Source organism: Varanus komodoensis, unplaced genomic scaffold (genome assembly GCF_004798865.1).
Source record: "Varanus komodoensis strain SLA01 unplaced genomic scaffold, ASM479886v1 scaffold40, whole genome shotgun sequence".
In the NCBI taxonomy this organism is placed as follows: domain Eukaryota; kingdom Metazoa; phylum Chordata; class Lepidosauria; order Squamata; family Varanidae; genus Varanus; species Varanus komodoensis.
This window is the reverse complement of record NW_025335942.1, coordinates 8125705-8185417: the sequence shown is the minus strand read 5'-3', so window position 1 is coordinate 8185417 and position 59713 is coordinate 8125705. Positions and strand designations below refer to the sequence as shown.

Here is a 59713-nt window from a genome sequence, read left to right as displayed (position 1 = left end):
AATCAAACATTCCAGAAAACTGTGGTTAAATACTCGTTTATATGACGCTGCTTCTAAAAGCGCTTCAGCACCATGACTGGAGGCAAGTCCTAGCTACTCGCGAGCAGCTCGGAAATGCAACTGCATTTCCCAGAGTAAACAACCTTGATGGTGCTTGCCCAGATATAAAACAGGTGTGAGTTCCCAGAGGAATCTGGACTCTGCACATGTTCTGAACACCCCAGATGAGAAGTGCATGACCTGGCCGAAATCTCTTAAGATTTCGAAACCCGAAATCTCGTAAGACAGTTGATATTGCAATTTTCCAGCTTTTCTGGATGACGCCGGAAGGCACCCGCCGTGTCTTTCACCGATTTCTCCTCCGCTAGTGTACAAACGGCAAGGAGACTCCCGAAAGAGAGCTGACTTCTTCCCCCCGGTTCCCCGTGGGCCTGCCTGTTTACATCAGAACTTGCCTCTTTCCCCCCACTGTTGATTTTTGCATGTCCTTTGCATTTCAGATACTGTAGATTGGATGCATGGAGAAGCTGTGACTGAGAAGATGCAAAACAATCACCAGTGTGTTTCATTTAACTTTTAGCAATAAAGTACTTTGAACTCTTTGTTCCTCACTCACAACAAGGTCCAACAGAGACGCTGCTAATTGTCTCATAGTTGACTGTAAAAATTTGCTGTGGATTATCTGAATGTCAGAACTGTTTAACACTTGAACTTTTTTAATATTATGAATAAAAGTAAGAAATGACCACCGTGGTTCCAACATCACTTTCACGTTCAGTGATGAGAGAGAGGCATGGATAGAAGGGGGACCCTTTCAGACTCGGTCCTCCGAAGCATGTCTCCATCGGACCAGAAGGATTTGCGCACTAGTGGGATTCCTCTGGCCCAGTTGCTCTCCTTCAGTTAATTGCTAATTGAGGTGAACTGGATGCAAGACTTCTTTTCCTGTATTGTTTCAGCCCGTCAACAATAAATCTGCCATTCCAGCGTATCTTGTCCCAAATGAGTATGACTTTGCACTTCCACTGATGCAGATTTACTTGGGAGTAAACAGCACTTTACAAATTGTCCCTAGTTTGGAATAAACATGCATGGAGAGGAATGGGACAGGAAGCTCTCTTGCTCCTCATCGTCTGCTTAGGAGCCCGCCTTGCTGAATAATGTCGGATGCTCTGCCACCTATCCCTGAATATGGATCATAAATGACGGGATTGGAGAGTTCTGGGTCCAGAACAGAATCCGGGCAGAGCACCCGGCTCTCTGCTGCCATGGAAACTGTGGATGAGAATGTAGACACGGAACAAAAACAGAGTCGGGCTATTACTGCCAACACGGGCTGGCAGCTGCTCCCCAGGGTTTGAGGACGGTGTTTTTCTGAAGGCCCTGGAGACCATGCCCAGTGCTTTCTGTGGACAAATGGGCTGACACAGAATGCCACCTGCAGGTCCTCTCTCTGCTAAGTTTGCTCAGAAAGTTGTTGAAGTAGGCCACCCCTTTACAGAAGCTAACAGAACTCTTCCTCTTCAGCAAGAACTTTTTCTTCCCTCTATTTTACTTATTCTTCTTTGTATTATGCTTTGCCTCAACGTACCTGGGCTATGACCATAATTCCCTGGATCCCCACCCGCATGTTTTTCTCTTTTTAAAGCTCTTGTTACAATGGCTGACTTTCTTTAGAAAGGATCCTAATTTTAGTGGTGAATTGCATGTAATTTCCCCCCAAGTTCTTTAAGAACACTTCACAAGATGCTCTGTTCTCCTTCCCCCAGGACGCTCCAATGCACAGGCATGCGTCCAGCCCAGTCTCCATCCAGAATTAGTTAGACAGAATCTGCCACTCCAGGGAAGGAGCGAAGCTTACGGATTTCCCCTGGATGTACAGGCTAAGTTCAGACAGCACCATCTGGGTGAGTGCCGGTTATTGCCTGGGTTGTCTGAACCCAGCTGTGCAGCTTGTGGACCCTTGGGCGATCCTGTGGTTTGCCGTGTGAACTGCGGATCCAGCGATGGCCCCGCTGCGCATTTCGCACACGGCATCTGCAGCTCCCTGTCCTTCCCTCTCTGCCACGGCTTGCCTGCAAAGCAAATCTGGTCTGTTTCGCCTTGAACCCGGACTGCTGGGGGTCCAGACAATCTGGTGTAGAACCAGGTCAAGCTCAAACAGATAAACTATGCCAGAGCCTCACAATTTAATTGAAATGTATTAAATGCTTTATTTCGGCAAACGGCAGCTTTTCAGAACGCCACCATCACTTTTTCTCCGTTTATTTTCTGTTCTGAATTTCTCAGTAGAACAGTGGTTGCATAAGCACAAGTCAGAAGCATTACCGTGGTCATATTTTTAGCAGCTTGCGAAAACGTAGCATAAATAATTGACTGAACCCGTATTATAAAAGCAGCTTTGCTCCACAGACAGTGCTGCTATTTTAATAATTAGGTTCCTTTGCCGCTCTCCTGTGCGCTCCGCTCGCAACTTCGACATTACGGCAAAGAAGGCAAAATTGCCGAAGTCCCTAACCGGGCAGGAAGCTCGCTGAGTGACCTCGGGTTGGTTCTTTGCAGCACAGGGTTGTAGTTGTGAGGATAAAATGGAGCCCAGAAACCCCCTTGGCTCTTCACAAGAGGCAAAGTGGCAGGATACAAATCCAGTGCAGCAAGAGCAATCGGAGCGCCACGTCCCGTGGGGACGGCGTTTCACCCACGGCTGGGCTGGCACAAGGGGGGCCTCCCCAAGGCTGGGGCCCAACGACCCTCCGATCGCCGTGGGGTCTGCTGGACGGGCGAGGAAGAAGGTCCTGGTTCTCCTCAGTAGCTTCCATTCTGGTCTCTCCTTAGCGGCAACGGTCAGGGCTTGTCCCCCAACTCTTGCTATTCTTCCTCTGATACCGCACAAACAAAATGTGTATTACTGTGCAACCACAGTGAGCTGCACTGCACTTTTCCACTGAGCAAAGGGCCTTTGCCTTAGGGATGCCGTGGCGCCAACGCTGGAGGTCCAGCGCCGTCTTCTGCTGGACCCTGGGCCCTGGAAGATAACTGTCGGGGGCCATTGTTCATTTGCTTATATGCAGGTTCGGCAGAATTGAGCATTAAACCTCGGATTTAGCCAAGAGGCCCTGCACCGAGACCGGTTAGAACCCACAGGGAAGCTTGGTGCTCACAAAGGATCCACGCGCAACCTGAACGAAGGTGAGACACTGGCGTCTTCAGGCTTGGCTTGCTGATGGATGGTTAGGACGGAGTGAGGAGAGCAGGCACGCTTCTCTTTGGTGTGAGCAGGGGGAGGTATGTGACCCTTTTGCTTTTCCAGGTGAGGGGAGGAGAAGGGGGCGATATTGGAAAGAAGATTGCAAGGAGGAGAAAAAATGTGTAAGCTGCCTCGTGTTTTTTGGAAGGAAGAAGGATGGACTACAAATAAGATGCGTCTTGTTTGGGATGCCCAGTCTTGCCCAGGTATGAAGGTGACAATGGCGGTGACCCACCTGTTCCGGAGGAGCTGTCTTTGACTTCTTCCTTAATACTTTGTTTTGGTGTGACCACTGGTGTGATGAATCGGCTCCTGCGGTTGCCCTTGGGGGGCCATATTGTCCAGGCTGTCTGGATGCTGCATCATTCCAGGGTGTTCCGGGGGGGGGGGGCACATGGTGTGCATAGAGTGGGGTGAAATACCATGCTTTGTGGCAGTAGCCCGTTCATGTGCCTCATAACGCTTGGGAATAACCCCGTGTCTGCAGCCCAGTGGAAAAAGTTAAATGGCAGTTGTGGGGAGCGGCTGTAGCAGTCGGGGTGCAGCTCACAGAGGGGCAGGGCGTGTGTGCCAAGATGGCAACGACCTGCGAGTGGACAGTGAGTGCAGGCCTTAACTACGAAGTTGTCCTGTTGGCCCTTGTTACCTAGGGGTTGTTGTTGTTGTTGTGTAGCTGCCACGTCATGTCCAACCTTTCCTGACCCCATGGACAACCTTCCTCCAGGCTCTCCTGTCCCCCACTGTCTGTCCCAGTCCACCCACGCGCACACCCACCGCCCCAGGGACCCCATCCAGCCAGCTCAGCCTCTGCCACCCCCTTCTCCTTGGCCGTCGATCGTTCCAGCATCAGGGCTTCTCCAGGGTAGTTTTAGCCATCATTAAAGCCTGTCATTTTTGCCTTTTTAAATTAATGGTTAATACAGTTCCAGATTGACCGGAAGCTTTCTAAGCCCAGCTTCATCATCATGAAGGAAAAGAGGGACTTCTTCCCTAGTTAAGGGAATATAGCTCTTGTTTGTATAGTGAGCAAAGTCATTGATAAAGAAATTGTGGGGATAAATTGCATCGATAAAGGAATTGTGAAGGTGCACCCTTTTCTCAGCCCTCAGTGGACAAGAACCAGTCCTGTGAGGGAGCCTCCGAAAGACGGTCTCACACAGAGGGCTGTGTACTCTTTGGGTGCTCACACGACAAACAGGAGGGGCAGCTCAGTGTCGGGAGCAGAGAACCTGAGCCACAAAAGTGCACAACTGATCGACTGTGCCAGACGCAGCTTTTAAGACCCTGCTGGAATGAGTCGTCCTTTCCTGGGCTGAAGCTCTTTCTGAGCTAGACGACTTGACACAAAGCAATTGCCCAGAGCGCACCCATCTCCACAGGGCCCCCTCAAGCATCCCCCAATCCTGTGTTCCCCAGAGCCGTCCTGGGGCGTGAGGCTTCTGCCCCCTTTCCCAGCCCCGCTACCCGCGCTTCATCCACCCCCAAAATGTTCGCTTGGATCCCTCAGTCAGACCAGTGGGGCAGGAGGGGGGCGCCAGGCCTTCCCTCGCGAGGTAAACCTGCTCCTCTTCTAAAGACCTCAGCTCGGCAGCCTGTCCCAAGGAAGCTGCAAACGGCACGGGCATCGGCCAGGCGTCTTGGCGAAGCGCTGAGCCAGCCAGCGTTGGCCTCCTGCTTCTGCCCCAGGCCGTTCTGCTCATCCCAGATGCCTGGGAAGAAAAGTTCCGTTCTGCGTGTTTGGGGTGTCCCTCCAGCTGCTCTGAGAGCAACATGGCTAAGCAGCTCCGGGAAGCGAGGGCTTGTGGGTGCTCCAGTCTCCTCAGTGCCGTGGAGTCTCGGGAAGGGAGCTTGCAGCCCTTCCTCCTCCGGAGTGGAACAGAGGATGATGGGGAGGTGAATCCAAGCTGGCAGCCGGGCAGCCCCAAGGGCATGCAAGGAGCCCGCCAATGCCGGATTTGTAGCGCCTGGAAGCCTGAGAGTATGAGCAGGAAGAGCCCGCAAGGTCCTCAGGACCTCCAGGTGTTTCCCTGTATTCCGAAAGGGGAAAGGCAAAACTCTCGCCTTATGGCAGGGAGAGATGCCCTCAGCCAGCTGCTGTGATGTGGCCCCAGCTGTTTTTATCAGTTGGAAAAAGATCTGGGGGAACTTGCAAAGGTTGTAACCAAAGGTCGGAGCCAAGAAAGCTAAAGCGGGAGGGAAGATGCCTCAAACGCACGTAACGTTTGACGTAACAGACGTGACGGGCGTGAAGACTGCACGGCCTCTCCGGCAGTCGACAGCCAACAGAGGGGACGCCCTGTAGCAAGTAGGAAGCCTGGTGAAGTTGGCCGACCTTTTGAAGACATCATCTCCAAGCGGTAATGAGAAGGCAGGTGAAAAAGTCACTGGATGGAGCCTGTGTCTTCGTGAAGTGACAAGGAAGCCGCGTGGAACAGGGCAGCTGCCCAAGCCCGAGCTCCCTGGCTCACGTGGAACTGGAAGCTGCCCCACACGTGGAGGAGAGGGGCCGGGCCATCCTGCACGTTTCTTCCCAGCGGTGGATTCCACCGTGTCAGTCAGGGGTGATCCTGAGGAAGTGGGCACAGGGCTGCACCCCACAGCTCTGGCCACGGGGGAGCCCTTGGGGTTCACAGAAAAAACCTTTTCGTACCCAGGAAAAGTCCACCTAAAGAATACCCACCTACAGCCCGCCTTCTCTCTCCTCACCCCATGTGGTGGCTGAACCGAAGAGCGCAAGCGTGTTCACATTTAAGCATTATCAAGCACCAATCTGTAACCCTCCCAAAATTATTCTATTATGTCTTATTGTTAAACCGCCCCGAGACCACAGTAAGGGATGGTCTAAAAAAGCTTTGAATAAATAAAATATATACAAGTGTGCCTTGCAGAATGCCCATCCGTTTGTGCTCCTCTCTTCCTGGCTGGCATTCATGGGTTGGATGCCATGTTACAAGTTTTTCTATTATTACATGACATTTCCACACCATCCAGAGATGAAGTCTCCCATCCAGATTTCAACCCGGCCTGACCCTGCTTAGCTTCCAAGATGAGGCGAGATCAGGCACTTCAGTGTTCCTCAGTCTTCCCCCATTATTTGTTGAGTTGGTTGGTTGGTTGGTTTCAGGAAAGGCAAATGCTTTGTAGTAGAGCCAATAATGTCGAAGACAAGCTTCTCTCCTCTGCCGGTTTATCCTACAAAGGAGAATCAGAGAAGAGCCAAAAGTCTCCACCGCAAGCCTTTGCTATTTTGCCAAGGCTGGACCAGTCGGGCAGGTGCGTGTGAGTGCCGCTTGCGATGCAAAGAGCAGAGATGTCTCGGAGGTAAGGCCTCTCCCCACACGCTGCACCCTTCCTGACCCTTGGGCAGAGCTTTTCCTCGAGGCTCGGGAGCTGCTATTCAAGGTAATTAATGCTGCTTCCCCAAAGCTCTCTGCTCGACTTCCATCCTCATTTTGAAGGCTTTTAGTGAAAGGCGTCTTTCCAAAACGTGCCCGGCTGCGAGAGAAGTTCCCAGGCCATGCCTTGCCTTCGGCTGAGAGCCTGGGCCTACCAGACGTCCCTGTCTCGAGTGCCTCCAACCTCTCGCACTCTGAGAGAGCGGCGCAGGTCACGCCACCTCGTCACAGGAACCACCCTCCCTTTGTGGTGCTGCCACAGCTGCAGCAACCGGCTGGACCAGCGGCAGTTCCACCCCTCGGCCTCCTGCGGCATCTCATACTCAGCGGTTCCGCCAGATTTGCCAGAGGGTCCGCTGGGGCTCGGCAGGAAGGCCTCGAGGCGCCGTGCCCGGCAGCTCGCGGAGTCGCCGGGCTCCCCCCTCCCTCCGCAGTCAGCCGGCACACGGACGCACGGCTGAAGGAGCCTCCCCTCGCCCTGCTGGTGACGGGCCCTTTGCTCCCCGTGCCTTTGGAAAAGGGCAAATGGGCCACGTTGGTCGGGGGCACCTGGGCGCCTTCCCCTCGAGCCCTTTTCCTGAGCAGAGGCGTTTCCCCGGGTACCTGGGCTGTCCGTCATTCTCACAGATCACGAGGGGCCAGGAGGAAAGAGGCCGCTGCAGGCTCGAGGGCCCAGGCCAAAGGCCAGGGCTGGCTCCAGTGGGCGACCGAGGAGCAGCCCCTCGTTTCAGAAAGAAGAGCGGCCGAGCGGCTCCGGGCCTCGCCCCTTGGAACGGCGGGACACGCCGGCCAAAGCCGGGGTGCTTTGTCTGACAGGACAAAAACAAGCCCCCCGTTTAACCAGGAGGGCTGTCACAAGGGGGGCGCGAGGTGCAACCCTCATGGAACGGCCCTGCGGCACTTTCCTCCCTCGGGGCAGATGCTAGTACATGTAGCGCGGCCTCCGCTGTGCCAGGAGGCGATCCTGCAACTGGCAGAGAAAGGCGGGACGGCAGGGCGATGCACGCTGGGAAATCGTCGTTCCTTCAGCTCCGTGTCATTTCCAGTTAGGCGTTCTGAGGTTGGTTTGGCCATGCATGCATGCTCTACCTCTGGGAACGCATGCCTCTTTTCCCAGCCATTTCGGCGTGTTTAACCACCTTCTCTTTTATTGTCAGGCACCCATGCGTCCATATCCTGGGGCACCTTCCTGATGTGCGGACTTGGCCGTGTCTCTCTTTTTGGGCAGCCAGGTTCATACTGGAATTATTTACTTATTTTCCGAATGAAGTTTGCCCCATTTTGAAGGCTGCCAGCTGGTTGCTTTTTGCATGCTGGGTGGGAAAGGTGGCTGGACCCAGACACCTCTTTCTAGGCCTCAGGTCCTTCTGTCCACCTGAAACAGGGACATCTGCAGCTTTCTCCACCGGAGGGCCATTTGTACATGTGTATTATTTTATTTCGATTTCTTTATTAAATTCCTTTAAAGAGCGCCCATTAGCCCCTCATGCTCTCTAACATGCCCATGTTAGAAAAGACCTAAGTCCATACTGAGATGGACTATTGTGCCACTGCTGAAACCAGTCAATAAGAACACCAGACAGAGCTTTGAATTAATCCTCTTTATTAACAGGTTCATCATTATTATTTATTTGTACATGATTCTTAGTGCATCCTTTGAAATAAAACTATCAAACTGTACAAAAACCAAAGAGATTAAAAAAGGGGGTGGCAAAACAGGGTGGCAGCTTCTTAGTGGTAAGAAATATGGAAACGCAATCGTTTATAAATTCTCAGAAGCTGCAAGAATTCAAACAAATATCTTTATTATCTTTATTTTAAAAAGCTGCAAAAATATAAACTGTAAATTACTGTAATTAGCAGCTACAAGATCCTTTAAAACTGGAACTTGATTCACTGTGAGCTTGTCTAGAAAAGAAGATGACAATGAACCGGTCAGTAAATAAAGTGCTAGCGGCCTCAAAAGGCAGCGAGATCATTCCTAGCAGAGCGAGAAAGGAACAGAAGCGAATTCGACTGCGCGAGAACAACACGGCGTGTATGTACAGCGACCCGTGGTCAGCGGCTCCACCTCCCTCCCACCCCATGCACGTCGCCCGGCTTGCGGTTGTGTGGATGCCCATGAAGCGGACGCGGACACAGAAAGGACGGGCACCAGAGAAGCAGTGAACTGGCAATTCATGGATGCTGGGAGCGTATCAACAGCAGAGCCCCGTACTGTGGCGAAGCCGGGTGGGATTTCATTACACAACAGAAACAGAACTATTAATTACGCTACTACATTTTCAAAACATTACTTAGCATTGCTAAGATCCCTGTATATTAAAGTTACCTTCTTCCTGCTACCTTTGCAAGGTTCTGGTCTGGACACGGAGGTTGAAAAGAATACCTGTGTTTTGGCAGAAGGGCGGGTGATGCCTATACAGTGAGTCATGTGACTCCACCGTCCAGCTAAGAACCCGTTGCAATGTATAGAAATTGTGCCCAGTGGTGGGCTCTCGGCTTCTCGTGTTTCATTGCTGTAAGGGACCATACAAGAACTCCACTCACAGTTGCTAAACACAAAGGAACGGATTTGGCCTTAGCTCCACGGCACCAAAGCACCTGCCCAGGGGAAAGTCCAGGTGTGCACAAGGAAAAGCAGCTGGTAATCGACAACCCCAGCCCTCATAGGGAAAGCTTTTCCTTTTATTGCATGCATGAAACATCAGCAGTGATGCCCCAGGTGGACAGTTTGTGATCCTGAAACACTTAAAGCACCAGGAGAGAGATCGTGTAAACTAAAGCTTCTTCGGAAACTTTCCGCGGAGGAAACATTTGTGCTCAAAAGTTGCAACAGAGAGGTGGACCAGTCATCACATCCTGGTTACCTGTGTTTATGGGTTACCTGAAGGATTCTGTCCTGCAGCGTCCTTCTCTGTTCTGCTGTCTGCGACAGGCACCTGTCCTTGGCTTATCGAGGGACTGGAGTAAGTCTTCCTTAAGGAAGCATCTTCGGCCTCTGCTGTAAAGAGGCTGGCTTCGATTTTCTCCAGGTCGTCTGTCCCAGCTTTTATCTTTGCACACAGGAGGGTGATGTATGTCTCGTAGCGGCTTTTCTGTGGAGGGCGATGGAACAAAACAGAACCCCTGAGAACTCGGGATGATCACAGCTGTTCAAAAGATGTATTGGCAAATGGTCCAGGATCAGCTAATTGGGTCGAGCGAGCTCAGATCTCCAGGACCTGATGGACTCCATATTGGAGTCATAAAGGAGCTGGCGGAAGAACTCTGAGAACCGCACACAGTTCTAGCTCTAAGAAAAATGGGCATACAAGACTGGTTTGCCAAGGTGTTTGTTGTTTAGTCACAAAGTTGTGCCCAACCCATCACAACCCCATGGACAACATTCCTCCAGGCTTGCCAAGGCATAGAGCACTCCAAAAATTGCCTAATTAGCTCATGGCAATTCTCTGCATTGGAAATGTAATGAGAGAGTCTAAATTTCAGCGGGGACATCCAGTGAAGAATTACAGAGTCCAAAACATTTGCACTGAGGCATAAAGAGGCCTTATGTGTGAACCCACCTTGAACTGCCAGGTTTCACAATTAGTTTATGCAAAAATAAATCTAAAAGCAAACATATCCAGGAGCTGCTTTCAACAGGTCTGGTGAAAATGGCAATTGAATCTTAAATTGTGACATTTTCCACTTTAGAAATGGGGATTGCTCTCAGGGCAAGAGATCCAGAAGTATCTGTGGGGTTAGTCTCTCGCCTCATTCCTGTCTCTGCACCATAAATGCCCTGACCTCACTCAGTTGCAGCAACGGCTTTAGACGCCTGAAGCCGAGATCGGGGTGGGATGAAGTGGAATAGGATCAACAGCTCTCTGTGTCAGGGGTTCCCGTGCTGGGCAGAGCTGCCATCTTGATCCGGGGACAAAACTGCAACCTCAAAATGGATTGAAAGGACCAAGTGCTCACACGGGAGGTTCGGCTCTTTACAGAAGACACGTCCCCAGTCCCCTCCTGCTCGACCTCACTGGGACTGATGGGAATTCAGGAGTCGCAAGGGGCTTTCTGTCCAAATGAAACCAAGACCCAAATTCCTCTCGGTGTGCTGGAAGCTGTGCGGGCACCTGGGCACTCGCAGATTTGGCCCACGTTCTCCTGCACACGTGTCTGCTCCATAAATGTGTACAATTGTATTTTTTTCAAGAACCGCATAAAATGTGCATCCAAATACCTATTTAAAATCATCAGAGCATGCATTTCAGCACATATTTTGCTACACTTTTGAACTGGGACTCCCCTGGAGCATCTGAAAGTCAGGGGATAACAAAGCTTGGAACTGCACTTCGGCACCCCAGGCCTGGATCAGATCGCTCAGCGTCGGAAGCCCTTTGGGCACTGCTGGAACGGGGCCAGTTCAACCTTCCGAACCAAACCCAAGACCAGAACGAACAGCAAAAACGCGCAAGGCCAGAAAATCCAGCACTGGGCCTGCAGAGCAGCCTCAGGACACCCTCAAGTTCTCCATGCAGTCTGTGGAAATGCTACCCGATTCTGGGTTGTGCAGAACGGTTGTGTCCGGTCACTTGCCTCAGTGCCGTGCTGCTTTGGGTGGGTGAGCTTGTTCCTCTCCTGAGGATCTTTTCAAACATTTATGCTCCCGTTGATAGAGCCAACCTCACCCCCTTTCTGAACCATAAGCCACGGTCAGCTTGACGACGGCGAAAAGAGACTTACCTCAAATATTAAGTAATGTTCTTTCAAACGGTATTCTTCAGCTTCTTTTGATTTGAGACCTTTCACTACTGGGTGTAGCTTATGCTCATTTAGCTCATCAGCAATTTGCCTCATTTTATTCTCATGAGACTGCAACTGTTCCTCCTGGGCATGGGTGGTGGAGACAGAAAGAGGGGAGCTCTTCAGACATGCGTACCACAGAGACATCAACGAGATTTCAGACAAGGAACTTTTTCCGGAGAGGACTACCTGGGCTGAGTCCAGGCTTCCCAAAACCCGGCATGCCACGTTTTTTTTTCTTGCAAATGTACATCCCTTTGGTCTGAAGCACTTAACAGGGCAACCCCTATGTTTTATAGAGCCATGGGTCAACAGCATTTCCCTTAGGTGTCCTGGCCACAGCCCAGTCTGGACCACCATCCTCCCTTAATCCCCAGGACATCCTGGAGTGAGACGTTGCTGAGAAATTAAAGCTCTGGCTCCCAGATATCCTTGGAGCAGAGATGGTGCCATCACCGTTGGCAGGTGCGGTTCCACTGATCAGCAGAACCTCCATCTCTTGGGAATTAAGCCTCAGTTTGTTAAACCATGTCCAGTCTATCACTACATCCAGGCAACGGTGCATGACTTGTAGAGGTGACCAAATGAGATGGAATTGGGTCTCAGCTCCCAAATGCCAGATGGCATCTCCCAGCAGTTTCATGGAGATGTTGGAAAGCGTGGGGGACAAAATACAGCCCCCAAAGCCTTCCTGGCCCTTGGCTGAGGAGGAACTTTAATTCCAGGCTGTGAAGTTGGGAGAGTCTTCTTGCTAAACACATGAAGAAAGGGGAAAACGCAGGACAAGACAAATTCTGATCTACTCCAAACAGCTATGATGGTATTACATGGAGGATTCAGGATTTCTCTGACTTCTTGCATCTCTTCTCTCCCTCCCTCCCTCTCTCTCTCTCTCTCTCTCTCTCTCTCTCACACACACACACACACACACACACACACACACATTTTATTTTTACCTGACAAAGCTTAGTTGTTGAAGATGGCAAGAGAGGGCGACAGAATTTCTTCATAGAACAGATAGCAGCTGGAAATGCAGGGGCAGAAAAAATGGCAGCCACCAAATTTATTCTCAAGATCCAAGACAACATTTCTCCTTTGCTTCTATGAAAAGCAGGCAGAATTGGAGGAGGGAGCATCAGAGGCAGAAAGAAAGAAAGAAAGAAAGAAAGAAAGAAAGAAAGAAAGAAAGAAAGAGAGAGAGGGAGAGGCAGACAGAGAGACAGACACATGTACCATGCCAAAACGGGAAAAAGTGATCCAAGATTGGGGCTGGCATTGGGTTTTTAACTGATCTGCCAGCACCACCTCGAGTTATATAATGGTTTTCGCATTCGCTTCAGTAAGTCATCTTTCTGAGCTGCCATCCTGCTTATCGATTGTGAAAAAGAGCAAATATCACATATCAAGGCTTGTTCAGCCCACGTTATCAACCTGCAATATTTCAGCAGGGCGGGGCGGGGGGGGGCTCTCCAAGCTCATGAGAGCCAAAAGACTTGGGTTGTGCAGAGTGTTATTTTCCACAAGGGACTCCACATTGTCCCGTTTTGGCATCCTTGGCAGGTCGGAATTCACGGGGGAACCAGTCTTGCGCAGGGAAGGGGCTCGGGCTGGATGGCCTTCTCGGCCCCTTTGACTCTGCTGCTCCTTGATTCTGCGACCTGAACCCGGTCGATGGGTGCGCTGAGGCACTCCAGGAGCACTGGGGAGCACCTGCCCTTGTGCAAACACAGGGCTGCGTGCTGGAGTGTGCGCTGGCGCACGTCACCAAGGATTTGATTTAAGTCATGGGCGAGCTGGCACAGCGAGGAAGGCAGAATAAACGTGCATTGTGCTATTTTGGTTGTGAGTAGGAAAGCGTTTCTGTTTATTCGTCTTCTTACTTTCATCATGCGTCCTGCATTTGGGCCCTGCTTTTTTTACAGCTTCAGAATCTTTTCCTCTACTGGAAATACTTATTGAGGCCGATCAGCTAAAGTGATGCATGACCTGCGCTTATGAAGGCTCACTATCGGTGATTAAATATGATATCCAGGCGCTTAAGCAGGGATGGGATAGTGAATAGAACCGAGATACTTTGCCTGAGCAATGAATTGCGATGCCACTTAAGTGTAAGAGAGTTGCATGTCCTTTTTAATTATATTTTATTTATTGCATTTTATTTATCCTTATTTATTGCATGTCTTGCATTAGGAGGGCAATTAGGAAATTAGGAAATTGGGAGGGCAGCTACTCAGAGAAAGGCCCCGACTTTGGAACATGCTCCCCAGGGAGGTTTGCCTGGTGCTGTCGCTTTATTCTTTTCAGCATCTGGTGAAAACCTTTTTATTTTCCCAGCCGTTTACTATTTAATTGGTTCTACCTTTGATTTTATCATGAATGGCCAGATGCAGTGTGTGGTTTGTTGGTATGTCGTTGTTTTCTGGGTTTTTATTTATTTTGGTAAGCCACCCGGAGATGCTGGTCTTGGATGGTCTTTCCCCTGTTTGAAGACCCCCATCTCCCCGCAGCCTCCTCTTCTCAAAGCCAGATGCACCCAGCTCTTCCCACAGGGCTCCCTCACCCATCCGCTGATCAGCTCTGCAACCCGTCTCTGACCCTTCTCCCTCTTGGCATGAGAGCTGCTCCACACTTGCAAATAAACCTTCGTGTTTGTCTGTTTACAAACAGTCATGAACTGCTCACGTCTAAAGGGTTCAAAGAGGTGTGCAAATACATGCAAACAAAGGCTTATCCATGGAGTGGATCGGCAATTCATAAGGTGGCAAGCTTTGATATGCTCAACAAATTCCCGTTCAATATCCACCTAAAAGTAGAAAAGTAGCAGGTGCCCCTGCCTCCTCCCCTCCCAGGGCCGTCCTCCACTCCCAAGGGACACTTGTCTCTCTTTCTCTCATGTTCCCTTACCCCACCAGAAAAGAAAAGAAAAGAATGAAATGAAATGAAATGAAATGAAGGACTGCCTTTTGTCCTCTAGAAGCTGGTGAAGAAACAGATGAAATGAAGCAAGAGAGGAAGAATATTTGGAGAGGAAGAGACGGTGCCTTTTAGTCATTTTAATTGTGAGGGTTTCAGGCTCATTATGAAGGTTGTAGATTGCCTCCACTATGCCAGACAGTCTGGATGCTGGTAGGGAACACGGTGGCATCCATGCCCATGTCTCCCCATGGATGTCCAAATGCCCACGGCATGAGTGAATCTCGGGTAAGGCGGCCTTTGGTCTAATCCACCACAAATCTTGTGATTTTGGAAATGGATGACAAACTCTGCATGCTCACCATGAAGCTCTTTGATGTGGAGAATGGCCAGATGGTCCACAATTGACCAGGTTAAAAGGAAAACAACATAGCCCTCAACTTAAATGGATCTTGTGGCGGTACTTACGGGGCTTGGAAGAGGAATACTCTCCAGTCCGCCGTCTTCAGCTTCAGCACATTGGACTTTTTGCTATAATCAGAGGCTTTTGTGGCTAAGGCATGGTGAATCCGGATTGCATGCTTCAGGTCTACCTCGGAAAGGTCTTTGTCGGGTTTGTATTCATCCTGTGAAGGAGGAGCAAGAGGATGATAGTAGCGGAGGTATGCTGGAAGAGATTCAGGGGACACCCACCTGTACCTGGCAGGCGTTTATCCAGTTTTTCCTTAAAACACCTCAAACAAAGAAAATAAGAGAATTAAAAGATAAAGGAGACTAATCAGGGGACATTCGCAAATTTGCAATACGCAGCGTAGGGGAGAAGGTTAAAGAAATAGTGACACGGATCCTGAGAACCACAAGAGGAGTGGGTCCACCTCTCGGCACTTTCTGTAAACCCTTGAGCAAGTATGGAGGGAAAGCTTTGTGCAGAAATGCTTCTTCAGTAGTGGCACAAGACAGGTTCAATGTTAATGAAACCAGTCGGGTGTTGCAGAGAGAAGAGAGAAGACCATATGCTGCCAAGTTTTCTAAAAAAAACAACTTTTTTATTTGCAACGTGGTGTGAACGGCAATAGCAAGGAAAACCTCTGAAGGAGAGTGGGAGAATGGGAAAGAACAAGCACCACGGGATGCAGAAATGTATAGTTACCAAGATCTATGGAAAAATCAGTGGGGAAGGCATGGGAAAGGAGAAATATTGCCATTTCAAATACCTATGTTAATGTATAATGTGAAGAAGTATATAGGTTAATCGATATCTCTAAATGAGTAATCATAGGACTTCAGTTGGTGGAGTTGATTCACTCAGACGGAGTGAAGGTGGCGAACTCTTCGGTCCACCACTGTCACAGGAGGCGGGACTCCTTCCTTCCTTCCAGGTCTGGGGTCTTTCCTTTGCCACTTTAAAAACCCTCTGCACCTGGTTTTGCTGCCTATCTATTAATCTCCACATGCATTTGAAAAGTGCTTTGCACCTACTATTGCCACTCATTTCTCAAGACCAAAATGTGTGTCAGGAAAGACCTCCAACCAAACGGAAATTCCTGCAGGTCGTGTCTGCCTCGCATCCCATCAGGCCAGCCTCTGGTAAAGTCGGGCAGCTTCGTTATAGCAAGCACTGAGGGCATTCAATATCCATGAACCATCATTATGCTCTGCCGTCACTGGCCAACAACCATGCTTTTTTGCGGAATCGATCTTAATTTAAAATCTACGGAAGCAACACATATGAAGCAAAGCTCTCTGTTGATTAAACCACACGGAGTGTCTCAATTCTTTGCCATTTTCATCTTTGACCTTCTGAGCAACTTCGCGACATCTCAGGGGACTTCAATAGGCAGTTGTTTTGCACAGAGCTTCCTGCAAGCAGCCAATCATTTCCTCCAAGAGAATGGGGGGGCCAGGAGGGGCCATCTATGGATTCCAGCCAAAGCTAAAGCAGAATATACCGCCAGCCTGGATGGGAGGAGAAGGATTGCTTGGAATGGGCCATCCAAGCCTACTAGCAGATCTAAGGTATAAATTTATTTATTTATTTATTTATTTATTTGGCGTTTTTGTATGCCGTCCCATTCGCGTAAGCCTTGGGACAGCTTCCAACATAATAAATGAACAATCATCTAAATAGATACATATAAATTCTGGTTTCACCCTGGCTATAAAAATTAAAACCAATAAATAATATTAACAATTATTAAAATATTGTTTAAATGAAAAGGTCTTGGCCTGGCGCCAAAAAACAAATAACAGCGGTGCCAGGCGGACCTCTCTGGGGAGCGCATTGCATAGATTCCATTGGCAAACCTCCACTGAGAGGCATCGGAGGTTGTCAGAACGGGAGCCTTGTGAAGTTAGTTTAGTGGGAGTGTACAGGTCAAGCTGCGGCTGGTGCCGGCTGGGTCCCATGCCTCTCCCGCTGCTGAGATCCCTGGTGGAGCCAGGCCTCTCTTGGCAAGATTCCCATCCGGACGGAAAGGGACGCCCAGGAACCTGATGTCAAAATAGCCGATTGAGGCATGTTGTTTTCCAGGTTATCAACAAAGCCGTAGGATCTGGAAAATGGAAATCCGCTCTGCTTAATTGTCAGCTGTACCTTCTCCAGTGAAAAACGAGGGGGTGGGGGACGTCTTCCCCATAAACTTCCAAAACGGTGCAGAAAGATCTTGAAAATACATTTGAGGAATGCTATGGAATATATACATTGCCCATAGAAAGACAAGCTGGACTGCATGGGATAAGATGGCCGGCAGAGGCATCCCTCAAAACTGCCAGACCCATTCTCTTTCCTTCTGCGAGGTTTTGATAACACAGACTTTAAAGTTATACCATTGGCTTCATTTGCTACATCAGAAGCATTTTGGTTTGATACAGTATTTTTAATGTTTGCACTTCCTAAAGTTCTAACAATAAACAAGTTAAACTATGTATATTTTTGTACCTTGACTTTGGATTCTATCAATTCCAAGCCTTCTGCCAAAACAGCTAGCCTATTCTTTTAAAAAATGCATTAAATAGCAAGAAACCATTTATATTGAAAGTATAATTCACTAATAACATTTCTGTAGATTATGTTTTTCTCTCAATGATTAGATAGATAGATAGATAGATAGAAAACTTTCCATTTATCGTTGCATTCCTTGGCCAGTCTTCCATTTATATAGCTGGTTAGTTTGCCATCACAGTGTGTTCTGCTTGCTTATTTTTCCAGTTGTCACTAGTTGACCACATGGTTGCAATTGTGACTCCGGCTACTGTTATCCTTTATTTAAACAATTCTTTCATATTTCTTGGAAGGATTTCTGGCATGATACTCAATAGAATATTCTTAGCAGTCACAGGAAAGGTAATTTTTACCCCCCTGCATTTCAGCATGTATTCCTTTCCCGTTTTTTGACCCACCTTTTCACAAGCCTGCCGCGTGTGGTAAAAAGCCCCCTCCACTTCCTCACATTTGCAACACTTCACGCCAAGCCAGCTCGAGCGCACCCCAGCCGGCGTGTGGGGCACCCCTGGCTTTTCTTTCGCATTTGCCCTTGCAGCCAGGCCTCCGAAGCACGCGTGCAGGCGTGCAGGCGATGCGTCAAAGGAAAGGAAAGCGGACCCAAGTGGAACTGGCAGAGCTGCCCACACCCACTGGGAAAGCCTTCGGCTCCAGCCCATCAACAACTGGAACAACTGTCAAAGGAGAACACTGGAGCGGGTGGAAAGCCCCGGGTGGAAGCCACGCTTAGTACCATGAAGATTACTTCGATTGCAGCACCATCAAACCCAATTCTCCAGCACCAGGTCCGTCTCCACCACTAATGTTAGGCCCAACAAAACCTGTTTTAAGAAGTGTTTCTTACAATTTGGGACACCTGCACACCCCCCGACAGATTCCCCCCTTTCTCTCGCTCTTCAGTCCCTGTAGTAACTTTATTAATACCACATCATTTTCATGCTGTATTGTGTTTTAGTGTACACGGAAGTATTTCTGAAGTGTCAGCACTTACGATATATATACACATCATACACACACACACACACCATATAGGTATGAATATACACAGCATATACAGGTACTAAGACAAACATTTGGCTTACTCATGTGATCCGACTTACACACGCGTTCAACTTAAGGGCACTCTCAGGATTTCATTCTTCACCTGGCGACTACCTGTACTGTGTCCCAGGCTGCCAGGGACGACTCCACTCTGAAAACCTCAGCGCACCTGTACAGGCAGGTGCTAGAACCATTCAGCAGAGCAAGGCCTGCTGCTGACCTTCCAGAAGCAACGGTCAGCCAGTCACTGCTGAAAACCCAACGCCAGGTGAGACAGCCCTCCGCCCGATCCTGGAGGGGTCCTTCTATGAACCTCTCCCTCCAGCGGCTCCAGAAGCAACCCTGGATCATCGTAAAATAGAGTGACCGATCTGCTTTACCTTTTGCAAATACAAGATCATCCCTTTAAGCACAGCATAAAATTTCTTCCACCCTCTTCGTCCTCTGGGAGCTGAAAGACACGTAGGCAAATTTTACCATGGCGCATCCTCAGAGCAGCTCGAAGAAAGACCAGCTGGACCACCCCCGCAGTGTCCCCCAAGGGGGCACCGTGTGGCCCAGACCCTCCGCGGCGAGACCAGAAGTGACGGCTCGCTTTGCAGCTTCCCTCCCCTTGTGACCTTGGAGCAGGCATGGAGAAACCGTGCCGGCTCCTCTGGCAAACTGGGAACTCAACCCTGGAGAAGGGAATTGGCGCTCCAGCTGGCACCGAGAGTAGCCACAACACACGGTATCTGGAGACTGGCTGGCCTGAATTCCCTTGCTGGAAAACAAGCACCTTTGGAAGCGATCCAAATATTGCCGGAAGAGCGTGGGGAGGGGCTCTGGGGAAGCCACGGCTGATCGTGCGGATGGGGCAACGTCGCTTCCTGTGCAAATGTGAAGCACGGTCGCCGCGCTCGTTATTAGTGCACCGTGAAGAACGGTGCTGAGGATCCCGGCAGCATGGGGCCACCCATCACGCCCCCCCACCCTCCTTCCTCCAGGCCCCCAGCGCCTACTTCTCTTCCCGTCCATGTCCGCGTGGGCCTTGCGCGTCAGGACGCCGTGCTTGTAGGTCACGGCGTTCTGGGCTTGGGGGACGTCCAGGAAAGGGTTGCTGCCGTCCAGGATCCTGGCCATTTTCTTCGCGCTGGCCCCAAGCTGGTCATCCACCAGTTCCGACAGCGACTTCCTCAGCTCGTCTTCATCACTTCGAAATAAGGCGGAGCAAAGAGTTAGATTTTACCGAAGGGTAGAAACGCTTCCTTGGCACGGCTGTGTGTGCCTGGGGAGGAGCGGTGTCGTGCCAAGCAGGCAACGTGGCTCGGGAAAGGGTGCCTGCCTGGCAGCAGCCCGTTCATGCGAGGTCTGCGTGCCGCCCGCTTCCTGCTGCACCTAGGAAAGCGAGCGCTGGAAGGCCAGTTCAGACTCTCCTGCGGGGCACTGCTTGTGTGAGTCCACGGCCTGGGCGCACTTCAGACCCTCGGCAAAAGTGCTGAGGAAGGTCTTCTCCAAACAGACCCTCCCCATCTTTTTCATAGCTGCGCAGCTCGGTGCCACATTCAAAATTCCTTGGAGCAGGTTTTGCAGTCCAGGATGATGAGAGCTCTCCTTTAAATTCTCTCCTCTCACATTTCTGTCCTGCCTTTTTCCCTTTTGCAAGGAGCTCGAGGCAGCTTACCTAATTCTCCTCCTCATCTTCACAATCTTATCCTCACAACAACAGCCCTGTAAGGTAGGTTAGGCAGGGAGTTTGTGCCTGGACCAAGGTCCCCCATGGAGTTTCCCAGCCAAGAGGGGGCTGGAATCTGGATTTCCTGGGGCGCAGTCCAGCACCAGACTGCAGGTCCCCAGCAGCCCCTTCCCTTCCCCAGGTAAGGCTCCCCTGGTCTGGGGATGGGGAGATGGGTGGGCAAGAGAGAGCAGACCCCTTCGCTTGGTAAATCCATTGCCTTTTCCAATGGAATATGTCACCACGGAAAGTGCTATTGCTTTGCACAGAACCATTTATAAGGCTACTGACACAGGGTGGCTTGGAAATTCTCAATACCGAAATGAAATATATGTTGCCATCACAAGCCCCTGGACAGGCACATGGTGGGCATGTCATGAGTGGAGCCAGCTGGAGCCAGGATCAGACTAGATGGCCTCGGAGGCCCCTTCTGACTTGCTCTGTTTCTCTGTTTCTAAGCCTCTTTTCAATAAAATTGCTAAGGATGTGCCAGCACCTAGAACATTATCTTGAGCATCACTGCTCCAGAGCAACTGGATTGTTTCTGTGTGCCTCCGTCCAAGAGTATGGATGCACGTTCTTTGTCTTAGGACGCGTGGAAACGAACAGGACTTCGTGTGTCCCTCTGCAGGAAAGACTTGAAGCTTCATGTCCGTCATCGTGTCCGTCTTGCCACAAACATCCAGGTGGGGCTCTGTGTCGGGCAGCTGAAACCCTTCTGATCAAACAGACCACTGGGGAGTTTTTGGTTCCACCTCACCCTTTGCTTTGGGCAGTTTGTGCTAATGAGCAGTTTGCCCCTCAAGCTTTTGGTGCTTCTGCCAAGTGAAGTTGTGTCAGAAGCGAGACCAAGATAGGGCACTGCCCTGCAGAGACAAAGCACCGCTTGCCATCTGGAAATCATCCCGCGTGGAAGAAGGACTTCCCTGAATGCCAAAAAACTGAAAGCCCTTCCATAAGATGTGAAGCTACCCATAAGGCAAGATTCAAAACCAGACAGCACAAGGAGCTCCTGGGACAATTTGCTTTCAATATATCTTTTATGTATGCAACAGTACATGTTGCGGCTGATGTACATATTTTGTACCATTTGGCAGGAAAAGGTATCTGCCAGCAGGGAGGTAATCAAAGCATAAAGTTACCTCCACCATCTGCTGGGAGAGCTCTCCCTTGGAAATGTCCTAGATTCTGTCCTCTTTTATTATCACTTTAATGTCAGTTCCATAAATCATATTCCTGCTTCGGAAAGCTAACGAGTCGCTCCCTGCCTTGGATATTTTTTGTACGGTTATCTCCCCCCCCCCCCTTATCCTTGTATGCATTTATTTATCAACCTGATGCTCAGATGCACTTTCCCTGAACTCGCTTATATAATCTCTTTCGCAAATGCCAACACTTTCCACGCAGCCAAATGGAGACAGAGGCATGGGGCTCCCTCCTGTGGATCCGTTAGATTAATGTTTCAGGGCGATGCGGAGCAATCCTCTCTGTAATGAGGAGCAAGCAGCCTTCGGTGCAAGAATCAGTGCTGACTGCTCTTCTCCAACACTCTGGGCGGCCGAAATGGGAGGTGGGAACGATGCTGTCTGAAAAGTGCCACTAGGATCTCCTCCCAATTTTAGCCAGCCACAGGATTCTCAGAAAATTGGGGCAGATGCAGCCAGTTCCACTCCATTTTTTACACCCAGGCTCCGCAATGTTGCATCCCATCCAGCTGCATGGACGCCACGCCCCATCTCAAACAGCACGCAAGACCTGAGTTGCTTTGGTTAGCGTGGTGTTTTAAGAGTACCGTTCATCGTTCTGGGAATATTTTGACCCACATTTCTGGGATGAGTCGGAATTGGGGGAATCAGTAAAGACCATCCCCGTCTCCTGGAATGTGGAAGGTTCTGAGATATTTCACATCTGCTCCTACTCTGCTGCACAGATTTGGGCAAGTCTTGTCCACCAGAGCAAAGAAATTCAATAAGAGTCAGATGGCTCAGAAGGCAATGCAGGACCAGCGCAAGGAGGAGCATTCTTGCAGCTCCCTGGTGTCCGTCCCTCCCATCTGCATTTGGGCTGAAGGAAGGAGGAAACGGGTGTGCGCATGAAGGCCGTGCTGTGCAAGCCACTGCGCGTCGTCCTCACCGATCAAGGGACACCTCCGTGAAGGCAGCGGTTTCAGCATTCACTTTCCGCGCATTCTGAAGTGGAGCCAGCATGGGACACCCAGAACTCTGCTCTGAGACCAGCAGGTCTGGTCTCTTTAATCATGACATATTCACTCCAGAAGGCAGTGATTCCTACCATCGTTCCCCTCCTACCATTCGAGCTGAGGAATTCAGACCCGTGTTTCTGTCCAGAACAATATTTACCCGTGGCAATAGCTTTAATAAAGGTGGTTCTGATAACGTGGCCAAGTCAGGGATAGCTCGGAGAACCCCCCTGCTCTTGGCAGGTTGCTACATACATGGATCCGACTTTAAAAATGGGCCACAAACTTCAAAGATCAAAGCAGCAAGATTGCTAACGGGGACGGGCGAATGTGATCATATCCGATCCATAATTTTCTATCTGGACCAGCAGCCAGTTCCTGTATGGGCTCGATTCAGAGTGTTGGTGGTAACATTCGAAGCCCTACATGGCTTGAGGCCAGGATTCCGGCAGGACGGCCTCTTCCCACATACAGTACGTCTGCCCGGATCGCAAGCTCATCCTTCGTGGTGCTTCTCCAACAAACAGGGCCGTTCTGGCAGTGGCCCCCAGCTTCAGAAGAACTTCCAGAGCATCGGCATTGCATTTTTCTTGTGCCAGGCAAAGACTTTCTGATTCCCCCAGGAAGCCGAGTCTTTCCATTTCTGTCATTTTAAATCCTCTACTTTAAAAAAAACGCACTGCTGCTCGCTTTTACTTTGCATTGCTTCTTTGGCTTTTAGCTTCTACAATATACTTCTACTGTATACCGTACTTTTAAGCTTTCTTAGTGATTTTGTTGAATTTTATGCTTTTCATGCCCCCCCAGGAGCATCAGCTATGGGGCCACACAGGAATGTAATAAATGCATAATATACAAGTATTAGAAAATACTCACATAGCCCATTCCAGCTTTTCGTTTTTGATCGAGTTGTACAAGGCCTGAAAGAAGAACATAGAATCAGCTCTTGGTGGGCTTTCAGAGCAGGACTTCAATCTGTGGATGGCGTTCGCGCAAGCATCCCTGCCTGCATTTGATTATATGCCAAAGCGTACACGAGGGTGGCCCCAAATGGTGCCGTCTCCCCTTCCACGTACTGACTGGGCTGGCAGCTAAGCGTCATGCTGGCACACGCAAAAGGGCCGCGTCTTTTGAGAGCAGCATCCTCCTTCGGCAGGTGGGAGGGGAAGCTGCGTGGAGACGCATCTCTCCCGCAGCGCCTGCCCCTTTTCCCTGCCTCGCAGCATCTACATCTTGTCCAGCTCCACCGTGAATCCATCTACAGCAAACTGGCACCTGTTGTTTGGTGCTTTTCGCTTGCCTGGGCATTGCAGCTTTACGTTTCCTGTCATCTCAGTGGAAAACCTTATCTCAGGTCTTTTCTTCTCCCGTTTGTTTTTGCTTTTGGAGCTCTGGGTTTAGGAAATCCCACACTGCCAGTAAAAGGAACAAGTTTCCAAAATCAAAGGCTTGTTTAATGGCCTCTCCCAAAAGGAAAGGCGAGCTCTTTGCAATTAACCTGACCTGGAAGGTATCCCTTTGATTCGCAGGCCTACCTATATGGTGGTACAGAATGGACTTGGACGTGATTAGTCCCGACTGTCATGGGGCGCAACAGTGGCCACAAGAGGCGCATCTCCGCCTGTGCCTTGCAAAATTGCCATGTAACTAGAATTAGCTGCTTCCTAAATGGCCGGGCCGCCATCCACCGGAGGAAAATGCTGCGAATGGGAGGAGTGAGGCGAAGCAGGGAGAGGACGCTTGTGGTGTGAGAGGTGGGGCGGCTCTGTCCAGGACCCTCTGGAGTCCGCAGCTGCAGGAAGGTTTGTCTCAGCACAGCAGCAGCATCCCAAGCTGGGATTAGCCAGCTGCAGCCATGGGACGGGGCAGCGTTGCCCAGCCGTTCTGGCGCTGGGAGCCCAGCCTTGGGGTGATCAGATTTCTTTCTGAGGAAAGTTCACTTCCAATGCAATGCAACATCCCCCTTTCCCGCGAGGTGCCGTGTCGCCTCAGCGTGCGGTGGAAGGCCACCCGTCTGATTGCTCCCATGGAACGAACGCCCTGCTCATGGAAAACTAGCACGTGCAGGCACCCAAGCTTGGTGAACCCTTCCCGCTAGCTTTCAGAAAGCAGGGATTTTCTGAGAGGAAGGCGCATGCAGTTCTGCAGCCTGAATTCTGAATTCTTTGTTTCCACCCGTGTGTTCAGTGCTGCAGCACAACTGAGCTTCGGGAAACAACAAGCACCCCGTTACCTTTAGCACCTCCTTCGTAAAATCCTTCCCGTCATTCAGTCCATCCAGATTTGCCATGAACTGTTGGCAGGACATCTTCTTCCCAATGTTCTGTAACGAAGGAGAAGAGGGCAGATGACCGGGTGCCTCGCTTTTTTCTCAGACTGTTTTAAACTCGGTTGGAAAAATACAAATATTCAGGTAACTGAGGGAAAGGAGGGCTTTGGAAATGGTTCAGAGGATGATCTCGGGATGGGAAACAAAGTCCTGTGAGGAGAGCCAGCGTGGCGTCGTGGTGAAGAGCCTGGGACTGGGACTCAGGGGATCCGGGTTCGAGTCCCTGCTCAGCCACGGAGCCAACTGGGTGACTTTGGGCCAGTCACAGCCTCTCAGCCCAACCTCCCTCACAGGGTTGTTGTTGTGGGGATAAGATGGAGGAGGAGAATGATGTAAGCTGCCTTGAGCCCTTTGTAGGGAAAAGGCAGGATATAAATCAGTAAGTAAGTAAATAAATAAATAGGAGAGAGCGGGGCCTGTGCAGCCTGGAGAAGGGCAGGCTGAGTGGGGACAGGGCCGCACCGGGCAAGCGCGGAGCCCCCATCTCCTCCCTGCAATCGCCCACCGTGCTTGGGGTCCAGAGGCTGCATGCCCAGCGTGCCTGATGGCCCTCGCTCTCCTCAGGCGATCCTGCACAGGCGTGGAGGGTCGGACCGCCGGGCCAGGCCAGGCCAGCCCAGCCCAGGGCATGCGACGGCCAGAGGACTGCACACCATCGGATGTGCCTCTGATCCCATCTGGTCCATCTGGGCCCGCGTGGCTGCAAGCTGCATGGCCGGCAGGTGAGCAGGAGGGGGAAGCGCCACGTCGGCGCAGCCTCTGCCCAGCCTTCCCATCGTGCCGGTTCCAGGTGGGACGTCAGCGCCAGAGAGAGCTGGCCGAGCGGCTTCCTTGAACTCTTGAAGTGCTGCATCAGCCCCCTTGGGCCTCGCTGCGCCACGGAGCCTCGCGGGAGGATGACTCAAGCTCAGTACGCCGTCGGCCGCCATGGTAGCCCCATCATGCTTCTGTTGTGGCACGTCGGCACGTCGCCTCCGGCTTACGGCAGCCCTGTGAGCCAAAGGCGCCCGACATGCCCCTGCACTTCACAGCCCTGCGCAGCGCTCCCACGTTCAGGGCTTTGTGGAGCCAGCCCGCCTCACACCTGGCCTTCCTTTTCCTCTCCTGCCTTCGATTTTCCCTAGCAGGATGGTCTAGGGCATGTCGTGAGCGGAGCCGGCTGGAGCCGGGGGTCAGACTGGATGGCCTGGGAGGCCCCTTCTGACTCGCTCGGTTTCTTTGACTTCTCCAGGGAGTTTGGCCAAGTATGGCAGCTTCTCTTTTGCCTTGTGGGAAGTTCTAGCTCTTAAATCATTTGCAGAATGTATTCTGTGCACGCACACGCAAGTACTTTTCAGCAGATGTTGGACCTTGCCCCTGCGTCCCTTCCCCGAATGTTTGAAAATAACTCAGCCTCCAACGTGCCCAGTGCCCCAGAATGAAAACTCGTGTGAAGGGGCACCCCTTCCGTTCCTGCCACCACTCCATCCCTTTCGGAGGCCGGAACTGAGCCCGGCTGTTTTGTAATACCAATAACAAAGAGATGCTTCCGACCAGAGCGACTCTTTGCCTCTTTAACACGGAGGAAACTTCGTGCAGGCTTCACGCTGAGAGCCTGCCTCGCCCGACACTTCGACCTGGCAGGATGGAGATGGCGCTACCGGGAACCAGCGTGGAACGGAGAGCAGGTGCTCAGGTATTTAAGCCCCAGTCCTAGGCGGGACACAATGGGACTTGTAGGAAATCTCTACCGAAACATGCCCAGGGCGGCCCCTACAGTTCATTATTATAATTATATGTTTACTTCCAGGGAGAGGAGCTTGTGGGATCTTCCGTCTCAGGTGTCAGAATAACTTGGTGGGTGAGCTTTGGGCATGTGGAGAGAGTTTTCCTTTCCATTTCAGGCAGCGAAATATTGAGGCCAGCAGAAGTTATCGGCTTAAGCCTATTCATTTCTAAGGGGGTTGGGGAAACAAAGTTTGGGAAAGCACACAAATGCCACACATTCCTGTTCTGGAAAGCTGCCACTTTGCGAGCGTTTGCTTGAAGGATTAATACAGAAGCGTATTTTAGTCACACAAAGGAATATCAAAGGCCACACAGTCATAGTCAGGTATTAGTGAAAGCACTTACCACCTGAGGAAAGTGTTGAAGAGCAAAAAGAGGCTCCGAGGAGCAGGCGGGAAAGAGAAAAGAGGAGGAAGGAAAGAAGAAATTAATGCTGCATGCGCCAGTGTTCACGACTCAACTCGGAGAAGCTCCCTCTGAGGGAATTCGCCCTATTTTCCACACCACTTCACTCTCGGAAGAATTTGCATGCTCAGGAGCTATTTTCCTGTCCAAGCCTCCCCCAGGTAGGTGTAACTTTTGTGAGACCTCATTCTCTGAGGGAAGTCAGCCCCACTTCTCAGGACAAATTATGCAGTAAAGTCGATTCGTGACTCTTCAGCCTGAAACTGGTAGTTTACGCAACTAAAGGTATCTTTACACAAAGGGAAAGAAATGAGGGAAGAAATGAGATGCTTAGTTTGCTTTTCTAGAAAGGCTGTTTTTCCTGCTTGGTATGAAGTTTAGAGAGAATTCTTCCTGTAGTGCCATAGTCTGACACCGAACCATGAAAATATGGAATTAGGAACAGAACGTTCCAGATGTGCGCCAGAATCACCCAGGATCCGTGCAGATGTGGTGGGAACACAGAGCAAGGTGCCAGAGGAGTCTTTCGGGGAGGACATTTCCGGAGATCCCACTGCCAACTGGAGAGGCCGCCATGAGAAAGCACGGCTTGCTTTCGAAAGCAAAAATGCAGGTTGCCTCTGAATTTTGGGGGAACGGCGGCCCTGGACAGAATGGGGCTCGGGGTTTTGGAGGAGCCCCGTTTAGGCCCCACGGCCTCGCTGGGTGCAGCAGCGTTCCGCGCTCACGGCTTCTCAGCGCAGGCCGTGTTTTCTTGCTGCCGAGACTGCACTGTTGAAGTTCTGCAGCCAGTTTGGGAGAAGGGCTGCTGAAGGTGGTGGCGGGCTACAAGAAGGGCCAGGTGGAGCCGGGGAGGCTGCAGGCGGAGAGGCTGCTCCTCAAGGAAGCACTTCCATGAACGCGCCTCAGGGGTGGAGCTAACTTTTTACAACGTCATATGATGCTAAAAGGCCACCTTAAGGGCCACATACAGCAGTGGTCTAAGATCCTCCTGGTAGGGGAATCTTTCCCTGATTTGGGAGGGATGTGACCCACCAGGAGTGAAGATGCTTCCATAATGCCTGGACCACTGAGGTCGCCCACCACGAGCAACCCCGGCCCCTTGTCCAGCATCAGCTGCAGAAGCCTCCTTCCTCACGTGCCCAAATGCATCGGAGCTAGAAAGCTTTACAGGTCGGATGGCCAAGCATCTTCCGTGGCTGGGATGGAGGGCCAGGTGAGCAATTTTGGCCACCTGAGCCATTCCAGGTTCTTCTGACTGGGATCAGAAAGGTGCCTTCACCACCTCTCTTAATTAAGCCTGGAAGACAATGGACTCCAGTCCACCTCACCAGGATGAGTAAGTCCTGAGTAGAGAAGTTTCCTTCGCAGCCATACATAGCGAGTTGCTGCTCGCAAACTGAACTGAACTGGAAAGATTACGGCTTTGGCCGTGCCCCCCGCATGGCCCACCACTTCCAACAGACTCCGTCCAAACCTGCTCCAGCTCCCCCAGGTCACAGGACAGGTGTCTGTACTTACATGGCCGTGAAGATCAGTGTTGAGAAGCATCAGGGCACAGGTGAGCGTGTGGATCCCATCTGCAAGAAGCGAAGAGCTTTAAGAGGGTCACAACAAACTGGCAAAACCAAATACTCGGCTTAGCTCCCTGGGCAGGGCAGCACCCAAAGCTCCAACAGCAGAACCTGAGAGGTACGCAGATAAACTTTCCTGAATTTCAATCCCAGTTCAGAGTATTTCTCTAGTTCTGCTATTAACTCCCTCCCATTAATTACTAATCTCAGCCACTCTTTAGTGATTGGAATTGAATAGGTCTATTAAATAGGAGGCATTCTCAGGGAGGCAGGTGTCCTGCTTTACAGGGAACAGTCCTCTGATTGAAGGGCTGTCTCGGAAGTGTCCTGAAGTACTTTCTGCTCTATCTGTTCCAAGTCTATCCAAAAGGCATCCGCAAATGGGTGGATTTTGGCTCCTGAGGAAGGATATTTCTGAAATGCACAGGGCAACAACAAAACTTTTCTTCTGGAACTTGTTACTATTTCTGTCCTCTGGGTTTCATTTTGCACATGGATCCCTCCCTTGATTATCGGGGAGATAATCAAATAGATCGTTGGCAAATAGATCTGGCCAGCAAAAGCCACCTTCCAGGACCGATTCTGAAAAGCAGAAGAGCTGCGGCGCGCTGAGGTTAAGCGCCACCGAGGAGGCAGGGCGGCGAGCGTGCTGTGGGTGTGCTCGGCATGCACGGACACGCGTGTGCGAGTGAACAGCGCCTCCGGCACGCCCTCCATCGAAACGGCCGGGTGCTTTCTGCATGCTTGACGGACTGTACAGTTCAGCTGCACTTGGGAGCTTTGCTCACTACCTCGAGCGCTCATTGGTTCCCGGATCTTTGCCTCAGGTTCAGTTGAACTGCAGGCACTGGTAACAGAAATGGACCACACTGCAGGGCTGCTGTGAATCGCCCGGCCTCGCATTTGGCGCCTACTCCAAGGAGCAGTGTTGAGGCCCAGCATTGCTACGTGATCGCCTGGGTGCTGGCTTCCTACTCCGATTTCCTTTCTCCCCTTTCATTTCTGTGGGCCAGTTTGGAATAGGACCAGTGTCCTTCTGTTTCATTTATGGAAATCCCCAGGCTGAGGCATCCTGCTGTGGAGTGTGGGCTCTCCTTGGGTTACCGGTCAGATGAAACGATCCCTCCTGACCAGCTGTGATCAGCCGGGCTTGGGCTCTCAGTCATGAGCCTCCGGGCAGCACCCGAAGGGGTGCGATTAAAAGTCCCGAGGAGGGGAGCCATTTGGCATTTGCACCTCCCCAGTCTTTCCTCCACCCCCTTCCCACTGAACGGCACCTGCCGAAGCGAAAGGCACCCCGGTGCAGGGGCCGAGAGGGGAAATCAGCAGGGGTGGCGCTCAACGCCACCCCTCCTGCACGGTCTCTGGGTGCACCTCTGGCCCCTTTGAAGGATGGCGTCCAAGCAGAGCCACAGGTGAAGATGTGGCTCCTGCTGGGGGCCTGGGGGCCTCGGAGCAGCTCAACAAGTGCATTGAGGGGAAGAAGGGAAGGTGAATGCAGTGCAGCAGCGGTGTGTCCTTCTCTGGTCATGGGAGAAGGAGGAGACCCAAGCAAGCTGATGATGAGGGGAGCTGACGAAGCAATCCACGCGGTCTCCATGTTCCATGGGAGAGCCTACCCTCCGCCCCCAATTCCACCCGTCCCACTCAAATTTTCCTGCCAGCGGACCTCGGCTCTGCAGATTCGTCTCCACAAGACAGGCTAATTTTCCGGGTTAACGTTCCTGGAATGTTTCTCCAGCAAGCCTCCCGGGGAGCCTGCTGAGCTGCCTTGGCCGTGAGCGTTACCTTCGGAGGTGCTCTCTTCCGGATTGCAGTGGCAGTATCTGTGCGAGAAGTGGACAAGGACTCGCTCCCTCTCCTGCGTCTCTCCCATCAGCGGGAAAGCTTTCAGGAACGTTCTAGGCATAGAGAGTGAGCGTTAAGCCAGCGAGCAGACAGACAAGGGAGCTATTATCAGGCCTCCTCGGCAAAGCGTCCGAAGATGCTGAGATGCCAAATTCCTTCAGAGCTACGGTATTATAAAAAGTTCACCAGTTATTAACCAGTAATTTGTTATGAACCACTCCGGGGACGATGCCGGCCCTCATACTTGCTCCCTAGCACAACACGTAGGGCTCCGGACCCGGCCCTCACGGGAACGCTTTGCCGCAGGTTTGGGCAGCACCCGCCCTGTTCTGAGTTTCCAGACACCTTTTCTGAGCAACGCCCCCAGGTTACTGGGCTGTGCTGAGAGTCCAGCCCACTTTGCTTCAGCAATGTATGATTTCCCCTGCCTTTTAGAGAATGGTTTCTTTGCTACCCAGAATGTTTTGAGGCTCTTATGAGATTAATGCCATGGGTACTTATTGGGTTGCACCTAGAATATTACCCATGACAACAGGTTCAACTCTGAGGTGCAATACTTAGCAACATCTCCAGGAACAGCTGAAGGGACAAACTTCTTCCTGAGGTTCTGGAGAGCTATGAACAAACAGAACAGGCAATATCAAGTCAGGTGGACAAATATCGTAGCCTGATCCTCCTGGTCATCTTGTGATCCTGTGAAACAAAGCCTACTCAGAGAGGAAGGCCTGGGCACAGGGGTGCTTTTCCCAGTGGAACTGCATGGCTGTGAGAGCTGGACCATAAGGAAGGCTGAGCACAGAAGAACTGAGGCCCTTGAATTGTGGTGCTGGAGGAGACTCCTGCGAGTCCCTTGGACCGCAGGGCGATCAAACCAGTCAGTCCTAGAGGAGATCAACCCTGACTGCTCTTTACAAGGCCAGATCCTGAAGATGAAACTCAAATACTTTGGCCACCCAATGAGAAGGAAGGACTCCCTGGAGAAGAGCCTGATGCTGGAACAATTGAGGGCAAATGAAGACGGGGACGGCAGAGGATGAGGTGGCTGGATGGAGTCACGGAAGCCGTCCGCGTGAGCTTAGGTGGACTCCGGGGGAAGGTGGAGGACAGGAAGGCCTGGAGGAGTGTTGTCCATGGGGTCACGATGGGTCGGACACGACTTTGTGCCTGAACATCAACGTGGATATTCATTGCACAGTGCTGGACAAAAAGCAGTTAGTGCTTTGGAAGTAATCCTTGTTTTTGGATCAGAACAAGTCAGCAAACTCCAATCTGGTCTTCCACCTTCCCGAAATGAGCCCATCCACTCATTTCTTTGGCTCGCTTTAAGAGCCGCCATCTCCTCATGATATGTATGTACTTCAGAAAGCCTCCAGTGAGCCAAAGTTTCTCCTCCCGGCTTTGCATCTTGGTCTGTGCACTGATCGGAAAGTTAAGGCCAAGTCCCTGGACCCTTGGTGGAGCTTGGGATGGGGCATGCGGGAGGAAAGAGGCTTCCAAAGTATCTGGGGTCAAGTGCTTTCGGGGACTATGCATCAAAGCCACTATATCAAACCCCATTTGGAAGAAAATCGGGACTCACAGGCAGCTGGGTGGCGCGACGTGTTCCCCTGCGCTTGTACCTATTACGGCAACTGCGTCGTGGCAGCTGAAACTTCAGCAATTCCAGTGATGGCCCAGCTTAGCAATTTTAAAAACATATATATTTCAAGGCTAGGAGTTTCTTTTATTGCACCCATCAAGCATAGAAATAGTCTCCTAGCTACCTTTCCAATTATAAGAATGTCCTTGTGTCCTTTTCCAACAGGGCAAAGCATGATCTTATTAGATGGTTCTAAATATAGCAGTTTGGACCAAGCATCAAATTAAGGGCATAGCAAGAGGAGAAAGATATAAGAGGAACTTGTGCAGAGCCAAGAAAAATTGGAAAAGGGGAAGCTGAGACTGAAGAAGAGATGTGCGCAAGCCAAGCAGGTAGGGTGCTTTAAGGATTTTAAGGATTTAAATTTAAGGATTTAAGGATTTAAATTTAAGGGAAGGGAAGGAAAAGTGATTCCCCCATCCACAGCTTTCTCCCAGGGCCTCTTCCCCACTAACTGCGAAGTGTGGGGTGAAAGATGGGAAGGGTAGAGGTGGGGTGCGGATCGGGGCTCCGCCACTTTAAAGGCAGAGCCACTGCCAATTTCATGCAAAGAAAGTGCACTGTGAAATGAGCCACCCAAGAGAAGGTCGGGGGAAATCAGAGGAGTGGGATCGTTCCGAGTGTGGTAAAAAGACTGAGCACTTCCATGGTATTCACTTGCTTATGACTGACGCAGATGCCCAGTTTTACTGGTCTTCTGTGGTGGGACACACTCCATCTGTCCTTCTTGGATTCATCAGCCGATTTTGAATGCTGCCATTGTTTATGAGCTCTCTGGGAGCATTTCGCTGTTTTCCTGAGAATTGTGTGATTGGTGGGCCAAAGTCCCCCATGGCCCCTGAAACATTCCTGGCTCTGCCCACCTGCTTGCGAGGCCGAAGCACTTCCACGCAAGCATCCCCCCTCCACGGAATTTAGGAGTCTGCGTGACAAAGTCTTCCCCTTCTAACCACCCCCGCTCCCCCCGCTTTTCTTTTCCCTTACAATCCACCAAGGAGGAAAGGAAAGTGGCTGCACAATGGCTGCGATCGGAAGCTCTCCGTGGGGCTGCCCTGGAAAGTGGCCCGGGAGCTACAGTTGGTGCAGAACGGGGCAGCTGACCGACACCAAGCACCTCGCAGCCGCCCTCTGTGCATCACCCGGTTGCCCACGGGAGCCCAGGCTGCCTCAGCGCGCTCGGTTTGACGTGCAAATCCCTGAATGGTCCAGGCCCTGGACATCTGCACGGATGCTTCCATCCACGTCAGCCTACCCAGACCCTGCGGTCCTCATCAGAGGCCCTGCTCCAGAACAGTCTCCCAGGAAGGCTCAGGAGACGGCAACCCTTCAACGAGTCTTCTCAGTTGTGCTGCCCCATCGATGGAATTGCCTTCCCAGGGATCCTTGCCAGGCGCTGTCCTTATACACATTCCCGGACCAGACCGAGACATTTTTATTCATTTTGAGTGTTGGTTATTTTACTTGGAATTTGATTTTAATTGGTATTTTAAATTAAATTTTAGTCTTTGTGACTGTGATGTTCAGTCGCTTCTTAAACTATCAATTGGTACTTCTGCTATGAGGGTGATGTTACCTTATTTTTATTATTTATCAATACTGTGGTTTTAATTGTTTATGTATCAACTAAATTATGTATTTGATTGTTATGTATTACGTTGTTGGTTTTTATTGTGTGGTCCGTGTAGAGGGCTGTGTGGCTACAAGATGGCAGGTACAAGTGCTAAATAAAGACATAAGCACGCGCTTGACAGCTTCCGCCCTGTTCAGATATCAGCAGCCTTCATACTGGATTCAAGACAACCTGCTTGCAGGTAAGTAGCATTAGCACTGAATTCAGACCACACATGGTTGTGACAGCTTCCCCTTTTTCCAGTCTGATCACCTGATCCAAAGCAGATATAAATGAAGTGCATGAATGGGAGGAAAGACCGAGATGTAAGAGAGACATGCAGACAGGGCGAAAGAGGGTTTGCACTGCTCCAGAAAAGTCCAGCACCAACGGATTGCATCTGGCAGGGACGGTGGAGGCCCTGGGCTGCTGCTCACCTGTTTGGGATCCCGGCCCCGCAGCTCACCTGAGTGCTTTGTCCAAGGCCAGCCCGGTAAAGTCGAAGAAGCGGAGGTATTCCTCTGCGACCAGTTTGCTGAATTCATTACTGTAACCAAAGAAGTCGCAATCAGGCCCCAGCGTCAGACCGTTCATCCCCATGGTTCCTTGTCAGGGTGCCAGTGTTTTTTGCTTTTAAATTTGTAACTTTCACATCTTTCCTCCCTTTAACACCTGTGCAGTGGAGTATGATAGCATTCATAAAGCCAAGCCAACTAACAGGAGGAATCCAGAAAGAGAAAAGTTAAAAATGGAGCTCCAGTTTGGACCAGACAATAACACTGCAGTTTGTACACAGAGCTTCTGCTATACAACTTATTTTCAGAGACGTTGAATAATTTCTTCATCCCATTTCAAAGAACCCTACTCAGCCCCTATTATCCTAATGTCCGCTGGGCTTGGATAATAAAACTTGCCTTTAATTAGGGTCTATGCAAAAATGTAGGAACCACAAAAATCTGGAATCTGCAGGATAGAAGCAAATGTAAGCCATCTTGAGATTTTATAATAATCATACGGTATACAGGAAATTTAAAATAAAGAAATAAAGAAACAAATGGCCATCCTTTTGTCTGCAAGTGTATCGGAAAAGAAGAGAAGGGGAGAGAGTAGTGGAAATATCTGATACTGTATATACATACATTCATACATACATAGAGCGAGTGAGCGAGCGAGGCAAGTATCAGAAATTCAGTAAATATTGGCAACTACCGATCATTCTCAAGATTTTCGGAAGCACAGCAGGAAATGCCAGCAAATGCTGCCACAGACTTCTAAGTCTCACGCCCACCTGCCTTGTGTGAATTTAGGTCTCATTTCAAGTACTGTTTCCTGGCACATGTGAATTCTTCCCTGCCTGTCCCTCTTCACACGCACTTGCTGTCATTAACCTCTTGCAATACGGAGCATGTTTCTGCATCAATAAATACTTTAAAGAAATCCTAATACATTTAAGGGAATAGCTAGAAAGGGCGATCTTCACCATTAGGGGCTTTTCTCGGCCTTTGCCGGCGAGTGATGGATACGTGAGAAAAATGCCCATTCCTTGGGTTGCGGCTTCTTGTTACGTGTGAACCAGGCCAGCAGCTGGGCCCAGCGGTCACATGCACAATTCGCCGCAAATTTCCTGCCTTCCCGTCATAACGATCCTTTCGGGCCAGCGCTGTGTGAGTCTCCTCACCAACCCTTTCTGAGCTGTGTTGGTATCTCGATCTTTTCATCCTCCAGTGGCAACAGCGAAGGCGGTGAAAGCCATTCTGGTGCGTTGCAGGATAGGAACCGAGAGAAGAGAAGCAGTGCTCCCCTTCTCCGAACCAGCAAATGTGACGCGCTGAATTTGCAATGACTTGGTGGGTTAGGAAGGGGCTGAGCAATGGTCTCCTCCCAGCTTTCCCACACTAAATCATCCCTTTCGAAGCTGCTTCAGAGGAAGGAAACAGATGGCTGAGCTTTCCTGGCCTTTCTCCGGCACATAATGTGCACTGGCACTCTCAAAGGCTAAATAGACGTGAAGACAAGTTCAGAGCTTAACACCCTGGTGCAGGCCCATGCATAGTTCCCGGGAGAAAGCTCCACGAAACACGGTGGGTCTCGCACCTGGGTAACCCAGGTAGAGGGCCGCACTGATGGTAGAATGAAAGGACCTTCTGCGCACTTACAAGGAATGCCGGATCCATTCTCCACAATTTTTTCTTCCTTCTCCTTCGCATGGAAATTCCTTCCCATATTTGGTACTCTCTTTGTTCCTTTGTAAATCTTTCAGAGTCAAAGCAAACGTTCCACAAATCATGTGCAGAGTACGCGTGCCTGCGTAATGGTTTTCTTTACGCATGTGTAAGCACTTGTAGCCCTGATTAGGATCGGGGCAAAGGGGGTTGGTGGAGGGATTAAACCCCCCCCCCTCACCAACTTCCCACCACCTAAAATTTTCTCTCTCTCCATGGGTTCATTCCACTGTGGGTGGATTATTGGTGCCTGTTTGTTCAGCAAGGCATTTTTTAAGGTTCACTAAATCAGGGGAAACTAGCAAACCTTTTTCCAGAAGCAATAGCTGAGTTAGGAAGAGGGAGGAAACCTACTGCCCCTTTTTCCCTGCTGCTCTTTTTTTTCTAGTGTGGATATGGCTATTTATTTATTTGCCTATTTAAAGCTTTTCTATACCATCCAGCTCCTAGTGTCTCGGGACAATCTATGCCCAATTCTGTATTTTTCAGGCCCATGGATTAACAAATAATGTTGTTACTGGCATCTTATCTAAATCATGCAACATGTTAAGGTAATTTTACCTTAGTAAATTTTATCTGTTCTTATTCCTCATTTGTAATTTAAAAGCTCAGGCTGATGCGAATGAAGACTGCTTGATAAGTGCTGTGGAAACTTAAAACAGAATATAGCATTGTTTGTTGTGCAGTGGCTTTGTTTTTATTTTTAAAGTATTGTTTATGCTTTTGTTCATGTCTTTTGTTGCTGGTGTCAAAAGAATGATAAGCATGTGAAAGAAAAACTATTCTTTTAAAATACAAAGAATCAATGATGTGCGAATTCAGGCTATCAAAGGGCATAAACAGACGCCACTTGGTATGGCTAGAATCTGGGTAAAGACTGATAACCAAGTGACCCTAGAAGAGTAAGACTGAATAGATGCCAAAATGAAATAATATTGTATTATTGTTACATTCATCAAGTTTGCATTTATGAGGGAGTGTTTGCCACCATGTTGAAACTGAGAAAATTTAGGGTGGAAGGTTTGCCTGGCGGGTCTTCATGTTTGGGCAAACTAGCAACTGAAGGGGTCGGAGCGCAGAGGGTGTTTCCTTGGCCTTTCCCCGCTCTAATTTTTGGATGGCTCTTGTTGCTCACAGCACCTTCCCTGCTTGTCCTCCATGGTCGGCCTCCTCCTCCTCCTCCTCCTCCACTCCAGCAATCCCTCAAATTCTCTTCCCAATCTGCAGACTGGTTTTGGCCACGGAAGGGGAATGTGATGCCCAGGGAGTCCGGGCAGCAGTGCCTTCAGGTTTCCTTGTCTTGCAGTCCAGCAAAAACATCCCAATAAACTTCCCATTAAACCCAAACAGGATTCCGTCATCGGGAAAAAGCTGCCACTTGAAGGACCAGTTTCCCCCTCACCGTGCGCCCCCTTGGCAATGAGGCCAGAATGCCAAGGACCCTGCAAAGAAAGCCGCTTGAGGCTCCTTGGGAGCCGGGGGACTGAATCTGCCGCCACTCCCCTGCCGGCGGAGGCTCTGCCCTCTATTATCCCGCTGTGCCGGAGTGGCCTAATCAGCCGAAGACCCGCTCTGTCCTTCCCCAGTGAGGGCAGGCACTGAATGCACGCCTGCAGCTCCTCACTGCTGCCTACAACTGCTGTGTAAGTTGCGCGGAACCAGACACCAGCACACACACAACTTGGTTGCTTCTTTTCTCAGGAGTGAGCACTGGGGAGGGGGGCTGACATGGATCGGGACCCCAGTGTGTGGGGAGGGAGGAATTCAACCTTGCCACCTCTGTTGGGTGGGGCCTGCTTGTGCTTGCTTATGAGTAGGGCATCGGAAGTAGGGTCTGACCCACCAAAAGAGGCCCAGAGAAGGCCAAGCCGTGTTCCCCGCCTCGCCCTGCCACACTTCACGGACAGCCTGGCAGCCCAGAACAGGGGGCACGTTCCCCCGCCCAGCCCCTCGTGGAGCAGAGGAGACGTCCCTGGACGGTGCCTCTCGCAGAAAGCGTCCCCCCGCCGGAGCCACGCCGGGGCCCTGCTCCGCCCCCCGGCCACTTACTTCTTGCCCAGCTGGCGTGCCACGTCGCAGTGCTTGAACCCCTCGAGGTGGTACAGTCTCTTCGCCAGCCTCTTGGCCGCCTCGCTGTCCGCCCGGCAGCCGTTGACGAGGGTGTCCGTGCTGCCCTGGTCCAGCTGCTCCGTGCTGCCCATGTCGGAGTCCGAGTCGGAAAGCGCGTCACTGATGTTGGCGTCGCTGCAAGGAGGAACCACACTTAAGCGAGCGGGGGCTGAAGCGAGTGGCGGAAGGCGGGACATGGGGAGACCACACTGGGGGCCCCTCTCCCCCATTTTAGGTGCATCCGGGTTTTTTCCGGGCATGAGGCCCCAGAGCAGAGGGAGGAATGGTCACAGATGTTTTCTTTGCTTTCATTAAAAAGAAATGTTTGGAGGGGAAAGGAAGCACCATCGGAGAGAAGCATTTGCAGGAATCGCCAAACCTGGGTGAATCGCTCGATACAAGGGTCGGGTGGGTACCTCTGAATCCCACGTATGGTCAATATTTGGAATGCGTTGGCTGCGTTGTCAGGGAGTTGTAAATCCCACTGGCGACAGCGTGGGGAGCTTCGAAGTGAATCGTGCCGCCATGGAACCGTTAACGCCACAAGGAGTCGTCAGGGCCGGGGATGCCCCAAGGGGCCTTCCGCCAGTCCTCCGATCTCGTACCCGGATGCAAGAGGACCGGTCGCATCCTCACATACTGTGCAAAGTCTGCACTGTGGCAGTAGTAAACAGAGTGCCCAAGTATAAAAGTTCATTTCCCCCTTAAATTGCATGACGGGGATAATCAGGAATCGATGGAGCAATTGCTTTTGCGCAGAAGGAAAGCAGAGCTGTTTTCAGATGCGTGTCTCTGTCTCAGTACCAAATGAAGGACAATTAAGGCTCGATTAAGTTGTTACGTACCTGCACTTGATGGACCTTGAGGCATTTTTAAACATGTCCCCATTTCTGTGTTTAACAGCTCCTGGGATCTGACCTGGTTTCCTGCTCTGGATTATCTATGGCTTTCAGTGCATGGGGCAGTTTGGAAAAGTAAAAGAAAATGGAAGAAGTTGCTTTCTACAATGGAGACCTGTGCACAGGTCAGAATGAATGCTCTTGAAAGACATCTCTAGAAACTAGCATTTCAAAAGCATCCAGGGAAGAGCCCACAACCAGAAGGAGATGGTTTTCTACCGATCTGTTTGAAGGCTGCCTATCACCATCACTCTCTCTGGGCAGCTGATTTGCAAGAGAACATGAAGAAGTCTTCAGATTTTGAAGTTTCAGCTTCCTCCAGCCAGTATGTAATACAATCCCATTTAATTTCAATTGCCTTTCCACCAAAATTAATCTCCAACTTTGCAAAGATGGAAGCCATAGAGGGGAAAGATGCTGGATGCTGGAAGAAGCTGGAGAGAAATTGTTCTGCCTGTCCCAAAGTGATTAATATATGCCAAATGAGTTTTGGAACCCCATTGCTTCTTCAGGTGCTGTTCTGCTTACCAACAATAAGCGAAGTTGCTGGTGAGAAGAACTGGACCTGAATGGAGACTTAGGTTCCAGATACGTCAAGCCCCCAGTGGTGCTGGCAGTGTCAACTCCGTCCCTTTGCTGGCCGCTCTTCTTTCTGTGCCACCCAGAAGGTGAACTTCTAACGGAGAGCCAGTGTGGCGTCGTGGTGAAGAGCACGGGACTGGGACTCAGGAGACCCGGGTTCGAGTCCCCACTCGGCCATGGACTTTGGGCCAATCCCAGCCTCTCAGCCCAGCCTGCCGCACAGGGCTGTTGTGAGGATAAGATTGAGAGGAGGAGAGTGAGGGAAGCTGCCCGGAGTTCCATGGAAGGAAAGAGGGCAAGAGAGGAATCTGAGAAATAAAGGAAGATGTCCTGCCAGTGCAGGTGACCTTTCCAGCTGAGGGGAGGCATGTAGTGGGGGGAATGAGGACGAGGGGGAGGGCTGAGGGCAGGTGAGGCGGAATGGAGGGCCCAGGTCTGAGGACAGTTTTCTTCCCAGGAAAGCAGCTTTCTCTCTGCCCACGCCGGAACTTGCAGTTCTCACCCAGTATGGGAGACTGATCTGAATAAAAGGCAGGCTTCTGTTTTTCAAAATAGGGACCCACTGTGGCTTCTTGTGACTAAGAGCAGAATGAATTCTGCACCTTGAGACTGGTTTGCACATGCAGGCGCTGGTGCCACGGGCCTCCCAGCCTCTGCACTTTGTGGGTTCACTCCCTCTCTCTGCCTTTTGCACCACCCAGCTTGATGCAAGTTCTGCAGAAGCTAAAAACGTGTCCCCTATTTCATAGTCTTTGGAGATTGTCCTTTGTTAGTTTCGAGTTTTTAAAATTAAGTTGAAAAATCAGGAAATATGAGCAAGAGTATGAAAACTTCAGAATAATTTATTAACTAAGTCTGTTAATCAGGCTATTAACTCTTAATCTTTATTAACTATTAACTTAGTCTGTTAATAGAGCTCTTGTTTTAATATCAAGTAAAGCAATTCATGTTTAACTGCATCCAGCTTTCTTGATCCTTCTCTAACATTGATTGCATATATAGAATGCATAGAAGCTTTCTAAATAAATAAATAAAACTTATGAGCAAATGCACTTGTTAATCTATTTGCTTAGCATAGTTTGACTTGCCTGATGTAGCAGCTTCCAAAAAGATTAACGTACAGTTACAATTAAACACATACTCAAGAGCAGCCAATGATTTCAAGCAAAGATGCTGACTGGAATAAATGCATCTTCAAGCTGCTTTTGGTTTTTCCAAGTTAGCTGAAATGAGAACATGTCCATTTCTCTGGGCAAGAGTTCCAGAGCCCAATCTCTGGTGCTTCCAGAGCAATAGTTCTTGTTGGTAGGCTAGAGAATGGGGTTTTTGACGCTCACGCTCATGCCTGGCAGGCCTGTATGGCAATCCTTCAAATAATTGATCCCAAACCATTTGGGACTTTGAAGGCCAGCACCTTCCAGTGAGTCCACAAAGATGGTGACCAGGCAGCCGCTACAGAAGGGGAGCATTGAATCACGGAGTCACCGAATCGCAGAATCACCGAATCACCGACTAGCAGAACTGGAAGGCTGCTGGGTCCCAACCCCTGCTCAGTGCAGGGCTCCCAGTCGCACCACCCCTCTCAGAGGGCCGCCCAGTTGCTTCTTGAAGGCCTCCACTGTGGGAGAACCACCACCTCCCTCGGTCATGGTTCCATGGAGGAATATAATGCAAAGCTCCTGCCAGCTTCGAAACACCCCCTTCCGTTTCCCAGTCGTGTTCAGCAGCAGTCTGCTGCAGAGGGTGTGAAGCCAAGGACGGCATCTGTGTTGCTGCAGCTAAGGTCAGCCTCTTCCATACCGGGTTCCTACATGTAATATGCAGCATTCACATTCCAGATTTCTCTCCGTGGTTCCTAGCCTGAAGGCAATCAGCCGGTAGTTATGTTTCTTGCCAACATTTGTGTTGCCAATGAACAATTCTCATTCAAGAGCATCTTCTTCTAGAGGCACAGGACTTTAGTCCTAGAAACAGTCATGCATCATTTAAAACCTGAACACAACGTCTGCTCTTCCACCTGTGAAGCAGCCAGAAACACAGGAGGAACACGGAGGCTCCGTGTTTGCTCAAAATCACGGAAACGGGCAGTGAGGAACCCCTGTGGCTTGGTTCCAGATTTAATGTCACCTAGGGTAGACTGACTGAAATCCGTGGAAGTGAAGTCAGCACGATGTCAGAAGCTGTGATTTCCCAGTTTAAGGCTTGCTTTTCACCCCCAACTGGATCTGCAATTCCTTAGTATTTGCCAGGCAACCTTCTTCTGGACATCATTAGCCAAGAAGACATCCTGTGGACAGGTACCTAGAAGATCCCACCAAAATATCCCCCTTCCTTCAGCCCTGTCAGTTAGGATGAAGGACCTGATGCTTTTGCCTGAAGGACCTGAAGCGATACTTCACAGGCCACCATGAAGGACAGCCTGAATCGTGAGCTGCGGTTTAGGTTCCCGGGATCAACAACTAATGGCATTTCATCATTCGGGGATCTGGCTGAGCAAGACGGGTTTCGGTTCCTGCCAGCTGCAGCTAGAATGGCCAGTGGTCAAGGATGATGGGAATTGCAGTCCACCGATAGCTGGAGGGCCGCAGGGTAGATAAAGAGTCTACCCTGCAGCAGACAAAGCCAATGAATAAATAATGCATTTAAGGAAATATTTATTGACTGGTTTAAGGACAGCTTATTTATCAATCGAACATGAATATATTTGCATAGCACTAACATCTCAGTATAAGTGTATTTTAAAGATACTTATGGAAGGATAAGATAAACATTTAATCAGCAAAAGCTACCAGGAAATGTTAGGGGGGAAAGCCTGTCTTTAATGTGGACAGACAAGTGAAAACTTACACTAGCCACAAACTATGCAATTTACTCTCAGCTCCACTGATTAAAAGCCCCCTCACCAATCAAATTTAGTTCCCAACAATTAATCAGCGAAGCCATTCATTGACTAAGCTACTAAACTTGTTTGATCTACCACTGAAACCAATTCAAGCTTTCAGCGTCTGTTACGATCACCGATCACCGTTCCTATTGCCACTGTGCCGAGGAATGATAATAACAATAAACAAAACCATGGGACATAAAAAAGCGACTCATTAGCCTATTTCCGTTTAAGCAGCTTATTCAATTAACCAGGAAAATGCATCTGTGTTATGGGCTGTCAAGTAGAAGAGCGTTTTACCTGATTGAACTGATAAGCTTCACAGCATTTTCTTCCGACCCCTCAGCATGGAACCCGTTGGGCACGCCGCTCAGGGATGTCCTGCTCAGCACGTTTTCAGACCGGCTGCTGGTGATGGCGTGTTTCAGTGGACTCCCGAAATCACCCTCCGTAACTCTGGCCATCGCCACGTCTTGCTTCTCCGCTGCCACGGGCGGCAGAGCCTGCTTCTGGTGGGTGAAGAGTTTCTGTTCCAGAAGTTCGGAACTTTCTTTAGTTCTTTGCTGGATAAGAGGGGTGAGCGGAGCGTCAAAGCTCACACAGCTGTCCGTCTCGTCGGTCAGTGAAATCACGTCCAGTGAGTCCAGGCTGCTGTAGTAGGTGCCCTTCATAAGCTCAGATTCCACGATCTTTTCGAAGGTAGAGCTAAATCCATCCCTGATGTCTTTAAATGCAGGATCTTCCCGGTCATCCTGGTTGCAACATTCTGCAGCAGCGAAGCTGAAATGGAAAGGCAGAGCTGAACAGCACGGAAGTTGTCCTCCTGGGAAGTCCTATTTAATAAGATCTCTGCACTGGGAGAAGCGAGTGGAGATGCAAGACACGGGATGGAGGGGGACCAGGCTGCTCGTTTTTGCAATAATATAGATTCAAATGCTCGAAAACTGGAGGGGAAGCGGTAATTATTGTCCATTTTACCTGGTTCCCGGTCCGCTTTCAGCTGGTTCCCGGGACCATGCTGAAAACAGAGAAAATGCCAAAGAACCTGTTTTTTTCTTACAAGCTTCCACTCCATTATGCTTTTTAGTATAAATTTTAAAGTTTAAACTTAAAAACCAGTTTGTTTCTTTAACAGTGGAAGTGGTGGAAAGGAAGCTTCCAACAATGGAAGAATGACAGTGGTAGATACAGGTTGGTTCCAAACTGGAAAATATTTTCCAGAAGTATTCCCAGTATTTGGACTCATGCAAGGTTGCAAGAAGCCCTGTACATGTGGCGGAGCTCAGGGATACGCGGCTGCGGTAATTCCCTTGATCCGGGATCACTTCCAGCACAAACCGCATGCCTGCAAAATCCATGGAACTGTGGCGTCTGAATCAGCCAGCTGCTCTGCACAGGTGGTGTTTGCTCACCTGGGGGGAACCTACGCCAAGTTAGACAGACAGACTGGGTTCACACAACACGATAGCCCGTTGCAAGTCATATTGAGCTTGAGGCAACAGGTCACTTGTTCTAAAGGATATCTGAAGGAGCCTCTCCTTCCCTAAGATCTGGGGTGGAGGCCCTGCTCCGGGAGCCCTCCTTGAAGGAGGTCAGGAGGGTGGCTACCCAGAGAAGGGACTTCGCTGCGGTGGCACCCCAATTGTGGAATTCGCTCCCCAGAGAGGTTCGCCTGGCACCGACACGTTATCCCTTTCGGCACCAGGCCAAACCCTTTTATTTTCCCTTTATTTTAGGTCTGAGTCTGATTTTGCTGTGAGGTTTTATTGTATAGAAAATCAATTTGGATACTCTGTTTTATCGTAACACCATCCTGAGATCTCAGTAGTTTTAAATAGATAAACAAAATAAAATAAGGTAAAATTCATTAGGTATACCAACAAGGAACTGTTGTGTGGTCAGAAGCTGGGCAACTGACCCCAAGGAGGGGGCAGGGAGGGGGCAACCAACTGCTGGCCAAGAGCCACAGAGACCTTGGCCACCTTCCGGAGCAGCCAGGCCACTGGCTGGCGCTCCTGCTGCTGGCCGATGAAGCGACCCTTCCCGTGGAGCCGGGTCCCCCTTTGTTTGGGGCACCTCTGGCAGCCTCCAGGCTGGCAGCCCCTGCAAAGCGCCCGAGCGGCACACCGGGCCAGCGGTTGCTGTTTTGCCACCCCTAAAAGTCAAATTGTGCCCTATATTTGTGTCCCCCGCACTCAGCAAAAAGCCAGCTTTGGTGTCAGGAGAAAAGCGTCCTGGCCCACCTGAGCCGCCCGTGCTCTCGCCCCGCAGTGCCTTTACCTGCTCTCGTCCGCATCCTCCGGAAGGAGTGCCTGCGGGCTGGCCCTGCCGGGTGGCTCGTGGCATGGCGGGCTGCTTGCCGAGAGCCCCCCTTCTGAAGCAGCCGCCCCCGGGCTCGCCGGCCCCTCCTCGCCGCCCCCATGGCTGCCCTTGGTGAGCCCGGGCCCTGCAAGCAGCCCATTCGTCAGCACCGGGCCGCCCGGGCCGTGCCGGGCATTCTCCAGGGGCCCACACGGCCCTGGCCCCGGCTGCGTGCCCGCCCCCCTCCACGCCCCTGTGCCGGCCCCCCAGCCCCCCTCCGCCGTCCTGCCCCCCATCGCCAGGGGAGGCTCGGCATTGCTCGGGATGCTGGACGCAGGCCCCGCCGGCCCCGCCAGCCGCTTGCTCGTGGTCGAGAGGGCCAGGGACGGTCGCTCGTTGCACCCGGCCAGCGACGGCGGCAAGGGGATCTCTCCATTCATGTTCTGGTGAGTCTCGCTTGGCTCGGGGGTGCCGGTGCTCGCTAGCTTGAGCCTGCAACGAGAAAGAAGCAGGGAGCCCTTAGACCCTCCAGGGGACAAGGAGCTTGCAGCAGACACGTTGGAAAGGGTCCTGGTTTCGCCAGCATCGGGTTTCCCGGCCAGGCCAAGCCTAAGCACACACAGGGGCTTTTCTGCAGGTGCAGCCCCACTTCCTGTGCCTTGCCTCACCTCTCTGGTCCCACTGTGCAGGGCTGGGAGAGGCAGGGCAAACAAGCCACCACCCCAAATAAGCAGCTCACATTACTTTGCAAAGCGCTTTGTCCACTGATGGTACTATAATATAACGGTAATATTTCACCCTGAAGGGATAATAGTACATCCATTTTATCATGCCTTAATAGCGTCAACAAAAATCTTTCCAGCGCCTTGACAGTCAAATGAATCCTGGTGTCAGTACTGGGCACAGAACCTTACCAGATGGATGAAACGTCGTCCGCAGTTGGAAAGTACGTGCAGAGGAAAAATGTGAACAGTGATGCACAAGCAATCATAAAATATGAGAGCTGTTACTTTTCCTGATATCCAACCCCATTATTTACATTTTTTTTCTCTTTGCCCAGGTATGTACGTAACTTGCACCTTAAGACAGCAGTTTGTGTGCTTGAGAAAGACGCTAGTCCTCAAAAAGGGGGCCGAAAGAAATTCATCTCACATTGGCGAGGCTCAAGAGCAAGGGAGGCAGAAGAATTGCCCCTAGCTCTTCTTGCAGTGCCCTCCAGTTAATGCCCTGGAAGACAGAAACAGGCTTCAGAGTGATCTCGTGGCACTTTGCTGAACACAACAGAAGGATGTTTAATAGGGATGGATGCCAAATCCTGAACCTCGGAAAAAGAAACCAAGTGCAATTGCAAGATGAGCACACCTGCAGCAGTAGAGCAACAATTCTCGGAGTAAGAAGGCTCTTGGAACTGTTGCCGCTCACCAGCTGAACGAGGCGATGTGGCTGCAGCAAGGGGGAAAATGCTGTTCGGGCTGCATGAACAGGAGCCGCTCTTCCGAGGCACGGGAGGCGCTGGTGCCCTCTGCTCAGCACCGCTGGGGCCGCACCTGTGCCCAGTTCCAGGCACCTGAGGCAGGTGAGGGAAGATGCGGGGAAGCTGGGAAGGGCTCAGAGCAGGGCAGCCCGGGTGGCCCGGGGACTGGAAACGAAGCCCTGCGCGGAGAGATGGAAAGAACTGGGCTCGTTTAGCCCTGGGAAGAGAAGACGGAGGGGGCAGGAGAGCGCGCTGCTTGACGGCTGCCACAAAGAGGAAGGCCAGGTTCTCTTCTCGATCATCCCAGAGTACAAGACATGGACGAACAGGCTCGAGTGGTTGTACTGAGCAGGGGTTGGACCCAATGGCTTACAGGACCCTTCCAACTCCACTAGTCCACGACCGTGAGCTTTGGAAAGCTTTCTCTGGGAACCCCAATGATGGCTCGCAGCCTTCCACGACGGGCAACAGAATGCCCATGCCGCCCCGTGCCCATTAGGGGTAAAATAAATGCAAGCACCTTACACTTTTCTACTACAGCGACCCTTTGACCTGTTACAGGAATACATGGGGTGGCTGGAAGCCCCCTCGCTTCCGCCTTCACTTGGGCCCACCCATGCTGGGACATTTCCTGGCTTTCGTGCAGTTTTTTCCCCAACCTGAGAGGCAGAATCGGCTCTCCCAAGACCTCACTACTGGCGGCATGGACGTACTTTAGGCTAAAGGATGCTGGCACTTTTGGTTTTTCCCGTTGGCCGCCCCTTTTTTTGCTCTGGGCCTGCCTTCTCCCGCCCTGCACTCTCCTGCCGCAGGTTTCTGGCTGCTGAGAACTTGTGCAAAATGGACCTCGGTCCGACACATGTGCCTGGATGTCATGGTCACCCTCTGTGTCCCCTTGCCAAACCTTTAACTTTCCATCACGGCTTTTCTTTTCCCATTACCCTCCACTAGCTTTTTTCTTTCTGCAGCCACAACAGCTCCTGGCAACGCATCGAGCAGCTGCAGAAATGGCCTTTTTGCAGCAAAATTTTGGCCTTTTTGCTGCCTTTCACTGAGGCGCCGTCCGGCACTCACAGCAGAGGAAGGGGTGGCTGTTTGTCTGAATGCTGCTTTGGCCACTGTGCTGCTCTCTCACCGCAAAAGCAATGCGGCGCTTGGGCAAGCCGAGCGACGAATATGAGGACAAGCCCTTTCTGGTGGAGGCCACCTTGTCAGATGTGGCATTGCCGTCTTGCATTCAAAGGGGTCTCAGAAGTTGTTCTCGCTGAGGCTTGCCTCAAAACTTCTCCGGCATCATGAGTTCCTTGGGAGACATCGCATCTAGTTGAGCATATTAGACACATCACTTTCAATCGCTCCCCAGAGCTTTCAAGGAAAGTCAATCACTCATTTTGCCATTAATGGGTCTGCGTGTAGGTTCCCGTTGGCAGAAGCACACGCGGCCTCAGACAGGGGAAGGGTGGCCAGATTCTTGCCCAGATACACCGAACGGGAAGCGTTTCATCCGTTGCTTCGGTAGCAGCACTTCCTGCGCAGGAAATAATTTTCATCTGCCTTCCCCATCGGAAAAAGGGCACTGGTTGTGTTTGGAGGAGCCTGGAAGGAACGGGACTGACATGAGGAGACGTGTCAAGAGCTTGGTGTTCCACACAGTGTGGAACTAGTTGGAAAAGCAAATGTTATATGAGCAAGGCAAGCAGCCATACTCCGGAAGGGCTGAGCAAGTCAAGGGCTTCCTGTCTAGGGAAGAGAGAATTTGCCCGGGTTCCATGATGATGGGCTTTGGGGTGTGTCTAAAAAGAACGATGCCAACAAATAAATACAGCAACGGGGGGACTGGTTAATTTCTCCTCCATTGGACTCTCCCCATGTTCATTCCTAAGTCCATTCTCTCCCATTTCCACATTAACCCGTCATTTTACAAACTGACATGGAAATGTGTAAATACCTATTTTTAACTTCCTTTCCTAGAAATTATTCACTTCTTGGTGTATTTTCTCTCAAACTATGCATCTAAATAGATTTGCAAAGTCGCTTCCATGTAGCCTGAAGTGCCTGAACCCGCCTTATTGTGGAAGCTAAGCAGGGTCAGGCCTGACTAAAATCTGGACGGGTGACATAAAATGTTGTGAACCACCCAGGGAGTTCTGGCTACAGGCAGTGGAGAAATGTTGCTGTTGCTGCTGCTGTTGTTATTTCTATCTGAAAATGTGCATTGTTGCATCCACTGGTGCTTGTGCTGGGGAGAGAAACTGGGAAAAGCGTGTTCCACATATCAGGCCAGCTTGCTGCAGATTTGGAGACATTCCTCAAAGGTTCTTCTGGTTTCCTTTCCAGATAAAAGGAAGCTACGCATTTAGATCACATCCCGTCCCGTCAACCTGAGGCAGATTAAGCCCGTTTTATTTTGAAATGTGGTCCCTAGCAATGTCGAGCTTTTGGCAGTTCTTGGGAGATTCGGTGTGATTTCCACAACACCTTAAACTGCAGAAACGGTGCCAATTTGCCACTTTGCTCCTGCTGATGATTCAGCTCAAAATAGCTCCCTCAGCGCTGGAGCAGCACCTTTGGCTTCCCTCAAATACGGCCGAAAAGCATCGGACCGACCAGAACCGCCGGAGGAGTAAGTTTCCTTGAGGGCCATGAGACATTTTGTCCGGATCCAAGGAGGCCTTCGATGGGGTGGAACAAACTCAATGCACATCTGCTCCAAGGCGGAGCTGCCTGTCGATTTGCGACAAGTGAGAAGCTACACGATGACAACAGGGTGCGTCTGGGGCGCAACGGAGACGGAGGAATCCAAGGAGAAGCCATGGACTTCCCCCGAGGACTCCTGCTGGAGGCCGGGTGCGGGGGAGCGGCTGCGTTGGGAAGGTGCCTCCCGGGTGACTTTGGGGGCGCGACGGGGCTTCTCCGACCCTGCTCACGAGGGGCTTGCCTAGACACCCCCCCTTTGCACGTGGCTGGGGCGGTGTGCTCGTCCCAGGATCAGGGCCGCAATTGGAGCGAGGGAGGCAGAGAAGGGCTGTGCACGGTGCACTGGTGGTCCTTTACATCTGAGATGGCGGCCAGATGTCTTACACACCATCTCGGCTCGTCTTTTATTTGCCTCCAAACTTGTGGGATAGTTATTTTATGTTCCTTAAAATTAGCTTTGGACCACCGATAAGGGCAGAGCACTCCCTCCCCCTCACAGCGGTGCTCGCGGCAGCGATGCTTTTCGCCTTGGCTCTTGACAGGAGGCGAGGTGGGCCCATCGCCATTTGGACCTCATTGTGGCCGAGTCGGAGCGGTTCCTCCTCGCCCAAAGCTCTCCTCTCGTCATTTGGTTCCCAGCTGATCAACCACGCCTCCTTCCGCTCCATCATCAAGACATGAAACCTTGTCAGGGCCCCGATCATCCTCGTCCTGGGATTCGCGTTCCCAGATTGACTCTCCCTCTCCTTCTCCCCAGCCCTGTGAAACTGCAGCCTCTTCCTTCCATGAGTGTGGGAGGTGTGAATTTAGTCAACCTGATGAACAATGAAAACCAAGCAATATTCTCCCCCATCCTTATTGCAGACAGCAAAGATGAATGAATGCCGCAAACTGTGGGCTTTGGGGTCCCCCCCTTCCCTGAATCATTTTCTCTCCCCCGACCATCTTTTCAAACATTCAGCTTCTTCCCTGACCAAGAGATCCAGAGAAGTCAACAGCTTGCCTGCTAAAATTTTTTGGCTCTACTGGAAGTTGTGGGTCTTCCTATTACTCTCCCGTTGCATTTCCATCCTGCTTTTTTCCCTCTCGCAAAGAACCCAGTTCTCCTCCACTCCGTTTTTATCCTGACAACAGTGTCCCTATGAGGTAGGCTGGGCTGAGAATCTGACTGGCCCACAGTCACCCCGTGAGTTGCATGGCATCATGAGGACTAGCACCCAGATCTCAAGCCCAGCACTCTCATCTCCACACCGCACTGGCTTTCATCACTGTCATCAGCTTTGCTAATGAACCAGGGCAGCTATTTGCATTTTAGATCTCCAGATATTCTTCATTCCCAGCAAACCTCACCGGCTCCTGTGTTTTTGGCTGCACCGGATAATTCTACTCTGAAAATTTTATGTAGAGGAAAGTATCAATCATTTGCTTTCCAGAACTTTTTAATAAGAATTCCCTCTTCACCTTGGAGTCACAGGGGACATTTCTGCTTCTTTTTCACTCTGATTGCAGAAGAACAATGCTCATTGTAGGGTTTGGCTTTGGCTTTGTTTTACTTGTAATTGGAGGACAAACTGTAGGTCTTTTAGAAGCTTGATTTGGAGCCAAACCAGTTTTGATTCAAACTGAAGAGTCAGCAGAAACGATTTACTCTCTTTGATTGTTGTGACCCACTTTGGCCTAAACACTGCTCCATCTTTGAAAGACAACTTTATTCGGAAGAGGAGGGGATGGCCAGGACAGCAAGCCACCGAGTTTAAATGTCTCCACATGGAGCAATTAAATCCTCATGGCAACTTGCTCCTTGTTGGAAATGGAAACAAAAGAGCATAACCCGTAGGTACAAAACGGGTGCTGTGCAGGGAACAGACATTCCTGCTGAAGTTTAGAAGGACAATCTACTTTTGAAATCAGGAGTGGATTTCTTTTAATTTTTTGCATATCTGTGGGAAAATGGATGCAAATATTGGTTAATATTGGTGACTTGAGCGATGGATATTACAGTTTGATAGATCTGCCTGCCATGTAGCTGGTTCCCAGCACTGTGTCTTTCAGAGCAGAATCGATCCAATGCAAACTCGTCCTTGTCTCTCTTTAGTTCAGTGAGGCCTACGGAAGAGTAAGAGAAGGTTGCATTGCGATCTAAGCAGTAGGAACTGTCTCCGCAGTGCTGCTTCACTAAGGAAACTGAATACGACTGAATGCGAGTTCCAACTAGCTGCGTTTCTTGGGTGAACAGGCAAAATACGCTTCGTAATTGACAAACGATTTTGCCTACCGTGTTGGGGAGATGAAGATGCTTCCGGACCCCTCTTGTCCACAATTTTTATACATTCCCCCCCTTTTCACTCCAGAAAAGGGCAGTTCTGGAACTGGTGTGGGAGCTTCCAGGAGACCAGAAAGATCACGGATTCTGCGCATGCCCCAAGTACAACCCTGGTGTGCATCCTTTCCCATCAGGTGTGGAAATACCTTATTCTAGAGCTATGCTCAGTAATTCATTAGTCTGTTCTTAATTGCCAATATTAATAGCAGGCGAATTCTCTGACAAGGACCAATGCTAGCCTGCGACAAAGGAATGATTTAGGACGAAGGTGTTGGGGTGCCTCAGCTGTACGCCCGAGCCGTTTGTGGCTTGCCTCTAGCTAAATTTTGCACAGCTCTACAGGAGCATTTTTATGGGCCGATGTTGCAACAGCTGGCTTTTAGTGACGCGGTGTCCGCATGGGTACCTACTCAAAAGACGCATGAGTTGGATCCATCCGTTGAGTCATGGATCCTCAAACTATGGCCCATGGGATGGATCCGGCCCTCCACGGCCATCCGCTGTTTGACGCCCGCATGCGCGCTTGCTGCGCGGGCGGGGAGGTGGTGGCTCACTCACTCGGAGATCTCTCTCGGAGTTTTGGACTCGCTGGGAGATCTCTGAGCAAGCGACCCACCGCCACGCGCCTGATGCTGCCTTGCGCCACCCCGACGGCACCTCACCAGCCCGCAACGGTCCCTGCAACCTTTCAACTGGCCCCATATTGAAACAGTTTGAGGACCGCTGCTTTAAGTCATCGTGGTGTGATTGGCTGTGGTTGATGTGTCAGGGATTCTGTTATTTATTAACTCGTTTATTTATGCATTTGTTTGATTTCTAAGCTGCCCCACTAGCCATAGGCTCACTGAGCAGCTCACAACATATTACACACCACTGCAACAACAATGAAAACTATATAATTCATTCATTCGTACATTAATAAGTCACAATATAAAACCAACCAGTAAAATCAATACATTAAAATAAACAATGAAATAAAATAAAGCAAAATGAGATAAAGTGAGATTAAAAGGGACATTTTGATATTAACAATTGAGATGTTAGACCCATTGAAATGACCTTAATGAAGATATATAAAAATTATGCATAATAAGAAAAATATCTGGCGTGAAAATCATAGTGAGGCAGCAGCAAAAAAACACACGAACCATTAAAACCATTAAAACAGAGGCCAAGCAGCTCACCTACCAAAGTGGCTGCGAAAAAGATATATTTTTAGTTGTTGTCTGAAGGAATAAAGACTTGACACCAACCGCGCCTAGGATGGAAATGAGTTCCACCATTGGGGGGCTGTTATGGAGAAGTAAAAAGAAAAGGTGAAGGAGGAAGAGCGATTACTTTCCTCTGCACTGGTGGTGTTATGGGATCACTGATGGAGAGTAAATTCCACCTACGGGGTCCATAGTGACGGGACCCTGCAGAAGGCAAACTGAGGAAAGGAGAGACTACATCCCCTTAAAAATGATGGAGGATTCCCACTTGCAAAAGATTTATTTTAAAAACCCAGCGAATTATTATGCAGGGAAAAGCTTTGCCCTTTGTTTCAGAACTATTTCTTGCCAGAATTCGTTATATTTGACTTTGAGTAACTCCCTTCATATTGCTGTCCTTCCTTTTCCTTCCTGTGACAGAGGGACTCTGTTTCTTCTTTTACCTGTTAGCCAAGGTGTTGCACCTGCTTACTGGAACCCCAGGTTCAGGATCAAGAGAGGGCAAACAGTTTCCGTTCCTCCTTGTGGGCCCAGACGTAAAAGCAGCAGCAGCAACCGCTTGACTTGTCCACCGCCGCCTCATAGAACCCCACACCTGCTCTGGTGTGGAAGCCATTTTATGTGGCTTTAGTGTGGTGATGCTGCAGAAGCCCGTGTGCTTCTTTGTGGAGAGCATCCGGACCTCTCGCTCACTCCAGAGACTGGGAGCTCCACTGTCACGCTTCCCTCTCGCCACCTCCCAGCCAACTTCAGCCCCATGCTCAAGAATGGGCTATCAAGACCCCAGGGGGCCCAAGGGAGAGAGAAGCACCGCCATTGCTATGTGCGCTGTGTGTTCGTTGTTTAATTGCAGGAGGCGCAGCTCCTCTTCCAGCTGAGCTGAGCCATAGCCCTCTCTGAAGGACATTTCAAAAGCTGCCGCCATCTTGATGGGCAGGCCCAGCCCAGCCATGGAAGTAGCCAAGGGCCAAGCATGGGATCAGTGGGTCTCCACGAGAACCAAGCGGCCTCCTTGGTCTGAACCAACTGAAATAGACACTGGGCCAAGAGGGCAGCTCCTCCACTTGGGCTTGTTGCCACTCGCGTTCCGCCTTTCCTGTTTCCTTACCAAAGCTTGGCCAGCTCCGTTCTGACAGTTAAATTCCCCTGTGCTTGACTGGTGATTGTTATCACACCCATATCTTTTCCCCAGCAGCACCTTTGTACCACTGCGTTTCACTTGACATGCTACTAAGAGGACAGAACAATTAAAATGGAGGGTGAAACCATATTTTTCTGAGACAGCAAGGATGTGTTCCCAAACTGCATTTTGGAGATGCCTTCAAATACCATCTTTGTCATGTGAGGACGTACAATGAGATCGGATGAAGCCCGGGGCATAGCTCAAAAGCCACCCAAAATCATGGAGTGTCTGGAGGACTTTTGGCTCACACAGAAGCCCGACACACCTGCATTCGTCGCATGAACAACGCGAGCACAATTCCCCCAGAAAAGGGCTTCGGTGATGCAGCTTGCCTTGGGCAAGAGAATTTCTCCCTTATGAATTATGCATTTCCTTTCGTAGCTGACACATTTCCTTTTGCCAGTTGCAAAATGTCACACGAAGCCTGGTTTGTAAAGGTGAAACAAGCAGACAAACCGCATTGTTCAAATTTAGAGCAGGAAAAAAAAGGGGAGGGGTCAAATATGAGTAAAGCCGACAACCTCTCCTTTTTCTAACAAATATCTCTGCAAGGTCGCTTTGGAGGCATCCCTTTTAAGACACCCTGGAAGAGCCACCCCGGAGCCTGCAAAACTGCCTCTTCTCCACTTCTAGCACGACAAAATTAGGCACAAATACTAACGTAGCAATTGTGTTAATGAAGTCACGGCCCAAACGGCCACATCCATTTCAGATCGCGGCCATTCACATCTGGCACTATGCCACCGAATACTGCTGAATTAAAAGGGAATTGGAACTTAGCACGGAAAAGCAAAGCAAAACCGAAGAGCAGCACATTAAAACGAGGCACACACAGACGGAACAGCTGCAGCCCCCGGGTCTTCCATGGTCCAGTTGCAGCCTTATAACTGCTTCTCCGTACCATCTCCATGACAACCCTGTAATTTGGATGCTACATTGCTCGGCTGCTTATATGTAGCACGGAAAATATCAGGGTCCTTTTGAGGAGAAGTACACGAGGGGGTGACACTTAAGATCGTGTTTCTCGCTTTTTAAAATAAGACTGGTCAAGGCATTTTGTTGTCTGGTTGCAGCTGATACCCACCCAAAGCCTTTGAGGATTGGGTGGGCTACACATCCCCATAATTACATGAATGGCTGGCTTGCATTTTCAAGACTTCCTGCCCGTAACTCAGAAGCACGGCTCATAATGATGTATATCTTTCCTGAATAGGTCAAGCATTATGGAATCAATTATTTGAACATATGATTGTGCTTGATTAGAACGATAACCCGTCTATCTCAAATGCTTTCTCTAGGAAGCTATTTATGGAATCCTTATCTGGATACACATACATAAATCTATTTAAGAATGCAAATTGGATACCTCCAGAGAGAAATCAAACCCTACCGAGTATAGTCTTAAGTGAATGCATCAAATATTAATACTGACTGTAATACTAATAAAATGCCTAACCAGAACAACATTATATAGGTGCCACTGTAGGATCAAAAGGAAAATATTGTGATTCCACTTACCAGAGGCAAAAGCTTTCCCCCACAAATGCTGTTCAGTTTTCTCTTCAACAGCCCATGGAAAATAATCGGCAGCTACATGGAAGGAGTCCTCTTGTTCCCCATGCTTCCAGACTTTCCTTTTATTGTCTCTCGCCCCACCACGCCTCCCTCGCTTTCCTTCAGGTGTCAAAAGATTACTAGGAAGCAGGTTGCAGGGAAGACAGGAGGGGAAAAAGAGGAGGGGGCAAGGGATAGATCTGAAAAGGAAGTCTCAGAATGATGGAGCTTGCATTCAAGGCAAGCGCAGTGGGAGAGCCCGATGAGCAAGCTTTGAGAGGAGTGTATGTTGAAAGACCAGCTTACAATTTATACAGGAGTTACTAGAGCAGGCACGAGCAAATTGCTAAGAATATTGAACATTTTCTTCAAAGATCTGAGGGATGGCTCTGCTTTCTGCTAACCAATCAGATACCTTGAAACTGGATCTTGGAAATCCAAACATGCAAGCTGTATTTAAGGAAAAGTGGGGAGGGGGCATACAAACAGCCTTGGCAGAACTCATAAAAAGCTTTCAGTGTCCTGACCATCTCTGAAAACTAATCCTAGTATTGCACAAAGATAAGTTATCCACTGGCTTTTAAATGCCTTGGTTTTCCTTTGTGTAATTCTCTCCTCTGAGCTTATTTTTCTGCGCTGAAGTATAAGCCTTCTCACTGAATACAGAACTGCCTTCTTCAGTTATCCTGTACAAAACATTGTCCACACCAATGTTTTATCTTTCCTTCCATACAGAGATGATGTGTGCACAGGGCAGACTGTATGTTGTGCTGCTCGTTGCGCTATGTACAATGTTTACACACAACAGAGAGTGGCATTCAAGGAGGCGATTGTTCCACAATTAGCAAGGTACAGCACCCCGAGACCGAACGCAGGAAAGGCGCCCGTGTGGGAGCTGCTGCGAGGACTTCGTTCACGTTTTCTGTGATGTGAAATGGCTTCTCGGCATCTGCTCCATTTTCTCTTCTCTCCAGCCTGGTTCAAAACATCTGGCTTGACTGGACAAGATCCTAAGGGATGGAGTGGATTTGGGCAGGGCTGGCTGTCTGCGAAGACACACGGACAACCTCTTCGTATAAAACAGGAGGGTCTCTGAGCTATACGGGGGACGGGGGGAGGGGGTCATCCTGCTTCCTTCCAGGTTTTTTCCCCTCCATTCCCACTAGGGGGTTTCCATCAGTTGCACCCTCCTTCCAGGACCACGCCGCTCCCTCCAAGCACCCCTCCTCCATCTGCTTTTGCAAACAAGCTTTGCTGCTGCTTATACGTTGGAAGCACAGCATGTATTTTTAAGGTGTGGATGATCACAGGTTCACAGAGTTGGAAGGGGCCATGAAGGCCGTCGGGCCCACCCCCTGCTGTTGCAGGACACCATGTTGTTCCACCCCACTCGGGGCTGCCCAGTTTCACCTTGAATGTCTCCAGTGTGGGAGAGCCCACCACCTCTCCAAGCAACTGGTTCCACTCTCATATTGCTCAGCGAGGAAGCTTTTCCTGATGTCCAGCCTGAATCTGGGCTGTCGCAGCTTGAACTGATCATTCCGTGTCCTGCCCTCTGGCATCAGGAAGAAGAGATCTTGACCTTCCTCTTTGTGGCAGCTTTGGAGGTCCTTCTAGAGGGATCTCATGTCCCCCCTCAGTCTTCTCTTCTCAAAGCTGAACATGCCCAGCTCTCAGTTCCTCCTCACAGGGCAGTGTTCCCAAACCCTGGCTCATTTTGATTGCCCGCCTCTGGGCCCTCTCCAGTTTTCTTGCCTCTTCCTTAAATCTTGGTGCCCAGAACTGGACACAGGACTCCAGGTGGAGTCTGATTAGTGAGGAATACAGAGGAACTCTTCAAATCACGATACATTTGCACTCGCAACCTTCGGGGTGGGGGGGGACCCTGACAAGGAGCAAAGCCATACCAGGTAGTGCCTCTTAACCTGGACTCCAGCGGCCACCATAATGTCCCAGTTTGTGGGGGACGACAGACGCATCGTGGCCAACCTTAGGAAGCAATTGTGATAGGGGTCAAAAGGCAGGTGAGGGGGAATCGTGCATAGAGGAAGCAGTGGGTTTTCAAAGAAACAAGTGATCCTTTATTTCTATTTCTTTTTTGAGGGTTTTGTTTCAAGCCCAGAACACTGATCTGTGAAGAAAGACCCAGGGAAAAAAGCTTACACTTCCCAGCATCCCCAGCCAACCATTTCTTTTCTGTCTAAACATACATTGGATTGCCTCCAGGGACCAATTTAGAAGCATCTGGGCTTTCAAATACCCTATTATTTCGCATTAAATAGCATCTTTAACATTTTTATAGTACCCACTGAGTACTATAAATAGAAATGCATGATATTTCTATTTGATATTCAGTTTGATTTCCATATTTTATTTTTAAAAATTTTTTATTAAAATTTTAAACTAACACTAAAAACATCAAACATCACATACATCGGATTTACTGGGTCAACCCCCTACTACATATTTTTTAAACATTCTAAAGTCAAATTCAAATCAATTTATAATAATTTGAAAACATCTCTAAGTTTACTCCAAGTCCCGTTTCTCCAGCCACTTATAGAAAGAGTCCCAAGTTCGATAGAAGTCAGTGTCCTCTTTCTCCTTCAATGATAAAGTCAATCCATCCATTTCTGTGCAGTCCAAGATCTTTCTTACAATCAATCCATCGGTGGGCGGCTCCTCACTTTTCCAATATTGAGCAAATGCAATCCTCACCGCTGTGATTAGGTGCAGCCTCAGGTGCATTTCCTGTCTGTTAACATCTTCCAGTATGATGCCTGCCATATTTCATTTTTGACAGCAGGAGGTTTGGCATGCAATGGCATCTAGGTGGACCGTATTGGAGTGCTGACATACAATGGTATTTAGCACCTGATTGCATGTGAAGCAGGGCGTGTGACAGGATGACATCTAATAACATGGTATTTCAAATGTTATGCCTGACAATAAAATCAAGGGATGTCATACCAAGCATGTAAGAGTTTGAATTTCAAGTTCTGAGGTAAATTACCCCATTCAAAATCCAAATATTTATTAAATTTCTTCCATGATATTTAGTCTAGCACAATGGCAGAGCATGCTCATGAGAAATGATAAAAACAAGGAGAAAGGGAACCCCAGTCTTGGAATAGGTCGAATTCCTATTTCCTGGATGTCTATTGGATATTCTTTATGGAGCATTTGCCTCCTAAAGATTCTGTGATGTTTGGTGCTAGATAGAAAACATACAGTCAAATTTGGTTATTTCCAGAGCATCTGATGTACAGCAACGGCTACTTAACATTATTTGACATTCAACAAGTATTTAACTATACCGTGTGCCACAATCAACATTTGATAGCCTGGGAGAACCAACTCGAACAGTATCTAACATTTAAATGGATTCATTTATTCAGCCCAACAGGACAGTCGCGTGGTGATTTTTGGTGGTGAATTCCAGCTGTGAAGTCTGAATGCTGCATTTGAAGGCCGCGCTTGCGATCCCAGACCTGAATGTTCACCCTGTGCACACTGACACCTGGAATCTGGCACGGAAATTCCCAGGAAAAGCTATCCCAGTTCCTGGGGGGCTCCAACAGGCCAGGCCAGCAAATAATCCTTTGCTGTCCCACCACTGCTGGGTTGCACAAATCAGTCAGCCGCCAAATCTCCAAGAACAGGGGTCTCTGTCTGACTTTACTGCCGTGCTTCCTATCCTGAGCTGGTAAAACCCTCTGGCAGGATAAATACAAGGGAGTTTTGGGTCCGACTGTTGTTGCTTCGTGATAGATCTTCATCCATCAGTCGTGTCAGGATTTGGGCGGCTCTGGCGCCAAACCCAGATGTACCTGTGCGGGGTTTGCAGGAGTGGTCCCTTTGGAGCACTCAGCCTCCTGGTCAGCACCAGCTGGGAGATCTCGGGAAGAGCTGGCTAAGAGCAAGGGCCCGCTCCAGAACTGTCCTTCGCCACGCAGGTCCCCTTGCTTGCTGTGGCTCCTGGATCCTGCCCGACCCAGATGCCGCCCGGCAGGAAAGAAATTCCCCACGAACCCCTCAAGGCTAGGCTCGTGAACCCACCCCCTGAATCTGTGTTGTCGTTCCTAAAAGAGCTACACCGAAGAATCTGCTGGGGAGAGACACTTTCTTCTCGAGAAGCTCCGCTCCCGACTGTGCTGCCGGATCTCGCCCGTGCCGCCAACGGGGCCTTACAAGGGTGAGGGAGACGCTCAACACACTCAATTTCAGAAGGGAATTCTTGAAAGGCGAGAGGATGCGAACTGAGAGGAAAAGGAAGGGCGAAGGCTCTTCAAGTTGTTTGGAGGTTCTTCAAGCCTCAAATAATTCAAGATTGCTGAAATGTAGCCTGCAGATTAGAAGTGTCAGGAGGAAAGGGACCCAGAAAGTGTTAAAGGCTATAAATAGAAAGGCGAAATAGGGCCTGAAAGAGAATACAGGAAACACAAAAATGGCAAAATTAATCTGATGATAAGTCAATAAAAATAAGTTGCAAAATGTAGTGCTGGGAATATGCAAGCTTAATGATGACTTTAATATATGCACAACAAAAAAACAGATGGAGAGGAAACTGGAGCATTACAAAATACATGAGGACATGAATCTTTTCAGTCCGTCTCATCTGTAAAAGCTCAATCAGATTGTAATGTCTCCTTGGCAGGGGAAAAGGGCTTCTTCGGGAACGAGTCTAACAGAAGTGGGAAGAGATGAAGTTCAAGGGCTAATTGACAAACGGAAAATTAAGAAGGCAATGAGTCCAGATGGCATGTACCAGATCGGTCTTGAAAAGTAAACTGTGAAATGGCTG

The 59713-nt window shown here is 50.0% G+C and overlaps 1 protein-coding gene across 1 annotated transcript; it reads right to left on the bottom strand.

Moving 5' to 3' along the window:
* Nucleotides 1-9518: 9518 nt before the first annotated feature.
* PSD2 (pleckstrin and Sec7 domain containing 2) lies at nt 9519-49342 on the bottom strand. The gene is made up of 18 exons (XM_044442836.1): nt 49136-49342; nt 48507-48690; nt 46015-46120; nt 44447-44959; nt 44117-44269; nt 42467-42946; nt 37742-37936; nt 33937-34017; nt 30163-30275; nt 28322-28380; nt 24533-24622; nt 23176-23219; nt 19387-19577; nt 18766-18836; nt 14812-14969; nt 12387-12531; nt 11371-11514; nt 9519-9740 (listed from the first exon to the last, which is right to left on the bottom strand). The coding sequence occupies exons 1-18, from the start codon at nt 49340-49342 to the stop codon at nt 9519-9521; spliced, it is 3156 nt and encodes a 1051-aa protein (XP_044298771.1).
* Nucleotides 49343-59713: the final 10371 nt, after the last annotated feature.

Bases quoted from the DNA above. Each gene is read 5' to 3' on its own strand.
- PSD2 (XM_044442836.1), bottom strand. From the start codon at position 49,342: ATGATCGGGGCCCTGACAAGGTTTCATGTCTTGATGATGGAGCGGAAG. The intron at 37,937-42,466 runs GTAAAACGCTCT...TCCTCCTTGCAG, and splicing joins AAGCTTATCAGTTCAATCAG to CGACGCCAACATCAGTGACG. The intron at 34,018-37,741 runs GTAAGTGGCCGG...CTTTGGTTACAG, and splicing joins GCACGCCAGCTGGGCAAGAA to TAATGAATTCAGCAAACTGG.